A 72,089-nucleotide genomic window follows, 5' to 3' on the forward strand; every position below is an offset into this window, starting at 1 on the left:
CTCAAGACTGATTTTTCTAAAGTTTTATGGACTGATGAAATGAGAGTGAGTCTTGATGGGCCAGATGGATGGGCCCGTGGCTGGATTGGTAAAGGGCATAGAGCTCCAGTCCGACTCAGACGCCAGCAAGGTGGAGGTGGGAGTACTGGTTTGGGGCTGGTTTTCATCAAAGATGAGCTTGTGGGGCCTTTTCGGGTTGAGGATGGAGGTCAAGCTCAACTCCCAGTCCTACTGCCAGTTTTCTGGAAGAACACCTTCTTCAAGCAGTGGTACAGGAAAGAAGTCTGCATCCTTCAAGAAAAACATGGATTTTCATGCAGGACAATGCTCCATCACAACGCGTCCAAGTACTCCACAGCGTGGCTGGCAAGAAAGGGTATAAAAGAAGAAAATCTAATGACATGGCCTCCTTGTTCACCTGATCTGAACCCCATTGAGAACCTGTGGTCCATCATCAAATGTGAGATTTACAAGGTGGGAAAAACAGTACACCTCTCTGAATTGTGTCTGGGAGGCTGTGGTTGCTGCTGCACGCAATGTTGATGGTGAACAGATCAAAACACTGACAGAATCCATGGATGGCAGGCTTTTGAGTGTCCTTGCAAAGAAAGGTGGCTATATTGGTCACTGATTTGTTTTTGTTTTGTTTTTGAATGTCCAGAAATGTATATTTGTGAATGGTTGAGATGTTAAATTGGTTTCACTGGTACAAATAAATAATTGAAATGGGTATATATTTGTTTTTTGTTAAGTTGCCTAATAATTATGCACAGTAATAGTCACCTGCACACACAGATATCCCCTAAAATAGCTATAACTAAAAACAAACTAAAAACTACTTCCAAAACTATTCAGCTTTGATATTAATGAGTTTTATTGGGTTCATTATAATAAAATTAATCCTCAAAAATACAACTTGCCTAATAATTCTGCACTCCCTGTACATTCAAAATGATTATTTTAGATATGTGATTTTCTATAGCACTTGGCTTAAAACTGGTGTACACCTATACCTGTTCAGACTGGATTCATAGACCATCACATTTCTTAGCCTCTTGTTTCATCAATTCTGGTTAACATATTGTTTAGTTCTCTACATACAGCAATTAACACCGATTATTACACACATGTGAGGTTCTAACAACCTTTCAGAAAGTAAATTGTTTTTCTCAAACTATATTTTGTGCTCTCTCTACTTTACTCTTAAACCTAATCTGACTAAGTAAATGTTTAGTTTAGAATCTAAGCTAAGAGTCAGTTATATTATGGCTGAACAACAACAAGTAAATTAAATATTCAGGAGTACATGGTTTGTGACAGCAGGGAATTCGCTTTTCACCCTTACCTTTCTATTGTTGTACTTTTAGGGAATAGCCATCCCACTTTAGAACAGGTTCTAATATTCTCAATATTGTATTAGCTTATTGATTAGCTGAGGTACGTGTATATCTATTGTACAGTCAGGGGTAAATGATAAGAACAGTTATTATACATTTTACAAGTCCAGGTCTGCTATCTATGTTTTAGAAATACAAGTCTATTAGCTGATTTAAGTAGTAAGTAGTAATGTTTGCATTTATTTGCTATCTCTAGCTTGTGTTTTCCCTACCCAACCTGTCACTGTATGGTTGAAGAAGAGCCCATGAATGATCCCATTTACAACAGAACACTTTATTGGAAGTTCTCCTTAATATGCAGGCGTTGCGTGGGTGTGGCAACAGGATACATTTAAGTTTGTATGATGTTGTTTTGGAGAAAAGTAGATAACTGCTCCGTGCTGACTATATATTTAAATCACCTCCCCCCCCACCGGGGGTAACGTTAGTTCCTAGGGGGGTAACAAACTTCTTAGCTACTGTTCACCTTATCTTAGGTGACAAACAAGCGGTGTTCACACCGCTATCGATATTGTAATGATATAAGTTGCTCTTATTGTTTTGTTTACAAAGAAACTGAGGACGGTTTATTAAAGTATCCCAGCTGCTGTCTAATACTTCCTGACTTGCCCTCTAATCTTATGCATTTCGTAGGAGCAACTTGTTATGACTCCCTATAATATGTAAGTTCTCAGATAATATATACATTTATTTATAATCAGCTTATCACTCTATAGGATGTATAAGTTTTTCTGGGTATTCAAATTATATAAATTTGTTCTGCGTTCATAATAGGAAACAAAAAGGAAAAAAGAGGTAATACTGGATTATGTGTATTTTATTTTGTATTAGCATACAATGTCCTTTATTTTCACTTATGTTTTATGTGTTTTTGGAGAGTTACATATAGGATGTCTGAATTAAGATTTCTCTACTCTCCTTATATGAAGAGGTTTTCATTGTCCAATAGATAAACAATGTCTTGTATGCAAAACTTACCAAAATGATACAAAATGTATATTTTGTTTATGTTTTTTTCTTTCTCGTATTGCCTCAATAAAAAATTTTGATTTAAAAAAAAAAAGGTGCGGGGAAAAAAACACGCGTAGCTAACGCAACCCCGTCTAAACGCAAAACTCTAAATCTAGGTGCTTGAATTTAAAAGAGCAGTAGATTGTTTTCTGATAAATGTAGTTCTGCACCTGTACCATGTGACAGCTATCAACCAATAACAGACTCATATTTTTATATAATGTGATCTCCTGCATATGCTAAGTAGGGGGCCGGAGCCTCAGGTCATTTAAAGGCTGGGTACAATTGTTAAAGGGGACACTGAACCCAAATTTTTTCTTTCGTGATTCTATTATTATTAACCCTATTATCAAATTCTTTACATTCTCTTGGTATCTTTATTTGAAATGCAAGAATGTAAGTTTAGATGCCAGCCCATTTTTGGGGTGAACACACTGTTGTTCTTGCTGATTGGTGGGTAAATTCACCTACCAATAAACAAGTGCTTTCCATGGTCCTGAACCAAAAAAATAGCTTAGATGCCTTCTTTTCAAATAAAGAAAGCAAGAGAATGAAGAGAAATTAATAATAGGAGGTAAATTAGAAAGTTGTTTTAAAATTGCTGCTCTATCTGAATCACGAAATAAAAAAATTGGGTTCAGTGTCCCTTTAATGAAAATAAATTAAAAAAAACAAAAAACTGTTTTTTTTTACATAAAAATAAAGCTAAAGGTGAAATTTCCCATACACTTTATACTATTTTATACACCGGTAAAACAAGTCATTAGAAACACATTAAAGGGACAGCAAAGTCACAATTAAACTTTTATGATTCAAATTTAAACAACTTTCCAATTTCCTTCTATTATCAAATCTGCTTTATTCCCTTGGGGACCTTTGCGACAAAGCTTATAATGCCCTATGGTGCGCTAGCTGCTGATTAGTGGCACATACAAGCCTCTTGTCATTGGCTCACTGTATGTGCTCAGCTAGCTCCCAGTAGTGCATTGCTTCTGCTTCAGTAAAGGATACCTAGAGAATGAAGCAAATATCATAATAGAATTCAAATGGAAAGTTATTTAAAATTACATGTTTTGCTTAAATAAGGAAAAACATTTGGGTTTCTTGTTATTTTAAGTGAAAAACAAATTTACAGGACACTGTCCCTTTAAGTCTGTGATCATGTGACATAAACAGCAGCAGCTGAAGGTGCAGAATACACTTACTAAGGTCTTTACTAACAACAGAATCATCACAGATCAGTGAGATAAACAGGTGCAGCTAATATAAATAAGAAATGTATTATAAAAATAACCTCATCCTATTATATTAAAAGGCCAAGTGTGTTTGTCCGAAGGCCGTCATGCGCAGTAGAGACAGCAGGAGGGACAAACACACCTGGCCTTTGAGACCTACTCCATAGCCAGTGATGTGCAGTCACTAGAGGCAGGGGAGGCAGCGCTTCACCCCTCATATGGGCAAAAGTATATATTTTGTATTGGCTTAAAAAAAAAAAATTTTTTCACAGCTACATGTTGTGCAATGAAGAGGCACATGCAGGTCTGCCCACCATTACACAACATGCCTGCCCCGCCTACTGGGATGAAAGTGGTGGCCCATAACTGTTTATTTAAGGCAGTCCTATTTGGGCTGAACCATTCCAGTGAGAGGCATTAATAAGTGTAACTTAGGGTTGAGGGCTGGATGTTAAATCATATAAAACCAAAACAAAAACGGAAAAAACAACTTTCAATTTATTTTGTTGCTGTCCTGTGAAGCTGCCAGCTTTGCTAAAGTGAAAAAGAGAGTTCTGTTCTTCCCCTCTAAGTGCAGTGGAATATTCCACTGTCACTTCCTTACAGAGCAGCAAGGGAAGAGATGCAGACTTGCAGTGTTTAACCACATTTTATTAAAGTAAGTTCTGCAACCTTAGATGTTGCTGAAAGGGATTCTGTTAGTGAAAATGATATTTAAAGGATTACGTTCTGTTATAATTTTTAAGCTAAACAAACTAACATATTAAAGTTAATAAACATTAATTAAAACCTTACTGACCTATATTTTTCTCCAAACGAAGTTTTCATAACGTTCTAAAGTTATATCTTTTATTCGCCGATGATGTCACGTTCTATCCTGCCCACTATTTTCAGCACCTGCGTGTTCAAAATACTTAAACCAATAACTTTGTGTTTAAAGCGCCATTTTGAAACCTAGGTATTGTAAACGGGATTGGTACAGAGCAAAGGATACCCACGAGTGGGTTTGGAAAACAATTAAATTTGCAGACAAGATTTCTGATAAACGGTTAGAGATATGTTAATGAAATGCTATTGATAAAAGCATATTTGGGGTAGTTAGTTATGTAACAGGCATAGAAAATATTTACTTACAGTGGCCCTTTAATGAATGTGGGTTTAGTGTTTTTTTGTTTTTTACTCTTTTACATGCAGTTTAAGGATCGTTTTTGTATTTTGTTTACTCAAAATTTACACTAGCAGCTTGCCTCTGTACTTCACACTAATTTATAGGTCTCCACTTTATGAACTCTCTGTAGCTCTGGCTGTTTTATTACTTAAAAATGCAGTGGTCCCTCCCCCCCCCCCCCCCCCTTGTGTGTGTGTGTGTCTCTCTCTCTCTATCTATCCATCTCTCTTCTTATGTGTCGTTTCTCCCCCATGGTCTCTTTCTCTCTCTGTCTCTCTTCCTCCCCTCTGACTCTCTCATCCCTTATGTGTCTCTCTAACCCTCTGTGTGTGATTGTGTCTCTCTCTCTTTCTCTCTCTAACCTCTGTGTGTGATTGTGTCTCTCTCTTTCTCTCTCTCTAACCCTCTGTGTGTGATTGTCTCTCTCTTTCTCTCTCTCTCTAACCCTCTGTGTGTGATTGTGTCTCTCTTTCTCTCTCTAACCCTCTGTGTGTGATTGTGTCTCTCTCTCTTTCTCTAACCCTCTGTGTGTGATTGTGTCTCTCTCCTCTCTTTCTCTAATCCTCTGTGTGTGATTGTGTCTCTCTCTTTCTCTAACCCTCTCTGTGTGTGATTGGTGTCTCTCTCTTTATCTAACCCTCTGTGTGTGATTATGTCTCTCTCTTTCTCTAACCCTCTGTGTGTGATTGTGTCTCTCTTCTTTCTCTAACCCTCTGTGTGTGATTGTGTCTCTCTCTCTTTCTCTAACACTCTGTGGTGTGATTGTGTCTCTCTCTCTCTAACCCTCTGTGTGTGCTTGTGTCTCTCTCTCTCTAACCACCTCTGTGTGTGATTGTGTCTCTCTCTCTTTCTTTCTCTAACCCTCTGTGTGATTGTGTCTCTCTCTTACTCTAACCCTCTGTGTGGTGATTGTCTCTCTCTCTGTGTCTCTCTCTCTAACCCTCTGTGTATGATTGTCGTCTCTCTCTCTTTTCTCTCTCTCTAACCCTCTGTGTGTGATTGTGTCTTTCTCTCTCTAACCCTCTGTGTATGATTGTCTCTCTCTCTCTCTCTCTCTCTCTCTCTCTAACCCTGTGTGTGATTGTGTCTCTCTCTCTCTAACCCTCTGTGTGCGATTGTGTCTCTCTTTTTCTCTCTCTCTCTCTAACCCTCTGTGTGTGATTGTGTCTCCTCTCTCTTTTTCTCTCTCTAACCCTCTCTGTGTGATTGTGTCTCTCTTTCTCTCTAACCCTCTGTGTCTCTCTCCCCCCCGTCTCTCTCTCCCTCCTGCCCTCCAAGTGCTTTTCTGTGTTTCTGTCTACCTTTTATTTATTTAATATAATGAAATTGGTAGTGCCCTCTGAAGGTGTGGCTTTATTTAAAGGGGTGCGGTCAAGCGCCCCACCATCTTTAAATTTCACCAGCCGCCACTGTATCAAGATATTTTTATATTTACAGAATATGAAATAATCTATAAGCATAATTTGCAGCATTAAAGTAAAAGGTATGTTTTAAACATATATTTTAATGGGCATGGATTTCTAGATCTCATAATCAGAGCAAGCATTTTGTTATCTGGCAAGAGTTTGTTACAATCCTTTAGACTAAAATCAGATGTTTACTAAGTTGACCAGTTTTCCAAGACACCATTTAAAGGGACATGAAACCGATTATGTTTTCTTTCATGATTAGAAAGAGCATGCAATTTTAAATAACTTTCCAATTTACATCAAATATCTAATTTTCTTCATTCTTTTGATATCCTTTGTTGAAAATAATATCTAAATATGCTCAGTAGCTTTTGGGCTGCACATAGATACCTCATGTGATTGGCTCACCCATGTGCATTGCTATTTCTTCAACAAAGGGTATCTAAAGAATGAAGGCGTATCCTAGCCACTGGCCTCACACGTCACTGCACGTCACTGTCCCTAGCTGATATGCGGCAGAAGTGGGCGTGGTCGGGCATTAGTGGGGCGTGGCTGCCATGAATGGGGCGTGGCAGTCACGAAGGGGCGTGGTCGGATGTGAATGGTCGTGAAGGGGGCATGGCCACGAGATAGAGAGGGGAGAGAGAGAGAGCAAAAGAGGAGGAGAGAGAGCGCAAAAGAGAGGGGGAGGGAGAGAGAGAGAGAGAGGAGGGGGGGAGAGAGCGCATAAGAGAGGGGGGAGAGAGAGCAAAAGAGGGGGGGTGGAGAGAGAGCAAAAGAGGGGGGGTAGAGAGAGCGCACAAAAGAGATGGGGAGAGAGAGAGAGCTGAAGAGAGGGGGGGGGAGAGAGCGCAAAAGAGAGGGGGGAGAGAGCGCAAAAGAGAGGGGGGGAGAGAGCACAAAAGAGAGGGGTTGAGAGAGAGCGCAAAAGAGAGGGGGGAAAAGAGAGGGGGAGAGAGAGAGAGCAAAAGAGAGGGGGGAGAGAGAGTGCAAAAGAGAGGGGGGAAGAGAGAGCAAAAGAGAGGGGGAAGAGAGAGCAAAAGAGAGGGGGGAGAGCACAAAAGAGAGGGGGGAGAGAGAGCGCAAAAGAGAGGGGGAAGAGAGAGCAAAAGAGAGGGGGAGAGCACAAAAGAGAGGGGGGGAGAGAGAGCGCAAAAAAGGGGGAGAGAGAGAACACAAAAGAGGGAGGGGAGAGAGAGAGCGCAAAAGAGAGGGGGAGAGAGAGAGGCACAAAAGAGATGAGGGAGAGAGAGAGAGAGCGCAAAAAAGAGGGGGAGAGAGCGCAAAAGAGAGGGGGGAGAGAGAGCGCAAAAGAGAGGGGGGAGAGAGAGCGCAAAAGAGAGGGGGAGAGAGAGCGCAAAAAACATAATTTATGCTTACCTATAAATTCCTTTCTCCTGTAGTGTGATCAGTCCCACGGGTCATCATTACTTCTGGGATATTAACTCCTCCCCCCAACAGGAAGTGCAAGAGTATCACCCCAGCAGAGCTGCTATATAGCTCCTCCCCTCTACGTCACACCAGTCATTCGACCAAGAACCAACGAGAAAGGAGAAGGCTAAAGGGTGCAGTGGTGACTGGAGTATAATTTAAAAATTTAGACCTGCCATAAAAAACAGGGCGGGCCGTGGACTGATCACACTACAGGAGAAAGGAATTTTATCAGGTAAGCATAAAATTATGTTTTCTCCTGTTAAGTGTGATCAGTCCACGGGTCATCATTACTTCTGGGATACCAATACCAAAGCAAAAGTACACGGATGACGGGAGGGATAGGCAGGATCTTTATACAGAAGGAACCACTGCCTGAAGAACCTTTCTCCCAAAAATAGCCTCCGAAGAAGCAAAAGTGTCAAATTTGTAAAATTTGGGAAAAAGTATGAAGCGAAGACCAAGTTGCAGCCTTGCAAATCTTGTTCAACAGAGGCCTCATTCTTAAAGGCCCAAGTGGAAGCCACAGCCTCTAGTGGAATGAGCTGTAATTCTTTCAGGAGGCTGCTGTCCAGCAGTCTCATAAGCTAAACGTATTATGCTACGAAGCCAAAAAGAGAGAGAGGTAGCAGAAGCTTTTTGACCTCTCCTCTGACCAGAGTAAACGACAAACAGGGAAGACGTTTGTCGAAAATCTTTAGTTGCCTGTAAATAAAATTTTAGGGCACGAAACTACATCCAGATTGTGCAGAAGTCGTTCCTTTCTTTGAAGAAGGATTTGGACACAAGGAGTGGAACAACAATCTCTTGATTGATATTCCTGTTAGTGACTACTTTAGGTAAGAACCCAGGATTAGTACGCAGAACTACCTTATCCGAATGAAAAATCAAATAAGGAGAATCACAATGTAAGGCTGATAACTCAGAGACTCTTAAAAATAGAACTTTCCAAGATAACAACTTTATATCAATGGAATGAAGGGGTTCAAACGGAACGCCCTGTAAAACGTTAAGAACAAGGTTTAAACTCCATGGCGGAGCAACAGTTTTAAACACAGGCTTAATCCTGGCCAAAGCCTGACAAAAAGCCTGAACGTCTGGAACTTCTGACAGACGTTTTGTGCAGCAGAATGGACAGAGCTGGATCTGTCCCTTTAAGGAACTAGCGGAATAAACCCTTTTCTAAACCTTCTTGTAGAAAAGACAATATCCTAGGAATCCTAACCTTACTCCAAGAGTAACCTTTGGATTCGCACCAATATAGGTATTTACGCCATATTTTATGGTAAATCTTTCTGGTAACAGGCTTCCTAGCCTGTATTAAGGTATCATTTACTGACTCAGAAAATCCACGTTTTGATAAAATCAAGCGTTCAATTTCCAGGCAGTCAGCTTCAGAGAAATTAGATTTTGATGTTTGAAGGGACCCTGAATCAGAAGGGTCCTGTCTCAGAGGCAGAGACCAAGGTGGACAGGATGACATGTCCACTAGATCTGCATACCAGGTCCTGCGTTGCCACGCAGGCGCTATTAGAATCACCAATGCTCTCTCCTGTTTGATCCTGGCAATCAATCGAGGAAGCATCGGGAAGGGTGGAAACACATAAGCTCTCCTGAAGGTGCAAGGTGCTGTCAAAGCATCTACCAAGGCCGCTCCCGGATCCCTGGATCTGGACCCGTAACGAGGAAGCTTGGCGTTCTGTCGAGACGCCATGAGATCTATTTCTGGTTTGCCCCCAACGTCGAAGTATTTGGGCAAAGACCTCCGGATGAAGTTCCCACTCCCCCGGATGAAAAGTCTGACGACTTAAGAAATCCGCCTCCCAGTTCTCCACTCCCGGAATGTGGATTGCTGATAGGTGGCAAGAGTGAGACTCTGCCCAGCGAATTATCTTTGATACTTCCATCATCGCTAGGGAGCTTCTTGTCCCTCCTTGATGGTTGATGTAAGCTACAGTCGTGATGTGTCCCGACTGAAATCTGATGAACCCCCGAGTTGTTAACTGGGGCCAAGCCAGAAGGGCATTGAGAACTGCTCTCAATTCCAGAATGTTTATTGGCAGGAGACTCTCCTCCTGAGTCCATGATCCCTGAGCCTTCAGGGAATTCCAGACAGCGCCCCAACCTAGCAGGCCGGCGTCCGTTGTTACGATTGTCCATTCTGGTCTGCTGAATGGCATCCCCCCTGGACAGATGTGGCCGAGAAAGCCACCACAGAAGAGAATTTCTGGTCTCTTGATTCAGATTCAGAGTAGGGGACAAATCTGAGTAATCCCCATTCCACTGACTTAGCATGCACAATTGCAGCGGTCTGAGGTGTAAGCGTGCAAGGGGAACTATGTCCATTGCCGCTACCATTAAGCCGATCACCTCCATGCATTGAGCCACTGACGGGTGTTGAAGGGAATGAAGGACACGGCAAGCGTTTTGGAAGTTTTGTTAACCTGTCTTCTGTCAGTAGATCTTCATTTCTACAGAATCTATAAGAGTCCCCAAGAAGGGAACTCTTGTGAGTGGAAAGAGAGAACTCTTCTTTTCGTTTACCTTCCACCCATGCGATCTTAGAAATGCCAGTACTAACTCTGTATGAGGACTTGGCAGTTTGAATGCTTGAAGCTTGTATCAAAATGTCGTCTTAGGTATGGAGCTACCGAAATTCCTCGCGGTCTTAGCACCGCCAGAAGAGCCCCCAGAACCTTTGTGAAGATTCTTGGAGCCGTAGCCAACCCGAATGGAAGAGCTACAAACTGGTAATGCCTGTCTAGGAAAGGCAAACCTTAGATACTGGTAATGATCTCTGTGAATCGGAATGTGAAGGTAAGCATCCTTTAAATCCACTGTGGTCATGTACTGACCCTTTTGGATCATGGGTAGAATTGTCCGAATAGTTTCCATTTTGAACGATGGAACTCTTAGGAATTTGTTTAGGATCTTTAAATCCAAGATTGGTCTGAAGGTTCCTTCTTTCTTGGGAACCACAAACAGATTTGAGTAAAATACCTGTCCGTGTTCCGACCGCGGAACCGGATGGATCACTCCCATTAGTAACAGATCTTGTACGCAGCGTAGAAACGCCCTCCTTCTTTATTTGGTTTGTTGACAACCTTGACAGATGGAATCTCCCTTTTGGGGGAGAGGTTTTGAAATCCAGAAGATATCCCTGAGATATGATCTCTAGTGCCCAGGGATCCTGGACATCTCTTGCCCAAGCCTGGGCGAAGAGAGAAAGTCTGCCCCCTACTAGATCCGTTCCCGGATCGGGGGCCCTCCAATTCATGCCGTCTTAGGGGCAGCAGCAGGTTTTCTGGCCTGCTTGCCCTTGTTCCAGGACTGGTTAGGTCTCCAGCCCTTGTCTGTAACGAGCAACAGCTCCTTCTTGTTTTGGAGCAGAGGAAGTTGATGCTGCTCCTGCTTTGAAATTACGAAAGGAACGAAAATTAGACTGTCTAGCCCTAGGCTTGGCTCTGTCTTGAGGCAGGGCATGGCCTTTACCTCCTGTAATGTCAGCGATAATTTCTTTCAAACCGGGCCGCCGAATAAGGTCTGCCCCTTGAAAGGTATGTTTAAGTAACTAGATTTAGAAGTAACATCAGCTGACCACGATTTTAGCCACAGTGCTCTGCGTGGCCTGAATGGCGAAACCGGAATTCTTAGCCGTAAGTTTAGTTAAATGTACTACGGCATCTGAAACAAATGAATTAGCTAGCTTAATGGTTTTAAGCCTGTTTGAAATTTCTTCGATAGTAATTGAGTCGAGAGTCTCTTTCCAGGGACTCGGACCAAAAGGCGGCCGCGGCCGTGACAGACGCAATACATGCAAGGGGTTGTAGAATAAAACCTTGTTGAGCAAACATTTTCTTAAGGTAACCCTCTAATTTTTTATCCATTGGATCTGAGAAGGCACAGCTATCCTCCACCGGGATAGTGGTACGCTTAGCCAGAGTAGAAACCGCTCCCTCCACCTTAGGGATCGTCTGCCATAAGTCCCGAGTGGTGGCGTCTATTGGGAACATTTTTCTAAATACAGGAGGGGGGGAAAAGGGTACACCGGGCCTATCCCACTCCTTAGTAATTATCTCTGTAAGCCTCTTAGGTATAGGAAATACGTCAGTACTCGCCGGTACCGCATAGTATCTATCCAGCCTACATAACTTCTCTGGAATTGCAATGGTGTTACAATCATTCAGAGCCGCTAATACCTCCCCTAGTAGAAGGCGGAGGTTCTCAAGCTTAAACCTTGAAATTAGAAATGTCTGAATCCACTCTATTGGGATCAGAACCGTCACCTGCAGATTGAAGCTCTCCGTCCTCAGTTCCGCATACTGTGACCCAGTATCTGACATGGCCCTAGTATTATCAGCGCACTCTGTTCTCACCCCAGAGTGGTCACGCTTCCCTCTAAGTTCGGGTAATTTAGACAAAACTTCAGTCATAACATTAGCCATGTCCTGCAATGTGATTTTGTAATGGCCGCCCTGAAGTACTCGGCGTTACCAAATCACGCACCTCCCGAGCGGGAGATTCAGGTACTGACACGTGAGGCAAGTTAGTCGGCATAACTTTCCCCTCGTTGTTTGGTGAATGATGTTCCAATTTGTACAGATTGACTTTTATTTAAAGTAGCATCAATGCAATTAGTACATAAATTTCTATTGGGCTCCACTTTGGCTTTAGCACATATAGCACAGAGATATTCCTCTGAATCAGACATGTTAAACACACTAGCAATTAAACCAGCAGCTTGGAAATACTTTTCAATTTAAATTTCAATAGTATGAAAAAAACGTACTGTGCCTTTAAGAAGCACAGAAGTTATGGCAGTTGAGAAACAATAAAATCAAATTTTTACCGGAAAAATTATATATTTAGCAAAGGATTGCCCCCATTAGCAATGGATAACTAACCCTTAAATGACAGAAAAAAAGTACAGAATATAACGTTTTTATATCACAGTCAAGCACTATCTCACAGGTCTGCTGTGGAGTGATTACCTCCCTCAAACAGACTTTGACTGAATTCCTGATGCGTAGTAAAAGCGCCAAATTAAGCCCCTCCCCCTCACACACAATAGTGAGGGAGATCAGTAAACTGTCAAAAAGTGAATAAAATGCCCGCCAAGTGGATAATTAGTTGCCCAACACAATTTTTCACCCTGTACCCTCAGAAAATTAAACGATTTAACCTGCCAGCAAAAACGTTTAACCTGATAATAAATTGTCACAGAAACCTACTGCTAGCGCGTTCTCACTGCAATATAGGCTAAGGTTTATTCATACAGTATCATTCCAGTGAAGTGCCATTCACCAGAATACTGAAGTGAAATATATACATACATGACAGCCTGATACCAGTTGCTACTACTGCATTTAAGGCTGAACTTACTTTATATAGGTATTTGCAGTATTTTCTAATCATTCCATTCTCAGAAAATAATAAGCTGCTACATACCTCTTTGCAGGTGACCCTGCCCGCTGTCCCCTGATCTGAAGTATACCTCACCCCTCAGAATGGCCGAGAACAGCAACATGATCTTAAACTACCTCCGGTTAAAATCATATAGAAACTCAGGTAGATTCTTCTTCAAATTCCCCCTGAGAATGAACAACACGCTCCGGTGCTGTTTTAAAATAATAAACTTTTGATTGAAGTCATAAAAACTAAGTAAAATCACCACAGTCCTCTCACACATCCTATCTATTAGTTGGGTGCAAGAGAATGACTGGGTGTGACGCAGAGGGGAGGAGCTATATAGCAGCTCTGCTGGGTGATCCTCTTGCACTTCCTGTAGGGGAGGAGTTAATATCCCAGAAGTAATGATGACCCGTGGACTGATCACACTTAACAGGAGAAAGAGAGGGGAGAGAGAGCGCAAAAGAGAGGGGGAGAGAGAGTGCAAAAGAGAGGGGGAGAGAGAGCTCAAAAGAGAGGGGAGAGAGAGAGCTCAAAAGAGAGGGGAGAGAGAGGGAGAGAGAGAGGGGAGAGAGAGCGCAAGAGAGAGAGGGAGAGAGAGAGGGGAGAGAGAGCGCAAAAGAGAGGGGGGAGAGAGAGCTCAAAAGAGAGGGGGAGAGAGAGAGCAAAAGAGAGGGGGAGGGAGGGAGCGCAAGGGGTGGGACCGCTGTACTTAAAAAAAATGGCCCGTGTGAACGGGCTTTAGGACTAGTTAGAATTAAAATAATATGCAGATCACAAGATATTTATCATTAGATCAGTATATGTGAGGAGACTGATACAACAGGGCCATAAGCTGAGTGATATTTATTACTGGAGCAAATAGCAGCTTCACACTAATATTAAATGACAATGGTTTATCTGGGCTCTACAGTTAATTATAAACCTATAGGGAAATACAGGATTCTGGTTTTGTTCTCATATAGATGTCTATTGTCCCCTCTGGTGTCACATGAATACAGAGTCCCTGCCTCCCACTCAGGGTGTGATTATCATATGGATAAGTAAGGAGGAAACAAACTGTTTAATTAAATGTGAGAAATTTTTCTGTTGTGTCCTAAATATCTCAAGAAACAGCATTATTTAGTTTTTTTTTATTGATGGAAATTGTTATTTTATCAGAAATTAGTTGCAAACAGACATATCATATTAATATGGTATTAGATACATATGTGATACAAAGCGGAGTATTTCAATATTAATAATTTGACCCTTTTATTGTTTGTTCACTAACTGTATTATCTAATGTTCCTTTTTATAATCTTCTAGCATACATTAAATATATTTATTCTACACATATAAATTGCTGTACTCTGCAACTGTGTGCTTTTGTAATTAGTCACTGTATTACTTTTTGTATTTAAAAGAAGCCCCCATCAGATATGTAACATTTATTTCCATACATATAATATATACTTATAGAAATATACACAAAACATATTGCTCTTTACATAAATACATTTTTTGGAAGAGCCTAAAATATAAGATTTTGCACTAATTTCTAAAGTAACAGACCTGCAGTTTTGTGCGTTTGTTATAACTTGCATCATCTAGCATTTTTAAAAAAATAGTAAAAAAATAAAAAAACAACTACATAAAGCGTTAAATGACTGTACAGCTGCATATATTTCAATTAAAATGGTCAGCTTTATATTTTTAATGTATAAATATTTCTACTTCTTAAAACACACAACATTTTACATCTAAAAAGTTACCTTACATAGGTCTCCAATATAATGTTATCCAATTGTTTTTACATCTAAAGGTTATCACATCTAGGTTATAAATTCTGTAATTTAAACAAAAAACATAGATCTGCATTGAAGTCAAATTAAATTTGTTTGTAAACACATTTTATCTCAAGGAACAAAGGAAGTTCACAGTGAAAAATGCACAAAGTGCTATATCTTTTAACAAGACAGAAAGAAAAACATAATTCATGCTTACCAGATAAATTAATTTCCTTCTGGATAAGGAGAGTCCATGGCTTCATTCCTTACTGTTATGAAATACTGAACCTGGCCACCAGGAGGAGGCAAAGACACCCCAGCCGAAGGCTTAAATATCCCTCCCACTTCCTCATTACCCCAGTCATTCTGCTGAGGGAACAAGGAAAAGTAGGAGAAACATTATTGTATAAATGGTGCCAGAAGATAAATAACTTATAAAGGTCCGCCCATCGGAAAATACAGATGAGGGCCGTGGACTCTCCTTATCCAGAAGGAAATTAATTTATCTGGGAGGCATAAATTATGTTTTCCTTCTTATGATAAGGAGAGTCCATGGCTTCATTCCTTATTGTTGGGAAAATTATAAACAAGCTCTAGAGGACATTGAATGATAACAGGAGGGAAGAAAAAGAGAGGAAGACCCTATTCTGAGGGCACCACAGCTTGCAAAACTTTTCTCGTGAAAGCTGTTTCAGCTGAAGCAAAAACATTAGACTTGTAAAATTTAGAAAAAGTATGTAAGGAGGACCAGGACGCCGCCTTACAGATCTGATCCATAGAGGCCTTGTTCTTAAAGGCCCAAGAGGAAGCCACTGCTCTTGTAGAATGAGACGTTATCCTCTCAGGAGTTTTATGTCCCGCTGTCTCATAAGCTAGGCAGATAAAATTCCTAAACCAAAAAAGATAGGGAAGTCGATGTGGCCTTCTGCACCTTACGCTTCCCTGAATAGACAACAAACAAGGATGAAGATTGTCTAAACTCCTTAGTAGCCTGAAAATAGAATTTCAAGGCACAAACCACATCTAAATTGTGAAGCAAACATTCCTTAGATGAAGGATTAGGGCAAAAGGAAGGAACCACAATCTCTTGATTGATGTTGTGGCCTGACACTACCTTAGGAAGGAAACCAAACTTAGTACGTAAAACGGCATTATCTAAATGAAAAACCAGATAAGGGGACACACATTGCAAGGCAGAAATCTCGGAAACTCAGCGCACAGAAGCAATAGCCAACAAAAAAAGTAACTTCCAGGATAACATTTGAATGTCAATAGAGTGCATAGGTTCAAACGGAACCTCTTATAAAACTCGAAGAACAAGATTTAGACTCCAAGGAGGAGACCCAGATCTAAAAATACTGGTCTGAGACTATTAGAGCCTTAACAAAACACTGCACATCAGGAAGCTCCACTAACCTCTTGTGCAATAACACAGACAGGGCCAAAATCTGTCCCCTCTGGGAACTAGCAGTAAGGCCTTCTCCAATCCATCCTGGAGAAAAGATAAAATCATGGCCACCTTAACTTTGTGCCAGGTAAAACCCACGCTCTTCACACCAGAACAAGCAGGTTCTCCACACCTTATGGTAGATGCGACTAGTAACTGGCTTATAAGCTTGCATTAGAGTATCAATAACCCTCTCAGAAAAATCTCTCTTGGCTATGACTAAACGTTCAATCTCCACGTAGTCAGCCTCAGAGAATCTAGATTTTGATTAACAAAGGGACCTTGTACCAGCAGGTCTCTGTGACAAGGTAACTTCCACGGAGGAGATGATGACATCCCCACCAGATCTGTGAACCACATCCTTCGCTGCCATGACAGAGCAATCAGTATCACTGATGCCTGCTCCTGATTGATGCGGGCCACTACATGAGGAAGGAGTGAAAAGGTAAATTATTCCAAACTTCCAAGGCACTGCTAATGCATCTATTAGCTCTACCTGAGGATCTCTCAACCTCGACCCATATCTGGGTAGCTTGGCATTGAGATGGGATGCCATCAGATCTCTGTTGTCCCCCACCTGTTGCATATCTCCACAAACACCTCAGTATGGAGAGACCATTCCCCACGGATGAAAGGATTGTCTGCTGAGAAAATCTGCTTCCCATTTATCCACACCCGGTAAGTATATCACTGACATTGAACAGCTGTGGGCCTCCGCCCACTCCAGAATATGAGATTCCCTGTGCCTTCTTGGCACCCCAAACAGCTCCCCATCTGGATAGACTTGTGTCCATAGTAAATCTCCCAGGATGGTCTTAAGAAGCAGATGATCTGGACAGAGCCACCAAGAGAACGGTTCTCTCGACCAGCTGTCAAGAATGATCTGTTGAGACAGATCCAAATGATCACAACCGTTCCACTGCCTCAGCATGCACAGTTGCAATGGTCTGAGACGGAACCTGGCAAAAGGAATGATGTCTATGCAGGACACTATGAGACCAATCACCTCTATACACTAAGCCACAGAGGGACTCAAGGAAGCCCCGAGGGCCAGACATGCCAAAGTTAGCTTGTAACATCTCTGGTCTGTTAGAAATATCCTCATGAATATGGAGTCTATTATAGTAACCAGGAATTCCACCCTGGTGCTTGATATAAGACAACTCTTTTCTGAATGTATCTTCCATCCATGAGATCAAAGAAAAATGAGAAGAGACTCTGAATGAACTTCTGCAAAATGAAAAGATGGTGCTTGTACCAGTATATTGTCCAAGTATGGAGCTACTGCTATAGCCTGGGATCTGGCAACGGCTAAAAGAGCCCCTAGAACTTTCGTAAAATATCTTGGAGCAGTAGCCAGACCAAACAGAAGAGCAATCAACTGGAAGTGCTGATCCAGGAATGCAAACCTCAGGAACTGGAAGTGTTCCTGGTGGATTGGAACATGAAGGTTAGTGTCCTTCAGATCTATAGCGGTCATAAACTGTCCTTCCTGGATTAAGGGAAAGATGGACATTATCGTCTCCATCTTGAATGAAGGGACATTGAGAAATTTGTTCAAGCACTTTAGGTCCAGAATCAGGTGGAAAGTTCCCTCTTTCTTTGGGACCACAAAAAGGTTTGAATAGAATCCCAAACCTCTTTCTTACATAGGCACAGGGACAATGACTCCTAAGGAGGAGAAATCCTGAATGTACCCTAGAAATGCATCCCTCTTTTCTGGATTGGTAGACAGATTTGAGAGAAGGAATCTGCCCCTGAGCGGCTGAGATTTGAAACCTATCTTGTATCCCTGGGATACCACCTCCAGGACTGCACGTCCCTGAACCAGGCATCTGGAAAAAGAGATAGTCTGCCCCTACATGATCCTGAGATGGATTGGGGGCCGCCCCTTCATGTCTATTTAGTTTCAGCGGGGTTCTTGTTCTGCTTGGATTTATTCCAGAACTGTGTTGGCTTCCAAGTACCCTTGGGTTGCTCGGGCTTAGAGGAGGGCTGTTGTCATTGGTATTTGTCAGAACGAAAGGAACGAGATTGACGTCTCTTGGACTTGTTCCTTTTATCTTGCGGAAGGAAGGCGCCTTTGCCTCCTGTAACCGTAGAAATAATTGAGTCCAGGTCTGGACCAAATAAAATCTTTTCCTTGAAAGGAAGAGAAAGCAGTCTGGATTTAGAAGTCATATCCACAGATCAAGACTTCAACCAGAGTGCCCGACGGGCTAGGATTGCAAAGCCAGAGACCTTAGCATTTAGGCAAAGAATTTGCATGTTCGCATCACAAATAAATGCATTAGCAATTCTTAAGGCTTTAATTCTGTCCTGAATATCTTCAAGGGAAGATTCCACTTTGATCAGATCTGATAAGGAGTCACACCAATAGGTAGCTGCTTCAGCAACCGCGGCAACCGCTGCTGCTGGTTGAAAAAGAAATCCTGTGTGTTGAAACATTTTTCGTAGAAAAGTTTAAATCTTTTTATCCATCTGCTCTCTAAACAAAGAACTATCCTCAAGGGAAATAGTAGTATGCTTGGCAAACGTGGAGATAGCGCCATCCACCTTAGGGATGGAGCCCCACAACTCCAATTGAGAGTCCGGGACCAGGAACAATGTTTTAAAAGTAGACTAAGGAGAAAAGAAAGATTGAATTCTGTCCCATTCGCTCTTCATAGTGGTCGCCATCTTTACTGGCACAGGGAAGGTCAAAGGAACTATCCTGTCCTCGTAGACACTAGACAAAAAATCCTTTAATAAAAAGCGCAAATGCTCAATTTTAAATTTAAAGGCCGGTTCCTCTGCTGCAGGAGGCTTAGAGGCTCCGACCCAGAAAGTTCACCCTCTGAAGCCTCAGAGGTTAACTCATCATCAGATAACTGATACAGAACAGTTAATTCCAATAAATCTTTAGAAGACCCTGAGACAGGAGAGCTATGATTAACCTTTCTCTTGCATTTCTTAGAGCAAGGTAAAGCACTGAGGGCCGCATACACCACCGTTTGTAACTGCACGGTAAAATCCGCAGGAAGAAGGCCCCCTCCGGATGGAGGATTATATGTGCTACGGGAAACTGCATGTGGAGTAGGTAAAGTATTGCGGGTATGACCCTCACGGGACGGCGAGTCCTCAGAGGTAGACAGCTCAGTGGTACTAAAAGGGTTAACCTTCTTTGACCTTATAAAGCTGTCAAGGCATGTGGAACATAACTGAGAGGGTGGGTAAACCAAGATCTCCTCACAATATAAACAGGTATTGCTATCTCGAATAGAGGGAGTACCCTCTAACATTACAGAGTCCTCCATAGCTCAGGCTAATTACAGTAGGACACAGGAACAAAAACAAAAAAGAACACCCCGTGCTATTAATATGTTGCCCCCAACTGATAACCAATACAGCAGTCTTAATATATCAAAGCCGCCTATAGCGGTACAGTCACAGAATAGTAGTGTATAAAAAAGTCTATATCGGTACTCAAATACCTCCGTTAACAGTCACTAGTCACAGGGGTGTATGTTCAACCGAATCCGATGACTGTTATTGTATATTGAGATATATCTAATACTTAGTATAACGTGATGGAAAATTTTGGGGAATGCACTTTTAGGGAAAATAGACATCGTAATCTGAATTTATTAAGTTTAGATAATAATTCAGCAGATTCAGCTTCCAATGATCCTGAAACCCTATTTAAAACACTAGATAATTACATATTGCATAATATTGTACCAAGGGGTCTGAGGATATTCAAACATCCAGCCTTTGAGCTGGATGAAGTGGAACATGCAACCGAGTGGGATGAAGCATTGCACGAATGCTCCATTAAATTAATCAAAATTTTGGTGAAATATAGGGAACAGAGATTAGAGAAAAATAAAATTGAAATTAAAAATATAATACAGAATATACAGGGATATAAGAATGAGGAGAAATGGATCAATAGAAATGCTAGCATTCAATCTAGAATTAAAAAATTAGATGTTGAATTACAAGCAAAGAAACATAAGAAATTGTTAAGGGATATGGAGGACTTCAAAGAAAATAAAGTGTATAGTTATAAACAAGAAGCTAATGAAGCTAGGTTAGCAAAACAAACCAATAAGGTAAGCGGTAATACAACATACACACTTACCAACACCAATAATATAGATCACGCACAATATGTGGAGGAATCCAGAAGCAATTTTTCCCATTATAATCAGCCGGGGATTGCAAACAATAATCAAAACAACTATAGACAATCTCAACACTATAATGAATCTAACTTTAGAAGAAATTACCAATTTAGGGATCAAAACATGCGAATAAATTCCCCTGTATATAACCGAAGACAGTCTTTTAGGCCAAGATTTTCTTCCAATCAGAAAGACTCTCCCACAAACTGGAGGAGAAACAGCAATTCCCAGTTTTTTAGGAATGAACCCCCTAACCCTAGAGGTTTCTATTCCACTAGGGACCAGGATTCTGATTGGCATCATGTCCCCATCTCTAATAGATTCGAACCCTTGTATAATCACCACACTAGAAATGGAAATTGGGAAAAGACAGGGGCTAAACCTAAAACCAATGCCGTGGTGAATAACCAGCAACATTTTTTAGACCATCGAGAGAACCCCAAGGAACCAGATTTAATAGTACCTCCAAACCATGCCCAATCCCAAATAAGATCGGGAAAAAGACCGTTAGAAATAGACGTGGAACAAGAGCTGGGAGAAGAGTACAGGCATCTAGAGAGAAGAAGGAAGAATTAGATAATGCTAGAACAGAGATTTTTAATATAGCTGATATTCCCTTGAGCAACAATGATATTCGTCTACTTAACAAGGGGCTAAACTTTGCACCCAAATCCAAACCTAATAAGTTTGAGACTTTTGTAGATGTACATAAGTACATAAGGAAACTCACCCTGAAAAGACACTATCTTAAAAATCCTATTAATAGATCTGACACACAGGTGGAATATATTCAGGCATCAGATATAGAAACCCTTAGAGTCCTACACAATTTAGAAGAAGAGGGTAATATGGAGCCAGATGGTGGATTTAGTAATGGGGCTAGGATTGACGACAATATAGAAATAGAGGAACTTCTCAATATCTCTCTACATGATTTGGGACCTGAAATCCAACATTCAAATTTTAAGGGTAAATCTACATTTAACCCCATAGGGTCACAAGGGGAACAGATACCCCTTTTTACTAAACTGGTACTTAAAGATTTAGAAATAGCCTTTAAAGATGATAATAGTTTTATTAATAAGCACAACGATAATTTGACAATTTTAGAAAGAAAGGCTTTAGAAAATCTTAGTAACAATAGGGACATTGTAATCCGCTCTGCCGATAAGGGCGGCGGCATTGTCATACAAAAGAGAGACCATTACATGAGGGAAGCATTTAACCTCCTCAATGACAAATCTATTTATAAAATTTTGAAATTTGATCCCACCGTGGCCTTTAGTAAAGAATTAGAGAAACTATTGGCAAGAGCAAAATCAGATGGTATCTTAAACAATGATGAGTTTAGATTTGTATCAAACCCTTTTCCCACTACATCTTTGTTTTATCACTTACCAAAGGTCCACAAAGATGTAGCCAACCCGCCGGGAAGACCCATTGTGTCTGGGATCGGCTCACTTTGCGATAACTTATCCAAATATGTAGACTTTTATTTACAACCTCTAGTTAGTGAAACAAGAGCTTTTTTAAAAGATACTCAGGAAGTGATAAACAAATTTGAAGGGTTAGAGTGGGAACAGAACATGTTTTGGATAACGTGTGATGTTTCTGCTCTGTACACTTGCATCCCCCACGATCTGGGTGTCGAAGCAATTGAATTGGCACTCACGAGATCTAACTTTCCGCCAGAACATGCTAAGTTTTTGAGTGATAGCATTAGATTCATATTGTCCCATAACTATTTTAACTTCGAAGACTCAATATACCTACAAACAAACGGGACCGCGATGGGGACGACTTTCGCACCCTCATATGCGAACCTTTATATGAATCATTTTGAAAAGAAATACATATGGGCAGAAAATGCCTTTGATAGAAATATTATACAATATAGTCGCTATATCGATGATATTATCATCTTATGGCAGGGCAATGAATCTGAGATCCAGGATTTCTATGGCTACATTAATAATAATGAATTCAATTTGAAATTCACTGGGAATCATTCGAGCGTATCCATTGAATTCCTGGATCTAATCCTGTACAAAGATGAATTCAATAAAATTGCAGTCACCAACTTTAGAAAAAAGACGGAAAGAAATAGCTTTATCGATTACTCCAGTGCACATAAAAAGAGCTGGAAACAAAATATCCCTTATAGCCAGTTCCTCCGTATGCGCAGGAACTGTACTCATGAAAACAATTTTTATTTGGAATCAGAAATATTAGAAAATAAATTAATTCGGAAAGGTTATGATAAGAAACTCTTGGGAGTTGCAAAAGAAAAAGCTCTGCAAAAGGATAGGAAAGATCTATTGACAAATAAGAAAAATGGAAATAGTAGCCACTTAAGAAAGGAGGGGGAGACATCTATAAGGTTTATAACAACATATAATGAGGGAGCAAAACAAATTAGAAGGATCCTTAATAAACATTGGTCGATTTTAAAGGCTGATCCCATTTTAGGAAGCCAACTAGGAAACAATCCAGAGTTAACATTCAAGAAAGGGAAAAATCTCAAAAACATTTTAGCCCCTAGCAGATTGAAAAGACCAATGGAAAATAAAACTAACAACTCTTGCTGGCTGACGGGTAAAAAAGGAACCTTTAAGTGTGGAAAGAAAAATTGTGTAATGTGCCAACACATAAACAACTCTATTACATTTACTAATTCTGATCACTCACAACAGTTTAACATCAAGATCAGGAGTAACTGTCATTCTACATATGTAGTGTATCTCCTTGAGTGTGGGTGTGGCCTGTATTATATAGGCCGCACAAAAAGAAAAATAAAGAGGAGAGTATATGAGCATATAAATAACATTAAAGAGAAATATCCCAAACATAGTGTTCCCAGGCATTTCATGGAGGCACATAATTGTAACCCTAGCAGTTTACGTATACAGGTCATAGACTGGGTGCCTCCTAAAGAGGGTAACAGACTCCTTAAACTGCGTAAATTAGAAACTTTATGGATCTATAAGATGAAATGTTTGACTCCATTGGGGCTGAATATTGACATAGATGTGGCAGCACACATGTAAGCACAATGTTTGGCGGACAGACAATATCCTTGTATATACGTACTATATTAATATCTAGCACATTCAAACTAGAAACCTGTATTAATTTGTATTTTCAGCAAATTTTAATAGACAATTCTAATGCATGGTTTATCATTTTTTAGTATGCATAGGTTATTTTATATTGTGTATAAATGTATTTATTTTTAATTTATTACACATGCTTATGTTTTAACAGATTTCATTTTATCAATATTATGAAATGATAATCATTTTTGTGTACAATTTTAAGTTATCTTTGTCTCGCAATTTTATGTATCTTTTAATGTGTGGATCAGAAGTTAAATAGTTAAACCTGGATTGCACACAGAAAGGGGTGTGCTATCCTAGAATGGAGGCAAAATTTGATTGGTTAATCAAATCCATATATAGAACAACTTTACAGGTTAGACTCACCTGTCCTCTTGAGAAAGCCCGTTCGTTATACGGGAGAAACGCGTTGAGGTTAAAACATACACCATATAGGTGAAATTTTGAATAGACTTGCTACAATTGATTGCTGTGGGGGTCCAGCTACCACTTGGAGGACTTGTGGCTTTTGGTCCGGTCAGCATCAAGTTGAACACCTTTTTATTTGCCTTTTATAATTGGAATCCTGTAAGTGTTATCCTATTGGTGTGTCTAATGTATCTTTGTTAAATAAACCCACTTGAATCCGGATGCGCTCTTTGTTTTCTCTTCTAGGACACAGGAAATAAACAATCTTTCTTTCATGTAATTAGCAAGAGTCCATGAGCTAGTGACGTATGGGATATACATTCCTACCAGGAGGGGCAAAGTTTCCCAAACCTCAAAATGCCTATAATTACACCCCTCACCACACCCACAAATCAGTTTTACAAACTTTGCCTCCTATGGAGGTGGATAAAAAATCTAAAGGTAAATTTAGGTCTAATAATCGTTTTCGTTCCTTTCGTCACAATAAGGAACAAAAGCCTGATCCTTCACCCACAGGAGCGGTGTCAGTTTGGAAACCATCTCCAGTCTGGAATAAATCCAAGCCTTTTAGAAAACCAAAGCCAGCTCCCAAGTCCACATGAAGGTGCGGCCTTCATTCCAGCCCAGCTGGTAGGGGGCAGATTACGATTTTTCAAAGAAATTTGGATCAATTCAATTCACAATCTTTGGATTCAAAACATTGTTTCAGAAGGGTACAGAATTGGCTTCAAAATAAGGCCTCCTGCAAAGAGATTTTTTCTTTCCCGTGTCCCAGTAAATCCAGCGAAGGCTCAAGCATTTCTGAAATGTGTTTCAGATCTAGAGTTGGCTGGAGTAATTATGCCAGTTCCAGAACAGGGGCTGGGGTTTTATTCAAATCTCTTCATTGTACCAAAGAAGGAGAATTCCTTCAGACCAGTTCGGGATCTAAAAATATTGAATCGTTATGTAAGGATACCAACATTCAAAATGGTAACTATAAGGACTATTCTGCCTTTTGTTCAGCAAGGGCATTATATGTCCACAATAGATTTACAGGATGCATATCTGCATATTCCGATTCATCCAGATCACTATCAGTTTCTGAGATTCTCTTTCCTAGACAAGCATTACCAGTTTGTGGCTCTGCCGTTTGGCCTAGCAACAGTTCCAAGAATTTTTACAAAGGTCCTCGGTGCCCTTCTGTCTGTAATCAGAGAACAGGGTATTGTGGTATTTCCTTATTTGGACGATATCTTGGTACTTGCTCAGTCTTCACATTTAGCAGAATCTCATACGAATCGACTTGTGTTGTTTCTTCAAGATCATGGTTGGAGGATCAATTTACCGAAAAGTTCATTGATTCCTCAGACAAGGGTAACCTTTTTAGGTTTCCAGATAGATTCAGCGTCCATGACTCTGTCTCTGACAGACAAGAGATGTCTAAAATTAATCTCAGATTGTCGAAACCTTCAATCACAATCATTCCCTTCGGTAGCTTTATGCATGGAAATTCTAGGTCTTATGACTGCTGCATCGGACGCGATCCCCTTTGCTCGTTTTCACATGCGACCTCTTCAGCTCTGTATGCTGAACCAGTGGTGCAGGGATTACACAAAGATATCTCAATTAATATCTTTAAAACCGATTGTACGACACTCTCTGACGTGGTGGACAGATCACCATCATTTAGTTCAGGGGGCTTCTTTTGTTCTTCCGACCTGGACTGTAATTTCAACAGATGCAAGTCTGACAGGTTGGGAGCTGTTTGGGGATCTCTGACAGCACAAGGGGTTTGGGAATCTCAGGAGGTGAGATTACCAATCAATATTTTGGAACTCCGTGCAATTTTCAGAGCTCTTCAGTCATGGCCTCTTCTAAAGAGAGAATCGTTCATTTGTTTTCAGACAGACAATGTCACAACTGTGGCATACATCAATCATCAAGGAGGGACTCACAGTCCTCTGGCTATGAAAGAAGTATCTCGAATACTAGTATGGGCGGAATCCAGCTCCTGTCTAGTTTCTGCGGTTCATATCCCAGGTATAGACAATTGGGAAGCGGATTATCTCAGTCGCCAAACGTTACATCCGGGCGAATGGTCTCTTCACCCAGAGGTATTTCTTCAGATTGTTCAAATGTTGGGACTTCCAGAAATAGATCTGATGGCCTCTCATCTAAACAAGAAACTTCCCAGGTATCTGTCCAGATCCAGGGATCCTCAAGCGGAAGCAGTGGATGCATTGTCACTTCCTTGGAAGTATCATCCTGCCTATATCTTTCCGCCTCTAGTTCTTCTTCCAAGAGTAATCTCCAAGATTCTGAAGGAATGCTCGTTTGTTCTGCTGGTGGCTCCAGCATGGCCTCACATTTTTTGGTATGCGGATCTTGTCCGGATGGCCTCTTGCCAACCGTGGACCTCTTCCGTTAAGACCAGACCTTCTGTCGCAAGGTCCTTTTTTCCATCAGGATCTCAAATCCTTAAATTTAAAGGTATGGAGATTGAACGCTTGATTATTAGTCAAAGAGGTTTCTCTGACTCTCTGATTAATACTATGTTACAGGCTCGTAAATCCGTATCTAGGAAGATATATTATAGAGTCTGGAAGACTTACATTTCTTGGTGTCTTTCTCATCATTTTTCCTGGCATTCTTTTAAAATTCCGAGAATTTTACAGTTTCTTCAGGATGGTTTGGATAAAGGTTTGTCTGCAAGTTCCTTGAAAGGACAAATCTCTGCTCTTTCTGTTCTTTTTCACAGAAAGATTGCTAATCTTCCTGATATTCATTGTTTTGTACAAGCTTTGGTTCATATAAAACCTGTCATTAAGTCAATTTCTCCTCCTTGGAGTTTGAATTTGGTTCTGGGGGCTCTTCAAGCTCCTCCGTTTGAACCTATGCATTCATTGGACATTAAATTACTTTCTTGGAAAGTTTTGTTTCTTTTGGCCATCTCTTCTGCTAGAAGAGTTTCTGAATTATCTGCTCTTTCTTGTGAGTCTCCTTTTCTGATTTTTCATCAGGATAAGGCAGTGTTGCGAACTTCTTTTAAATTTTTACCTAAGGTTGTGAATTCTAACAACATTAGTAGAGATATTGTGGTTCCTTCATTATGTCCTAATCCTAAGAATTCTAAGGAGAGATCATTGCATTCTTTGGATGTAGTTAGAGGTTTGAAATATTATGTTGAAGCTACTAAGACTTTCCGAAAGACTTCTAGTCTATTTGTTATCTTTTCCGGTTCTAGGAAAGGTCAGAAGGCCTCTGCCATTTCTTTGGCATCTTGGTTGAAATCTTTAATTCATCATGCTTATGTCGAGTCGGGTAAAACTCCGCCTCAAAGGATTACAGCTCATTCTACTAGGTCAGTTTCTACTTCCTGGGCGTTTAGGAATGAAGCTTCGGTTGATCAGATTTGCAAAGCAGCAACTTGGTCTTCTTTGCATACTTTTACTAAATTCTACCATTTTGATGTGTTTTCTTCTTCTGAAGCAGTTTTTGGTAGAAAAGTACTTCAGGCAGCTGTTTCAGTTTGATTCTTCTGCTTATAATTTCAGTTTTTTTCATTATAAGATTTAAACTTTATTTTGGGTGTGGATTATTTTCAGTGGAATTGGCTGTCTTTATTTTATCCCTCCCTCTCTAGTGACTCTTGCGTGGAAGATCCACATCTTGGGTAGTCATTATCCCATACGTCACTAGCTCATGGACTCTTGCTAATTACATGAAAGAAAACATAATTTATGTAAGAACTTACCTGATAAATTAATTTCTTTCATATTAGCAAGAGTCCATGAGGCCCACCCTTTTTGTGGTGGTTATGATTTTTTTGTATAAAGCACAATTATTCCAATTCCTTATTTTTAATGCTTTCGCACTTTTTTCTTATCACCCCACTTCTTGGCTATGCGTTAAACTGATTTGTGGGTGTGGTGAGGGGTGTATTTATAGGCATTTTGAGGTTTGGGAAACTTTGCCCCTCCTGGTAGGAATGTATATCCCATACGTCACTAGCTCATGGACTCTTGCTAATATGAAAGAAATGAATTTATCAGGTAAGTTCTTACATAAATTATGTTTTATTTCTATAAAAAAAAATGGCACCTTTATACTCCCAATGGCTGAGGCACTCACCACCTCCTAGACCCAGACAGTACACAGAGAGCAAATTCCTCTGATAGCAAGCTCAGTCGGGAAAGAGGAAATGACCACTCCCGGTCACATGGTGCGCAAAGCAGTACCTCCCCTGCTATGAGAAAAGCACGCCAAGCTATACAAACAGGTTTCACTTTCATTTCCAAAGTGAAAATGAAACCCGTTTGTTACAGCCAAAAACACACAGCCTATGAGCCCAAATAAAACTCACACATAAAGCAGCATTAAATCAAACAAACACAGACTGATTAATCCCCACTGTTCAATAATCCCCCTCAGAGGATCTAAACCCTTGAACCTATTGAGGTATAAGGCGCCACACTGTGACCCTGTGTTTAGAGTTTTCAATGTGTGTAAAATTGAAACGATCTTACCTCCAGGGTTCATGTTGTGGAAAAGAAACACAGCCTCTCAAGTGTGACAGTCTTGTAGCAGCGCTCCGGACATGGACTTGAGTGAGAAAAGCAGGCAGTGAAACTCGTCAACACTGATTGCTTAGGAGTTGTTAGCTGACAGTCTGGATGGATTTGCAGAAAGACTCTCCCTGAATCTCCAGACTCTAACTTTCGTCAATGAACTCATTGAGAGGCTGACATGACTACTTAAAACTCCAGTCACATATCGAAGAGCAACTACCCCTCTAAGGACTTTTCTGAAATCTTCTGACACTTCTTTGCCACCTCCTGTGATGAAAGGCAAAGAATGACTGGGGTAATGGGGTAGTGGGAGGGATATTTAAGCCTTTGGCTGGGGTGTCTTTACCTCCTCCTGGTGGCCAGATTCAGTATTTCCCAATAGTAAGGAATGAAGCCGTGGACTCAATTTAGATGAATCGGTGCCCGGTTTTTAATAATCCTATAAAAAACAAGGCCGCTTCATCAAAATTTACATTTCACTCGTTTTCTTCAAATACTTACCCTTTAATCCTGACAGCCGTTACAGCGCTTCCTCTGCCCGCTGCAAGCCCTCTTTGTGGGTCCAAAATGACAAATCCGTCTTCCTGCAATCACGGCGTTGCCTCAGGCCATGATTCGCCCAGGGGGGGGGGGGAGCCATGATTGGAGGAAGATGGATTCATCATTTCCGACATATGAAGAGGCTTCCGCCGGTCGGGGGGGATTGCTGGAGCAGCTGTGAAGATTTAAAGGTAAGTATTTGAAGAAAATGAAATAAATTAAGCCAAAAGCTACCAAAGTGGCCGACAGCTAAAAGTAATTTACGGCTCCATTTTAGTACCAGGTTTCCATTGAAGCGGTTACCACTTTGCGTGTGGTCGCCCATTTCATGTAGGTGTAAGTTACCATTGAGTAAACGCTTCCACCCGATATGAATGTCGAAAAAAATGAATAGTTTACTATGGTAACCCGACCTTACACTACACTCAATCGCAAATACGGTGCCGCACTATATTTTACTCGTCACTCGCTGTAACTAATAACTAATGCATGCACAATATCTACCTCTCATCCGCAACCCCCCTGCAATAACTAATGTATTAACCACTAAGCCGCAATGCCCCCACAAAGCAAAGTATCTATATAAATCTATTAACTCCTAATCCGCCATTAACCCACATCGCAATTACCCTAATAAATCTATTAACCCCTAAACCGCCATTAACCCACATTGCAATTACCCTAATAAATCTATTAACCCCTAAACCGCCAATAACTAATCACTAAGCCCCTAACCTAACATGCCCTAAATTAACCCCATTACATAAATTAAAATACTAAATTACATTTAAAATAAAAAACCTAACATTAATTTAAAAATAAACAGTTTAAATTAAGCGAAATTAAAGAAAAAAAAAGTCTAACATTACAAAAAATAAACAAATTTATCTAAAATAAAAAAATTATACCCAATTACCTAATTCCTATGAAATAAAAAAGCCCCCCCCCAAAAAAACAAAAACACTAATCTAATACTTTACTACCAATAGCATATAAAAAGGTCCTTTTGTAGGGCATCGCCCTAAGTTTAACAGCTCTTTTGCAATAAAAAAAAAACAAAGTCCCCCCTCTAAAAGTAAAACCCCCCACTCACCAAACCCCCAAAATAAAATAACTTAACTCTAAAAAAAACCCTAAACTACCCATTTCCCCCAAAAGGGGCATTTGTATGGGCATCTTTTACTGCTCTTAAAAGGGCATTCAGCTCTTTTAAGATGGCCCAAATCCCTAATGTAAAAATGAAACCCCCCCCAAAATGTAAAAAAAAGCCTAACTCTAACCCCAAGATAGGCACTCATGGTTCCTTAAGTCCGGCAGAGAAGATCGTGTTCCAGACGGCAGTGAAGTCTTCTTCCAAGCAACCGCCATCTTCTTCCAAGCCTGGGACCTCTTCCTTCTTTTTCCTGTACCGCGGAACTGAAGACCAGAGACCGCTGAGCCACGAAGTGTGGAGGATCCTCTTCGTACGGTCACCGCCGCACACTGAATAGGAAATTCAAGGTATGTAATTAAATATGGCGTCCCTTGAATTCCTTTGATTCTTCAAATTCAAAATCAGCCAAAAGGATGAAAGCTACTGAAATCCTATTGGCTGTTGAAAAAAAACATTACATATAATTATATAGTAAAAATCAGCATTACATGAAATATGCACACAATGGTATAAATATACCGAATACTTGTGCTCTTGATACAAAGGGATTTATCAGATATATAATGTCCCCTTTATATATACAGTATGTGCTATTATCAGTTCTTGTGGCTTCTAACTAACATGAAAACATCTAACAGACATAATATAACCTAATCACTGAAGGGCGCGCTCAAGATGCAGTATAATCATTAATCTAGAACAAAAGTATATATGATGGGGCAATGTTAAGCTATCATAGATGAGTATATACACAATAAAGGCAGAAAACAGTAAATTATTAGATACTGTAGTGAAAATACACTTGCAATTGTGAAAAAATTAGACAGTCCTTTATATGTTCTTCAAAGGATAACGATTGCTGTAGCGGCTGCCTCCTCCTCACTGGATGGTCCAGGTGGTACTATATAAGATAAAACAGAATGGAGGGGCGCCTCATGTGTGGTATCATCTATTAATTAACAACGAGTCACAGAACTATTGCCAAATGGGTACTCACAAATTTGGAGAGCACACTTATGTGCTGGTAGGGGCGGGCTGCAGAATTAGAAAGGTGTAACAGCTCACCCACTTGAAGGCGCTCTTGGCGTAAGATGGTGGTGCTATAAGGGAGACAAGAAATACGGGCACCACATGTGCAGACTATTAATGGTACAACCACAACAGATTCCTTAATGTGGAGGGTACTCACATATTCCCAGAGCACACCAATGTGCTTGTAGAAGCAGGCTGCAGATTGGTAGAGGTGTGGCAGCTCACCCAAACTCTAGGTATCTTGATATTTGTATGATAATGTGTTCCCTCAGGTGCTGGGCTGGTCTCTCATAGGTGAACAATGGCAGATGGTGGGTAGAAATGAATCCACTCAAAGGATAAAAGATATATCCAAATTTATTTAAAAAAGCATAAAAGTTTAAAAACAACAGCACAATGATTGCTGATGAGAGTGGATAACAGGGTGTCCAATAATCACCCAATCATGCAACGCGTTTCACGGTTCACAGACCGTTTCATCAGGCATAAAAAATCATAATAAATCATGCTACCCTTCACTGCCTTATATACCTCACTAATGAACAGAACAAAACACCTCTTTTTGCTGGAGAATGATTGATGTGGTACACCTGTGTGGGTTAGTCCAAATCACTGGCCTAGAGGTGAAAAATCCCTCTTGACTCTGTAAACACTCACCTATGTTTGCATTTATTAATCTATTCTCTGCAGTACAATTATCTGGTGGAATAAACTTCATAACTAATCATTGTTATTAAAAAGCTCCAAACTGGTGAACATGTAAATAGGTTCCCTTACTGGGATAGATGATCCCTCCCACCCCTTTTATTTTACACATTTGAGGTGGTATAACCCTTCCAAAGATATTTTGGCAGTCTGTATTTGACAACACTATGATTGATGTGGTACACCTGTGTGGGTTAGTCCAAATCACTGGCCTAGAGGTGAAAAATCCCTCTTGACTCTGTAAACACTCACCTATGTTTGCATTTATTAATCTATTCTCTGCAGTACAATTATCTGGTGGAATAAACTTCATAACTAATCATTGTTATTAAAAAGCTCCAAACTGGTGAACATGTAAATAGGTTCCCTTACTTGGATAGATGATCCCTCCCACCCCTTTTATTTTACACATCTGAGGTGGTATAACCCTTCCAAAGATATTTTGGGAGTCTGTATTTGACAACACTATGATTGATGTGGTACACCTGTGTGGGTTAGTCCAAATCACTGGCCTAGAGGTGAAAAATCCCTCTTGACTTTGTAAACACTCACCTATGTTTGCATTTATTAATCTATTCTCTGCAGTACAATTATCTGGTGGAATAAACTTCATAACTAATCATTGTTATTAAAAAGCTCCAAACTGGTGAACATGTAAATAGGTTCCCTTACTGGGATAGATGATCCCTCCCACCCCTTTTATTTTACACATTTGAGGTGGTATAACCCTTCCAAAGATATTTTGGGAGTCTGTATTTGACAACACTATGTGATGAAAAGTTATATCGAAATTCGTGTCAATTTAAATGTTTACTTCAATTTGTCTAGTTTAAACTACTAGTAGCAACTAAAACTGTATAATTCCTACTTTGTTATGAACACATACAGATCGTGTAGCGGTTCTATGTTGTTATTTACTAGCCTGAACACTCTTATTCTATTGGTCAAAGCTGCTATGTGGGCAGTGGCCGCGTGACGTGGAGGCCGACCGCCACTACCCACTTGTTACCCAGAACCAGTAATTGTTCATATTGTCATTTGACAGGGTGCCGTCTATGATAGACGCCCCCTGAGTCTCTAAGATTTGACAGTCTGCTTGGAAGCCATCTCAGCGGTCCACTGACCGAACAGAGTTCCGTTTACAAGTCCCAATCGCAACAGCCAAAAAGCCCTTCTTATAGAAGTATAGAGATCGTCAGCCTCGCAACTGTAGTTGCGGAAATATCAGATTTGTATGCAATGATAACCCAACCGAGGACCTGCTTACAGTTTTCCTCAAAAGTGGGTGTGTGTGTAGCCTGGCCAATCACTTTCTTAATCCGGATTGCAGTTTTCCTCAAAAGTGGGTGTGTGTAAACTAGCCAATCACTCTCTTAATGCAAATTAGTTTGTGATTGGCTGACATGTCAGTATGTGCATAGCGATTGTTGCGATACTCGCAACAGTGTCACTCTAGTTCTTTATTGTAGAGTGTGTTATATTGTTTGTATGGATCGGGAGTAAGTGATTTTCCTTTTTTACTACGTGTGTGTTACAATATTATTGTCGTTTCTCAAACCGCTATATAATGAACTTTGTGTCTTGTGTTTCTATTCGCCGGCATTTATTTCATTCTCTGGCTAATTGCCTACCAAAATCTTTATATAATACTAATATAATAATTGTATTATATAAAGATTTTGGTAGGCAATTAGCCAGAGAATGAAATAAATGCCGGCGAATAGAAACACAAGACACAAAGTTCATTATATAGCGGTTTGAGAAACGACAATAATATTGTAACACACACGTAGTAAAAAAGGAAAATAACTTACTCCCGATCCATACAAACAATATAACACACTCTACAATAAAGAACTAGAGTGACACTGTTGCGAGTATCGCAACAATCGCTATGCACATACTGACATGTCAGCCAATCACAAACTAATTTGCACTAAGAGAGTGATTGGCTAGTTTACACACACCCACTTTTGAGGAAAACTGCAATCTGGATTAAGAAAGTGATTGGCCAGGCTACACACACACCCACTTTTGAGGAAAACTGTAAGCAGGTCCTTGGTTGGGTTATCATTGCATACAAATCAGATATTTCCGCAACTACAGTTGCGAGGCTGACGATCTCTATACTTCTATAAGAAGGGCTTTTTGGCTGTTGCGATTGGGACTTGTAAACGGAACTCTGTTCGGTCAGTGGACCGCTGAGATGGCTTCAAAGCAGACTGTCAAATCTTAGAGACTCAGGGGGCGTCTATCATAGACGGCACCCTGTCAAATGACAATATGAACAATTACTGGTTCTGGGTAACAAGTGGGTGGTGGCGGTCGGCCTCCACGTCACGCGGCCACTGCCCACATAGCAGCTTTGACCAATAGAATAAGAGTGTTCAGGCTAGTAAATAACAACATAGAACCGCTACACGATCTGTATGTGTTCATAACAAAGTAGTAATTATACAGTTTTAGTTGCTACTAGTAGTTTAAACTAGACAAATTGAAGTAAACATTTAAATTGACACGAATTTCGATATAACTTTTCATCACATTGTGTTGTCAAATACAGACTCCCAAAATATCTTTGGAAGGGTTATACCACCTCAAATGTGTAAAATAAAAGGGGTGGGAGTGATCATCTATCCCACTAAGGGAACCTATTTACATGTTCACCAGTTTGGAGCTTTTTAATAACAATGATTAGTTATGAAGTTTATTCCACCAGATAGTTGTACTGCAGAGAATAGATTAATAAATGCAAACATAGGTGAGTGTTTACAAAGTCAAGAGGGATTTTTCACCTCTAGGCCAGTGATTTGGACTAACCCACACAGGTGTACCACATCAATCATAGTGTTGTCAAACACAGACTCCCAAAATATCTTTGGAAGGGTTATACCACCTCAAATGTGTAAAATAAAAGGGGTGGGAGGGATCATCAATCCCAGTAAGGGAACCTATTTACATGTTCACCAGTTTGGAGCTTTTTAATAACAATGATTAGTTATGAAGTTTATTCCACCAGATAATTGTACTGCAGAGAATAGATTAATAAATGCAAACATAGGTGAGTGTTTACAGAGTCAAGAGGGATTTTTCACCTCTAGGCCAGTGATTTTGACTAACCCACACAGGTGTACCACATCAATCAGTGTTGTCAAACACAGACTCCCAAAATATCTTTGGAAGGGTTATACCACCTCAAATGTGTAAAATAAAAGGGGTGGGAGGGATCATCAATCCCAGTAAGGGAACCTATTTACATGTTCACCAGTTTGGAGCTTTTTTTTTTTTTTTTATTGAGGATGCAAAAAGCAAATCACAAACTAGCAAATAAATACAATATACTCATTAAGAGATTACAAAAAATTTCAAGTACATTACAATATCAAGTGTATACAGGTAATCTAAAAGGGAAAATAAGCATTAGTAAACTGCTCTAATATACAAAAGTGATTTACCCATTTAAATGTGAACCTTCTAGTGGACTTGGGAGGCCACTCTTGGACCTCATACATAAGCAGAATAAAACAGAGATGGTTATCATGGAATAAGGGAGACCACTTTTGGGCCTCAAAGCAAACCTCTTTTTTTTGTTTTAATAATTAACTTAAGTAGTGCACACTATAAATATTAAATTATAGAGTGTGAGATAGCATAAACAATGAGAATATATATAGTAGGTAAAATTTATGTTGGTATGCACATGAGAGACTCACAAGTGTATAGGAGGACTACTCGTATTAGGTATAGAGTTATATAGCATTGATTAACTCGAAGAAGATTGCTGTGAATCCTCTGCTATGAGGAATTTATGAGCCATGGGGATTGCGAGATATAGGCATGTCATATTTTAAATGCACAATACTAGGTGTAGAATTAGGTTTAAGGTCCATAGTATTATTGGTGCATTATGTGTTATGGGAATATAATTGTCAATGTGAGATATGTGCAACAAGCTGAAAAAGTGGGTGGACAGGGGGATCTGCCAAAAAAAAAAAATAGACTTGTTCAATTGACTTATATCAAGGTGGGTACTGCTGTAGCCTAGTAGGAAGCTTTTAATGTTTTCCAGGGAGGCTCCTATCTCTAATTCAAGGTATCCTATATAAATAGGGGATCTGAACGGGTAAATGTACTAGTAGTTAGGTAGTTAGGCCAGGGGGAGTACCCTAGTCAAAATTGTGCTGGGCTTCCAGGTTAAAAATATTTTCAAATGACCACTGGAGGAAGCAATTACTGGATAATAGCAATCAGGCTTATGGACAGGTAATGTGTATCATCAAAAACCTTATAAGATAGCTTAAGAGCCAAATATATTATAGCCAATAGCTATTGCAGGCTTTAAAAGTTTGGATATAAGAGAATAGGTATAAACACATTCCAACCTGTGCACATTAACTAGAGTTACAAAATAGGTTACATCTATAAAATTAAACTAGCATTAGACCTTAGACTAGAAAAAGTGAACACATTATACAGTAATATACGAGTAGTTAACTGTACCTCAGACAGCTTATAAAGTATCGTCTCTGGGGTATGCAGAGTAAATCGTCATGTATAGAAACACTGCAATGAGCAATTTCTAAAGCAGGTAGATTGAAAGAAGAACATTTGCAACAGTTGAATATAGGTTGAAACACAAGCCATGAGTACATAATAAATAACACATCAGACTCTATGCAAGCTAGCCTATTCCATAACAGATATTCAGATGGTGCTCTGTTGACACTAGTCCGTCAACCCGGATACTGTTTGTGCCTGTCGGCATCTAGAAAGTCAAGGCTAATAGCAGAAATACCTTATATGGCGGTAGTTCAAGCTGTATGATGCTATTAAAATCAGTGATACCACTATCCAGTGCATTACAGAGAATTGATAACCTTGCAGGGCGATCCGCTTGTAAAGGCAAATGCTCACGTTTCCCATATCTAGGACATGGGTCAATAGTTCTCTTTGCAGAGCCGCTGTATGATTTAATTGTCGAGTGTGGGTGGGTAGGCTAAGGCACACAAATCTTAATAAACATAAAAAGTTCCTAATGGCACTTATCTTGCAAGGAATAACAGCGCAGCATGTTGGGGTATAGCGAGTGGGAAAGTTTGCAGTTTGCATTAGCGTATCCCCCTCAAGATTTTAACCGACACCAGTCATCTCGCTATCTCGGCTCAGTACAGTGGCAGAATATTGGATGTAGTGCAAATAGATCACCACGGTTTCAGCATAGTTCATAAAGCTGGTTAAGTTGTTATACTGCTGATCCGGTGACTGTGGGCTGAGTAGTAGTGCAGTCCTCCATGTGGGTAACATCAGGATTCCCATAACGCTAGCGTCTTGTATGGGAAGTCCATCTAAGGTCGCTCTGAACTTTGATTTTACCAACTCTTGACCCGGCCAGCTGGTTTTGGTGAGACCGGCATATGCCTCCAATAGTTTGAGAGCAGATTTATCATGTGGTTTAGCCCCAGCATTCAAATCATATGAAGGCATCGGGGAGCCACTGTGTTTGAAACAATTAGACACTGCCAATGTGAATCCCGCTTTCCATCTCCCTGCATCGGCTTCTGCTATATTGGCGTCTTCTACTTGCGTACCTTGCCCAGCTGCACTTGTTTCGCGGGTCACCAGTGCCGTCTCAGATCTGCTGTCCATTCCAGAAAAAGGAAGCTGGCTAGGCTGTAAGACTCGGTAACTCGGCGGCTCCATCTGACCGATCCGTGAGTCCTCCAGCGTGGCCTGGTCACTGCAATGCTGTACATATGCCGGGTTTTCTTTGGTAGGTGGGTTGAGTGGAAAAGGTTCAATTTCTACCGCCTGGCTCCCCAGGCAGTTTGCAGGAGGGTGTTTAGAAATCTTCAGGCTCCCCCATTCTTGTTTAATGAGGGTTGATAACTGGTGGAAGTGGTCGTTCAAAATATCTTCCAAGTCGCTTAGTAGTAGCTGAGTAGTGCACGCCATCTTAGCATAGGGTCACTCTCTACCAGCGAGAGGAGTTCTTCACTGGACCTTTTTCCCAGCTACGTTAGGATCTCGATCTATTATAGTATAGAAAATCTTCAGTAGTAGTAAGTAATACTACTCGTAACCCCAGTCTCCTAGGGGGGGGAATGTGCGGCAGCCCCGGCTCCACAAACTGCCAGTCGCTGTGTGAGTATGGCAGCTGCGTGGCCTAACTGCAGAAAGTAGGCAAAGAGGTCAAATCCGAGAGTTTCCCCTAGAATTATCAAATTCTTAAACCCTGCAGTAGCTTGCTGATTTCTGATACTGAAGCAGTCAATGTTTCGCAGGAAAACAATAAAATATTATACAAAACACTAGTTTGGAGCTTTTTAATAACAATGATTGGTTATGAAGTTTATTCCACCAGATAATTGTACTGCAGAGAATAGATTAATAAATGCAAACATAGGTGAGTGTTTACAGAGTCAAGAGGGATTTTTCACCTCTAGGCCAGTGATTTGGACTAACCCACACAGGTGTACCACATCAATCATTCTCCAGCAAAAAGAGGTGTTTTGTTCTGTTCATTAGTGAGGTATATAAGGCAGTGAAGGGTAGCATGATTTATTATGATTTTTTATGCCTGATTAAACGGTCTGTGAACCGTGAAACGCGTTGCATGATTGGGTGATTATTGGACACCCTGTTATCCACTCTCATCAGCAATCATTGTGCTGTTGTTTTTAAACTTTTATGCTTTTTTAAATAAATTTGGATATATCTTTTATCCTTTGAGTGGATTCATTTCTACCCACCATCTGCCATTGTTCACCTATGAGAGACCAGCCCAGCACCTGAGGGAACACATTATCATACAAATATCAAGATACCTAGAGTTTGGGTGAGCTGCCACACCTCTACCAATCTGCAGCCTGCTTCTACAAGCACATTGGTGTGCTCTGGGAATATGTGAGTACCCTCCACATTAAGGAATCTGTTGCGGTTGTACCATTAATAGTCTGCACATGTGGTGCCCGTATTTCTTGTCTCCCTTATAGCACCACCATCTTACGCCAAGAGCGCCTTCAAGTGGGTGAGCTGTTACACCTTTCTAATTCTGCAGCCCGCCCCTACCAGCACATAAGTGTGCTCTCCAAATTTGTGAGTACCCATTTGGCAATAGTTCTGTGACTCGTTGTTAATTAATAGATGATACCACACATGAGGCGCCCCTCCATTCTGTTTTATCTTATATAAAACAGACATAATAACAAGTTACATAACATGACACACATATTACATACCCAGTATACATGTAGGTTATAGTAGCCATTTAAATTAAACTGATTATGATCACCGTATGTACCGGTTACTGATATTGTGTCTCATTAAATAAAATCAGTTTCCCCTCAGTAATTCCTCTGGTATATAACATGTGCAATGCTAAGCATCTATTATTATAAGAAAAGGTTTATCCACATGATGTGCGCATTAAATATATGTCCCAGATGTCAATCATTTGAGACTGATGTTCTTGTTTATATAATTCTCTAACACTCTATTCATATAAAGACGTAAATGTAATTATTTCCTCCCCTATGTAAAACAAACATACAACTTCTAACACTGGCATATTAATAAACAACACTGGGGGTGCTTTGGTGGTGAATGGTTGTGTAAACTGGATGAGGACAGATTTGTATATTCCAGTGTGGTGTTTGGATTCTATCACATTTATATGAGAGAAATTGAGGTGCATCGGAGCACTTAAAATCTGGGGCTTTTTTAACTGGGATTTAGAAAGTATTATTTACAATACGATCCTTTTTGATGCTTCTATTTAGAGAGCTTTTCCTCTTTAAGATAATTGTAAAAAGGTTGTACACTGTGTATATAAAGTTTATGTGTGTGTAAATATTTGGTGTTTTGTGATATCTGATTTCAATAAAAACCTTTTCTCCACTTTCTAAACATGTGAAAGCTTTCTTCCCTTGTGACTCCTTTCATGAGTTTTAAGATCACTCTTTTGTGTAAAACGTTTCCCACACTCTGTACATGTGAAAGGCTTTTCTCCTGTGTGAATCCTTTCATGTATTTTCAGTCCACTCTTTTGTGTAAAACGTTTACCACACTCTGTACATGTGAAAGGCTTTTCTCCTGTGTGAATCCATTCATGAGTTTTCAGATCAATCTTTTGTGTAAAACTTTTTCCACACTCTGTACATGTGAATAGCTTTTCTCCTGTGTGAATCCTTTCATGAGTTTTCAGATTATTCATATGTGTAAAACTTTTTCCACACTCTGTACATGTGAATAGCTTTTCTCCTGTGTGAATCCTTTCATGAGTTTTCAGATTATTCATATGTGTAAAACTTTTTCCACACTCTGTACATGTTAAAGGCTTTTCTACTGTGTGACTCCTTTCATGATATTTCAGATGACTTTTCTCTGTAAAACATTTCCCACACTCTGAACATGTAAAAGGCTTTTCCCCTGTGTGAATCCTTTCATGACTTTTCAGATAATCCATTCGTGTAAAACTTTTCCCACACTCTGTACATGTGAACGGCTTTTCCCCTGTGTGAATCTTTTCATGACTTTTCAGATTATTCATTCGTGTAAAACATTTGCCGCACACAGGACATGTGTGTGGTTTCTCACCTGTGTGAATTTTGTAGTGTTCTAGTGGATGAGACTTCCATCTAAAGCTTTTCTCACATTCTGTAGATTTGAAATGTTTCTCCTTTGTATGAATTGTTTGGCTAGAATGCAGACTTTTCCCTTCTTTAATATGTTTTGAAAACTCAGTACATATGTGTGGTTTATCCTCTGGGATAATAATTTCACTAGAAAAGTCATAAATGTTGTCCTCTTGTTTGAGGACTAAATTACTCTCTGTACATAATAATTGCTGCCCAGTTCCTGCCAATTCACCATCTTCTTTAAATATCTGCTGTGATTTCCCCAATGTTTGTGAATAGTCATTGGTGTCTAAGACTATTGGAGTTTGCGGTATCATTCTGATACTTCCTGTAGTGAAGGATAAATATGAACTATTGACGTATTTGTCTACATAAAAAGAAATGGAATAAAGAAAAATAAGTATGTTTATTTATTATAATATAATCCATCTCAATTAAAAAACATTTTATTATACTCAAAAATGTCTTCTGTTTTGTATTTTTAAATTTACTTGTATATCAAAAATTAAAAAAGCATGACAAAGAATGTAAACATTAATTCATCATAGCAACCTAAATTACTGATTACTGATGAAAACAAGCTATAGGGCCGCATTAAACAAGGTGCGTGTGGATAATGTTCTCAGCCAGGGAACAAGTACATCTGTATTCTGGTCAAGAGAGTTGGCATCCAGCTTCCTCATTTAACATTGCACAAGCAACTGCAGATACAGCGCTGCCTGGCTTAAGATCAACCAGTGGGGTGAGAACATGATGTCTTAATCATAACAGACTAATAATCAGTGTGAAATGTTTTGAGAGGGTAAGAAGCAGTGATCTTATGATATTTCTTAGCTTTCGGCTGTGGTTGTTCTATTTATATAAACAGCCAAAAACTTTATTAGTTTAATTCTCACTGTAAAATGAAGCACACAAATTAGTGGTGGTTCTGGGGTGGGGAACACTGGAGGAGTTGTGGGTGTTCCACACATGGGAAAAAGGTTGGCATAAGTGTAGTTATGGGTGTTCCATGAGCGAGGTCAGGGCAGGAGAAGATGGAGTTGCAGGTGTTCTGAGTAATGAACCAGGTCTGGGGGTGAGGTTAGGCGGCAGTTAGACATCATCTGTCTAAAAGGACAGGGGGGAATAGTATTTTTTACCCTCCTTCTTAGCCCAATGGGGGTTGCTCCTTTTTTATAACGGTCACTGACACAAATGTTCTTAAAGGGACACTGTACCCAAAAAAAAATTTGTGATTCAGATTGAGCATGAAATTTTAAGCAACTTTCTAATTTACTCCTATTATCAAATTTTCTTCATTCTCTTGGTATCTTTATTTGAAATGCAAGAATGTAAGTTTAGATGACGGCCCATTTTTGGTGAACAACCTGGGTTGTCCTTGCTGATTGGTGGATAAATTCATCCACCAATAAAAAAGTGTGCTGTCCAGAGTACTGAAACAAAAAAAAGCTTAGATGCCTTCTTTTTCTAATAAAGGTAGAAAGAGAACGAAGAAAAATTGATAATAGGACTAAATTAGAAAGTTGCTTAAAATTGCATGCTCTTTCTGAATTACAAAAGAAAAAAATTGGGTACACTGTCCCTTTAAAGATGCATATATAAATATTATAGTTTATATTTGTGTAATGAGTGATCTATTCTATTTTCCAGTAATAAAAATCAGCATAATATCTATTTTACTCACCTAACCCATATGAGTTCATGCTGATAACAGGCTCCAATGTCTGTGCTCAGGAAGAAGGTTCCCTTATTCACTCCAGTTACATCAATACCTGATATCTCTCAGTGCTCTGGCCGTGTCTGTAAAAAGTATATTAAATGGTTTAGACAGATAATAATAAATAATGGTTCTGATTAACTGTACGTATGGTATAATTAAAGGCACACATAACAATTCATGTGATACAGATCAGCTGATTAGGTTATTACATATGTGCTATTGATTCAGCACAAGCATTTAGTACAGTTAGCTCTGTGAGAGTTATAATTGCCCCTTATATATGAATCTCCCCAGATCTATACAACGTAATGGTAGAAAATCTATTTAAGTGGGGCCATATCACAACTTTACAAATATATTATAGTCTTTGTTTTCTATCATTTATATGAAACAATATTTTCTCCTGAAATAAATATTAAATATCAGTTGTTTAAATATAAGTTAAATTGAATACTGCAGTATTGGTATTGTACTTCCTACTAATTATCACTGTCAGACATTTTGTCATGTGCTCCACCCCCAGTCCTTTAACTTCTCTTGGTCAATACTGAGTTGTCTTACATCACACAGCAAGGGGGTGTGGGAGATATAGGCACTAAATATTCATTTCAATTGTTATTTTGGATATAGAAAAGAAAAGGAAGAATTTGTGTTTACATAGACCAGTACTGAAACAGTAACAGTAGAGGTAATGGAATATGAGAGTATATCGTCGATCTGAAAAGGGAGGTAGGAGATGAATCTCTATGACCGATAACAGAGAACCCTTGAAAAGATTTCCCGTGAGGAGAAACATAAAATCAATAGGCAATACTCCCTTCACATCCCTCTGACATTCACTGTACTCTGAGATGAATCGGGCTTCAAAATGCTGAGAAGCGCATATCACAGAAGAAAATCAAGCACAAACTTACTTCACCAGCTCCATAGGGAGGCAAAGTTTGTAAAACTGAATTGTGGGTGTGGTGAGGGGTATATTTATAGGCATTTTGAGGTTTGGGGAACTTTGCCCCTCCTGGTAGGATTGTATATACCATACGTCACTAGCTCATGGACTCTTGCCAATTACATGAAAGAAATAAACGAATTATCAAAAACAACAATTAATCCTATTCTAATACCCATTTAAAAAAAAAAAAACACCACAAAATAAAAAACCTAATCTATAATAAACTACCAATTTAACAACTCTTTTACCTGAAAAAAATACAAAGATTCACTAACATTACAACCCCCCCCCCAAAACCCACAAAATAATAATAAAAAAAGCTATCTAAAAAAACCTAAACTACCCATTGCCCTGAAAAGGGCATTTGTAGGGGCATTGCCCTTAAAATGGCCTATAGCTCTTTCGCATTGCCGCAAAAAGGGCATTTAGCTCTTCTAAGAAAAGCCCAAACCCTGAACTAAAAAAAAAACACCCAAAAAACCCTTAAAAACCCCAACACTAACCCCCGATGATCCACTTACAGTTTTTGAAGTCCTGCTTGAACGATCTTCATCCAGGCGGTGAAGTCCTCATCCAGGCTGGGAGAATTCTTCATCAAGGCGGTCTCTTCTATCTTCATCCAGGCGGCGTGGAGAGGGTCCATCCTGAAGACATTCGGTGCGAAGCATACTCTTCATACAGTTGCCGTGGTATACTGAATCTTCAATGAAAGGTATACGGTTCAAAATGGTGTCCCTTGCATTCCTATTGGCTGATTTGATTTTGGAAAATCAAACTTAGCCAATAGGACAAGAGCTTCTGAAATTCTATTGGCTGTTTCACATAAACGCTTCTGAAGCGTGTTTTTTACCCTGCGCTAGCGGTGTACAGTTTAGCTTAATGTTCCTTGTTTGCTTCATGTAACTTAATTATTCAAAGTAATTCTTTGTTGTCCATATTGTATCTATGTTATAATTAACCACAGCTATACTTTATAATTTAACTCTTTCACTCCCTACAAAAATAAATCTTAATTTATCTCAGTCTGGGCACCTTTCACAGCTACTCCAGTCAAGAAGAACAGATATTTTTTAAATTAGAAAACTACAGCCAACTCTAGTTAAACACATGAACAATGAACAAATATAAGAAACAGTTTTTTTCATATGTTCAAAGACTATCATGGAAGAAACAAAAACGCATTTACAGGAATATGAAAAAATTACAATAATTAATTCAGTATTAGTCTGCAGAGTCCCTAATGTATCTGAATACAGCTTATTCACGTACCCAAGGCTGCTAATTTATAACGTGCAGTTAATAATGTCATGCTATTTTTATTAGTCATATTTAATATCTATATTCCTCCATTTAATCACAATTATAAGTAATTATGTATATGGCTATATTTTTCATTATTTAAATTGTGTGAGTTTAATAAAAAACAAAAAAAAAAAAGTAAAAAAACTATTGTGTTTTATTAATTAAACCAATGAACTGAGCAGGCACAAAACATTCAAATTAACCCCTTAAGGACCAAGGATGTACAGGGTACGTCCTACAAAAAAGGTCAGTTAACAATCAAGGACGTACCCTGTATGTCCTCAGGGGCTTCAAGCGGCTGGAAGCAATCCTGATCACTTCCAGCCACAGGTATTGCCATGAAGCCTCGATATTGAGGCATCACTGCAATACCTTTTTTGGCACACTGATGCAGAGAGAGACATTCTCTGGCCCTCTCTGCATCGGCCAGCGATGGTGCTGATCATTGGTGGGTGGGAGCAGCTGCAGGGAGGCGGGTGGGCTTCCCATTGCTGGCTAACTTCCGGCTAGCAGTGTCAGATCAGTCCCCGGTGCATGCGGGAGCGTGCCCCAATATGCACTTATGTGCATTGAAGCCTTGGTGGGAGGGGGAAAAACATAATTTATGCTTACCTGATAAATTCCTTTCTTCTGTAGTGTGATCAGTCCACGGGTCATCATTACTTCTGGGATATTACTCCTCCCCAACAGGAAGTGCAAGAGGATTCACCCAGCAGAGCTGCATATAGCTCCTCCCCTCTACGTCACTCCCAGTCATTCGACCAAGGACCAACGAGAAAGGAGAAGCCAAGGGTGTAGTGGTGACTGGAGTATAACTTAAAAAATATTTACCTGCCGTAAAAACAGGGCGGGCCGTGGACTGATCACACTACAGAAGAAAGGAATTTATCAGGTAAGCATAAATTATGTTTTCTTCTGTTAAGTGTGATCAGTCCACGGGTCATCATTACTTCTGGGATACCAATACCAAAGCAAAAGTACACGGATGACGGGAGGGATAGGCAGGCTCTTTATACAGAAGGAACCACTGCCTGAAGAACCTTTCTCCCAAAAATAGCCTCCGAGGAAGCAAAAGTGTCAAATTTGTAAAATTTGGAAAAAGTATGAAGCGAAGACCAAGTTGCAGCCTTGCAAATCTGTTCAACAGAGGCCTCATTCTTGAAGGCCCAAGTGGAAGCCACAGCTCTAGTAGAATGAGCTGTAATTCTTTCAGGAGGCTGCTGTCCAGCAGTCTCATAAGCTAAACGAATTATGCTGCGAAGCCAAGAAGAAAGAGAGGTAGCAGAAGCCTTTTGACCTCTCCTCTGACCAGAGTAAACGACAAACAGAGAAGATGTTTGTCAAAATTCCTTAGTTGCCTGTAAGTAAAATTTTAGGGCACGAACTACGTCCAGATTGTGCAGAAGACGTTCCTTCTTCGAAGAAGGATTTGGGCACAAAGATGGAACAACAATCTCTTGATTGATATTCCTGTTAGAGACTACCTTAGGTAAGAACCCAGGTTTAGTACGCAGAACTACCTTATCCGAATGAAAAATCAAATAAGGAGAATCACAATGTAAGGCTGATAACTCAGAGACTCTTCGAGCCGAGGAAATAGCCATTAAAAATAGAACTTTCCAAGATAACAACTTTATATCAATGGAATGAAGGGGTTCAAACGGAACGCCCTGTAAAACATTAAGAACAAGGTTTAAACTCCATGGTGGAGCAACATTTTTAAACACAGGCTTAATCCTGGCCAAAGCCTGACAAAAAGCCTGAACGTCTGGAACTTCTGACAGACGTTTGTGTAACAGAATGGACAGAGCTGAGATCTGTCCCTTTAATGAACTAGCAGATAAACCCTTTTCTAAACCTTCTTGTAGAAAAGACAATATCCTAGGAATCCTAACCTTACTCCAAGAGTAACCTTTGGATTCACACCAATATAGGTATTTACGCCATATCTTATGGTAAATCCTTCTGGTAACAGGCTTCCTAGCCTGTATTAAGGTATCAATAACTGACTCAGAAAACCCACGTCTTGATAAAATCAAGCGTTCAATTTCCAAGCAGTCAGCTTCAGAGAAGTTAGATTTTGATGTTTGAAAGGACCCTGTATTAGAAGGTCCTGTTTCAGAGGTAGAGACCAAGGTGGACAGGATGACATGTCCACCAGGTCTGCATACCAAGTCCTGCGTGGCCATGCAGGTGCTATTAGAATCACTGATGCTCTCTCCTGTTTGATTCTGGCAATCAATTGAGGAAGTAACGGGAAGGGTGGAAACACGTAAGCCATCCTGAAGTCCCAAGGTGCTGTCAGGGCATCTATCAGGACTGCTCCTGGATCCCTGGATCTGGACCCGTAACGAAGAAGCTTGGCGTTCTGTCGAGACGCCATGAGATCTATCTCTGGTTTGCCCCAACGTCGAAGTATTTGGGCAAAGACCTCCGGATGAAGTTCCCACTCCCCCGGATGAAAAAAGTCTGACGACTTAAGAAATCCGCCTCCCAGTTCTCCACTCCCGGGATGTGGATTGCTGACAGGTGGCAAGAGTGAGACTCTGCCCAGCGAATTATCTTTGATACTTCCATCATTGCTAGGGAGCTTCTTGTCCCTCCCTGATGGTTGATGTAAGCTACAGTCGTGATGTTGTCCGACTGAAACCTGATGAACCCTCGAGTTGTCAACTGGGGCCAAGCCAGGAGGGCATTGAGAACTGCTCTCAATTCCAGAATGTTTATTGGCAGGAGACTCTCCTCCTGACTCCATTGTCCCTGAGCCTTCAGAGAATTCCAGACGGCACCCCAACCTAGAAGGCTGGCGTCTGTTGTTACAATTGTCCAGTCTGGTCTGCTGAATGGCATCCCCCTGGACAGATGTGGCCGAGAAAGCCACCATAGAAGAGAATTTCTGGTCTCTTGATCCAGATTCAGAGAAGGGGACAAGTCTGAGTAATCCCCATTCCACTGACTTAGCATGCATAGTTGCAGTGGTCTGAGGTGTAAGCGAGCAAATGGTACTATGTCCATTGCCGCTACCATTAAGCCGATTACCTCCATGCATTGAGCCACTGACGGGTGTTGAATGGAATGAAGGGTGCGGCAAGCACTTTGAAGTCTTGTTAACCTGTCCTCTGTCAGATAAATCTTCATTTTTGCAGAATCTATAAGAGTCCCCAGGAAGGGAACTCTTGTGAATGGAACAAGTGAACTTTTCTTTTCGTTCACCTTCCATCCATGTGACCTTAGAAAAGCCAGTACTAACTCTGTATGAGACTTGGCAGTTTGAAAGCTTGAAGCTTGTATCAGAATGTCGTCTAGGTACGGAGCTACCGAAATTCCCCGCGGTCTTAGTACCGCCAGAAGAGCACCTAGAACCTTTGTGAAGATTCTTGGAGCTGTAGCCAATCCGAATGGAAGAGCTACAAACTGGTAATGCCTGTCTAGAAAGGCAAACCTTAGATACCGGTAATGATCTTTGTGGATCGGTATGTGAAGGTAAGCATCCTTTAAATCCACTGTGGTCATGTACTGACCTTCTTGGATCATAGGTAAAATTGTTCGAATAGTCTCCATTTTGAACGATGGAACTCTTAGGAATTTGTTTAGGATCTTTAAATCCAGGATTGGTCTGAAAGTTCCCTCTTTTTTGGGAACCACAAACAGATTTGAGTAAAACCCTTGTCCCTGTTCCGATCGTGGAACTGGATGGATTACTCCCATTAACAAAAGTTCTTGTACGCAGCGTAGAAACGCTTCTTTCTTTGTTTGGTTTGTTGACAACCTTGACAGATGAAATCTCTCTCTTGGAGGAGAGTATTTGAAGTCCAGAAGGTATCCCTGAGATATTATCTCTAGCGCCCAGGGATCCTGGACATCTCTTGCCCAAGCCTGGGCGAAGAGAGAAAGTCTGCCCCCCACTAGATCCGATCCCGGATCGGGGGCCCTCAATTCATGCTGTTTTAGTGGCAGCAGCAGGTTTCCTGGCCTGCTTGCCCTTGTTCCAGGACTGGTTAGGTCTCCAGCCTTGTCTGACGCGAGCACCAGATCCTTCTTGTTTTGGAGCAGTGGAAGTTGATGCTGCTCCTGCTTTGAAATTCCGAAAGGAACGAAAATTAGACTGTCTAGCCTTAGGTCTGGCTTTGTCTTGAGGCAGGGCGTGGCCCTTACCTCCTGTAATGTCGGCGATAATTTCTTTCAAACCGGGCCCAAATAAGGTCTGCCCTTTGAAAGGTATATTAAGTAATTTGGACTTAGAAGTTACATCAGCTGACCAGGATTTTAGCCACAGTGCTCTGCGCGCCTGAATGGCGAATCCGGAATTCTTAGCCGTAAGTTTAGTTAAATGTACTACGGCTTCCGAAATGAATGAATTAGCTAGCTTAAGTATTCTAAGCCTGTCCGAAATGTCGTCCAGCGTAGCTGAACTAAGGTTCTCTTCCAGAGACTCAATCCAGAATGCCGCTGCAGCCGAGACCGGCGCAATGCATGCAAGGGGTTGCAATATAAAACCTTGTTGAACAAACATTTTCTTAAGGTAACCCTCTAACTTTTTATCCATTGGATCTGAAAAGGCACAGCTATCCTCTACCGGGATAGTGGTACGCTTAGCTAAAGTAGAAACTGCTCCCTCCACCTTAGGGACCATTTGCCATAAGTCCCGTGAGGAGGTGTCTATTGGAAACATCTTTCTAAATATCGGAGGGGGTGAGAACGGCACACCGGGTCTATCCCACTCCTTAGTAATAATTTCATTTAGTCTCTTAGGTATAGGAAAAACGTCAGTACTTGTTGGTACAGCAAAATATTTATCCAACCTACACATTTTCCCTGGTATTGCAACTGTGTTACAATCATTCAGAGCCGCTAACACCTCCCCTAGTAATACACAGAGGTTTTCCAGCTTAAATTTAAAATTTGAAATATCTGAATCCAATCTGTTTGGATCAGAACCGTCAGCCGCAGAATGAAGCTCTCCGTCCTCATGTTCTGCAAGTTCTGACGCAGTATCTGACATGGCCCTAGCATTATCAGCGCACTCTGTTCTCACCCCAGAGTGATCACGCTTGCCTCTTAGTTCTGGTAATTTAGCCAAAACTTGCGTCATAACAGTAGCCATATCTTGTAGTGTTATTTGTAATGGCCGCCCAGATGTACTGGGCGCCACCATATCGCGCACCTCCCGAGTGGGAGATGTAGGTACTGACACGTGAGGCGAGTTAGTCGGCATAACTCTCCCCTCGCTGTTTGGTGAAATGTGTTCAATTTGTACAGATTGACTTTTATTTAAAGTAGCATCAATACAGTTAGTACATAAATTTCTATTGGGCTCCACTTTGGCGTTATTACAAATAGTACAGGTCTCATCCTCTGAATCAGACATGTTTAACACACTAGCAACTAAACTTGCAACTTGGAAATATTATTCAAGTAAAATACAATGAAAAAACGTACTGTGCCTAAGAAGCACAGAAAGATATATAACAGTTGAAATCAATAAACTTTGCAAAACAAAACACAATTTTAGCAAAGGCTTGTTCCCATTAGCAAAGAATAACTAACCCTGATGGCATAAAAAAGTTAAAGAATAAACGTTTTTTATCACAGTCAACTACAATCTCACAGCTCTGTTAGATTACTTCCCTCAAACAAGCTTTGAAGACCCCTGAGTTCTGTAGAGATAAACCGGAACATGCAGGAAAAAACAATGAGCTTCTGACTGAAATTTTTGATGCGTAGCAAAAAGCGCCAAAAAAAGGTCCCTCCCCCTCACACACAACAGTGAGAGAGATCAGTAAACTGTCATAATTAGATAAAGCAACTGCCAAGTGGAAAAATAGTGCCCAAACATTTTATTCACCCAGTACCTCAGAAAATGAAAACGATTTTACATTCCAGCAAAAACGTTTAACATAAATTAGTAAAAACCAAATAGGCTAAAGTTTATATACACAGTGTAATTCCAGTGAAGTACCATTCCCCAGAATACTCAAATGTAAAAAATACATACATGATATTATGTCGGTATGGCAGGATTTTCTTATCAATTCCATTGTCAGAAAATAAAAACTGCTACATACCTCTTTGCAGATTAAACTGCCCGCTGTCCCCTGATCTGAAGTTGACCTCTCCTCAGATGGCCGAGAAACAGCAATATGATCTTAACTACTCCGGCTAAAATCATAGTAAAAACTCTGGTAGATTCTTCTTCAAACTCTACCAGAGAAGGAATAACACACTCCGGTGCTATTAAAAAATAACAAACTTTTGATTGAAGAAATAAAACTAAATAAAATCACCATAGTCCTCTCACACATCCTATCTAGTCGTTGGGTGCAAGAGAATGACTGGGAGTGACGTAGAGGGGAGGAGCTATATGCAGCTCTGCTGGGTGAATCCTCTTGCACTTCCTGTTGGGGAGGAGTAATATCCCAGAAGTAATGATGACCCGTGGACTGATCACACTTAACAGAAGAAATTATGTTTTAAAAAAGGGATCTGGGAGGGGAAGGGGTGGGAGGTATTGAGGGGGGCAGCTACACTACAGAAAAATATATTTATATAAGTAATGGCCACATTATTTTGAAAAGTGGGTACTGGCAGACAGCTGCCAGTAATCAAAATGACACCAAATAGTGAGAGGGGGCATAGTCTGAGAGCTGTTTGGGAGGGATCAGGGGGTGGGATGTGTCAGGTGGGAGGCTGATCTCTACACTAAAGCTAAAATTAACCCTTCAAGCGCCCTACAAGCTACCTAATTAACCCCATCACTGCTGGGCATAATACAAGAATATCACAGAGAAGGGATATCAAAGAGAAGCATTTACAACCATTTGTGCCATAATTGCACAAGCTGTTTATCAATAATTTCAGTGAGAAACCTAAAGTTTGTGAAAAAGTTAGTAAAAAAAGTGATTTTTTTTTTTTATTTGATTGCTTTTGTCGGTGAAATGGTGGCATGAAATATACCAAAATGGGCCTTGATCAATACTTTGGGGTGTCTACTAATATATATATATATATATATATATATATATATATATATATATATATATATATATATATATATATATATATATATATAAAAACATGGAAGGGAACTGCACTCTCATACCGGACCGGGTACACATCCCATGACCCTGCAACATGCTCAGCCCTGGGTGCCACTGGCACTCACAGAAAGCTGTGCTGTCCCCAGAGCCACAGGCAGTTAGCCCCAGACAGGTCTGGGTGCAAGAACCATAGGGAAAATTAGAAAACAAATCAATACAACACACAGAGAAAACCCAGCACTCACTTATAAGCTCTCAGCTAAGATTTAAAAGCAAAAATGTAAAGGTTAGTTACCGCATTTGGCCAAATGGGACAAGCCCAGGTACCTCGTCAAGGTCCTTTTCTATACCTGGGACCCTAAAACAGCCACACAATGCAAGCTTTCAAATCCAAACAAACAAACTGGGAACAAGGGAAGGGTGCACAGGCATATGTAATCACCCTAGACATATACAAAACACGGAAGGGAACTGCACTCTCATACCGGACCGGGTACACATCCCATGACCCTGCAACATGCTCAGCCCTGGGTGCCACTGGCACTCACAGGAAGCTGTGCTGTCCCCAGAGTCACAAGCCGTTAACCCCAGACAGGTCTGGGTGCAAGAACCATAGGGAAAATTACAAAACAAATTAATACAACACAAAGAGAAAACCCAGCACTCACTAACAAGCTCTCAGCTAAGATTTAAAAGCAAAAATGGAAAGGTTAGTTACCGCATCTGGCCAAATGGGACAAGCCCAGGTACCTCGGCAAGGTCCTTTCCAATACCTGGGACCCTAAAACAGCCACACAATGCAAGTTTTCAAATCCAAACAAACTGGGAACAAGGGAAGGTAAGTGTGGTCAGGTCAATAAGTATATAGAAACTGAACCAAAAGTAAACACAAGGGCCCAACAATATTAAATACATTTACATGGGTCTCAGCAACAGGTATAACATTTCTCAGAACAGTGTCCAAGATCAAAGCTCGAGGAGTGCAGTTCATGGTTAAAATAATAAACTGGACCTGATGATCCAGAATCTGTCATTATTTTAATTGTGTTATCCAACCCTGACTCTTGCACATAAGCCCAAGTCCAGGGATCCTCCAGATAACTGATCCATCCATTTTGGAGCCAAGTCTATAGTTGAGCACAGCACATGCCATGGCCCTAGGCCATATCCTATGCAGAGTCCCAAGGCAATAGAGTAATGGCAGGCTACCAGCACTTGGTGCTCACCTGAAAAAACATTCGCCGGGGAGCTGGCCGCTCTCCCCCATGTGACCAAGTAAGTGGCAGCAGTCTGGATATCCATATTAGAGTAACCGCTATGAATCTCTGCTATTTCTTGCTCGCTGGTGGTAGTCCCTTCAATCACAGTCATCTCCTTCTCAGGTAAATCATATTCTTGCAGGGCCCCCAGTTCACACACGCCTTCGTAACTTTCTTCTCCAGGGCTAGCCTCCTGCTGTCCCCTCACAGATGGAGCGGCTCTGATATGTGTGCTCTTATCATACGGTTTTTAGGCGCCACACTGCACACTTGAAACTGTCACCCCTGCCATAGTAGGCCTGGAAGGCTTCTTTTTAGGAGCACCCACTAATGCCATGAGGCGGTCGAATCTGCAGTGTATCTGCAGCTCAGATTCAGCAAATAGGGCTCGTAATTTAGCATAAATGTCCTCCTCAATGCTGAAAAATATTTTATGCAGAGGATTTCAGCTTTCTCTGCTTCCCCAGTTCCCCGAGGGGGGGGTGAGATCTCTCTCCTTAGGAGCCGCCAGAGATACTCAGCGGTCCAGTCTGGGAAGTCCTGTTATATTAAAAAAGAAACATTTTGGTATAGTCTTATTCAGTCAAGTATCCCCTGCGTCATGAAGTATAAATTCTTGCTGGATGGCTTTTCAGTCTTCAGATTACAGGCGGATTGTAAATCTGTATTACAGAGCTCCCAGTTTAGTGGCCATCTTAAAACCTAGCCCAGATGCCCCCCCCAGAAATAGATTTTCTTATAGTTTAGAATAACAGTTTTATATCATCTCTATATCAGTCATTGGGTGTTTATTTGGAAGAAGAAAAAAGGTTTATTTTATGATTTACAAAATAAAAGAAACAAAAAAACCCCCAAGATATTCAAACTTTAAAGCCAAATAAAAAATCTGTATAATGAACAACTAAAATGTTTGCTCTCTCACAGTCAGATTCTCGTGCAGAAAAAACAACTATGTGAAGTTACAAACGCAGGATTATATTCCACCATAGACTTTAATGGAGCCTTATTTTGAATGCAATGAGATATATGTCTGTATTCATATGTGTATATATGTCTGTAAATACATACTGTATATACACATATAAAACATAATTTATGTATGAATTTACCTGATAAATTCATTTCTTTCATATTGGCAAGAGTCCATGAGCTAGTGACGTATGAGATATACAATCCTACCAGGAGGGGCAAAGTTTCACAAGCCTCAAAATGCCTATAAATACACCCCTTACCACACCCACAATTCAGTTTAACAAATAGCCAAGAAGTGGGGTGATATAGAAAGGAGTAAAAAAGCATCAACAAATGAATTGTAATAATTGTGATTTATACAAAAAAATCATAACCACCATAAAAAGGGTGGGCCTCATGGACTCTTGCCAATATGAAAGAAATTAATTTATCAGGTAAATTCTTACATAAATTATGTTTTCTTTCATGTAATTGGCAAGAGTCCATGAGCTAGTGACGTATGGGATAGCAATACCCAAGAGGGAGTACCCAGAGAGGGAGGGATAAAAAGACAGCCAATTCCGCTGAAAAAAATTAATCCACAACCCAAATCATAAGTTTTAATCTTATAATGGAAAAGAAAAAAACTGAAATTATAAGCAGAAGAATCAAACTGAAACAGCTGCCTGAAGAACTTTTCTACCAAAAACTACTTCTGAAGAAGAAAAAACATCAAAATGGTAGAATTTAGCAAATGTATGCAAAGAAGACCAAGTTGCTGCTTTGCAAATCTGATCAACTGAAGCTTCATTCTTAAAAGCCCTGGAAGTGGAAACTGACCTAGTAGAATGAGCTGTAATCCTCTGAGGCGGGGATTCACACGACTCCAAATAAGCGTGATGAATCAAAAGCTTTAACCACGATGCCAAAGAAATGGCAGAAGCCTTCTGACCTTTCCTAGAACCAGAAAAGATAACAAATAGACTAGAAGTCTTTCTGAAAACGTTAGTAGCTTCAACATAATATTTCAAAGCTCTCACCACATCCAAGGAATGTAAGGATCTTTCCAAAGAATTCTTAGGATTAGGAAACAAGAAAGGGACAACAATTTCTCTACTAATGTTGTTAGAATTCACAACCTTAGGTAAAAATGTAAATGAAGTCCGCAAAAACCGCCTTATCCTGATGAAAAATCAGAAAAGGAGATTCACAAGAAAGAGCAGATAGCTCAGAAACTCTTCTAGCAGAAGAGACGGCCAAAAGGAACAACACTTTCCAAGAAAGTAGTTTAATGTCCAAAGAATGCATAGGCTCAAATGGAGGAGCCTGTAAAGCCTTCAAAACCAAATTAACACTCCAAGGAGGAGAGATTGATTTAATGACAGGCTTGATATGAACCAAAGCCTGTACAAAACAATGAATATCAGGGAGTTTAGCAATTTTTCTGTGGAATAAAACAGAAAGAGCAGAGATTTGTCCTTTCAAGGAACTTGCAGACAAACCCTTATCCAAACCATCCTGAAGAAACTGTAAAATTCTAGGAATTCTAAAAGAATGCCAAGAGAATTTATGAGAAGAACACCATGAAATGTAAATCTTCCAAACACGATAATAAATCTTTTTAGAAACAGATTTACAAGCCTGCAACATAGTATTAATCACTGAGTCAGAGAAACCTCTATGACTAAGCACTAGGCATTCAATTTCCATAACTTCAAATTTAATGATTTGAGATCCTGATGGAAAAATGGACCTTGAGATAGAAGGTCTGGCCTTAATGGAAGTGGCCAAGGTTGGCAACTGGACATCCGAACAAGATACGCATACCAAAACCTGTGAGCCCATGCTGGAGCCACCAGCAGCACAAACGATTGCTCCATGATGATCTTGGAAATAACTCTTGGAAGGAGAACTAGAGGCGGAAAAATATAGGCAGGTTGATAACTCCAAGGAAGTGTCAATGCATCCACTGCTTCCGCCTGAGGATTCTTGGACCTGGACAGGTACCTGGGAAGTTTCTTGTTTAGATGAGATGCCATCAGATCTATTTCTGGAAGCCCCCACATCTGAACAATTTGAAAAAACACATTTAGGTGAAGAGACCACTCTCCTGGATGTAAAGTTTGACGACTGAGATAATCCGCTTTACAATTGTCTATACCTGGGATATGGACCGCAGAAATTAGACAGGAGCTGGATTCTGCCCAAACAAGTATCCGGGATACTTCTTTCATAGCCCGAGGACTGTGAGTCCCACCCTGATGATTAACATATGCCACAGTTGTGACATTATCTGTCTGAAAACAAATAAGCTGCTCTCTCTTCAATAGGGGCCAAAACTGAAAAGCTCTGAGAATCGCACGGAGTTCCAAAATATTGATTGGTAATCTCGCCTCTTGAGATTTCCAAACCCCTTGTGCTGTCAGAGATCCCCAGACAGCTCCCCAACCTGAAAGACTCGCATCTGTTGTGATCACAGTCCAGGTTGGACGAACAAAAGAGGCCCCTTGAACTATACTATGGTGCTCTAACCACCAAGTCAGAGATAGTCGAACATTGGGATTTAAGGATATTAATTGTGATATCCTTGTATAATCCCTGCACCACTGGTTCAGCATACAAAGCTGAAGAGGTCTCATGTGAAAACGAGCAAAGGGGATTGCATCCGATGCTGCAGTCATGAGACCTAAAACCTCCATACACATAGCTATTGAAGGGAATGACTGAGACTGAAGGTTCTGACAGGCTGCAACCAACTTCAAATGTCTCTTGTCTGTTAGAAACAAAGTCATGGATACTGAATCTATCTGGAAACCTAAAAAGGTTACCCTTGTCTGAGGAATTTTTTGGTAAATTGATCCTCCAACCATGTTTTTGAAGAAACAACACTAGTTGATTTGTGTGAGATTCTGCAGAACGTAAAGACTGAGCAAGTACCAAGATATCGTCCAAATAAGGAAACACTGCAATACCCCGCTCTCTGAAAACAGAGAGTAGGGCACTGAGAACCTTTGAAAAGATCCTTGGAGCTGTCGCTAGGCCAAAAGGAAGAGCGACAAATTGGTAATGCTTGTCTAGAAAAGAGAATCTCAGGAACTGATAGCGATCTGGATGAATCGGAATATGAAGATATGCATACTGTAAGTCTATTGTGGACATATAATGCCCTTGCTGAACAAAAGGCAGAATAGTCCTTATAGTCACCATTTTGAATGTTGGTACTCTTACAAAACGATTCAAGACTTTTAGATCCAGAACTGGTCTGAATGAATTTTCTTTCTTTCGGACAATGAACAGATTTGAATAAAACCCCAGACCCTGTTCCTGAAAAGGAACTGGCACGATTACCCCAGATAACTCCAGGTCTGAAACACACTTCAGGAAAGCCTGTGCTTTCTCTGGGTTCACTGGAATGCGTGAGAGAAAAACTTCTCACAGGCGGTCTTACTCTGAAACCTATTCTGTACCCCTGAGAGTCAATGCTAGATCTCTTAAATGGCTTGGATTTATTCCAGATTGAGGAAGGCTTCCAATTGGAAACAGATTCCTTAGGGGAAGGATTAGGTTTCTGTTCCTTATTTTGTCGAAAGGAACGAAAACGGTTAGAAGCTTTACATTTTCCCTTAGATTTTGTATCCTGAGGTAAAAAAGCTCCCTTCCCCCCCAGAGACAGTTGAAATTATAGAATCCAACTTAGAACCAAATAATTTATTACCTTGGAAAGAAAGAGATAGCAAAGTCGATTTAGAAGTCATATCAGCATTCCAAGATTTAAGCCATGAAGCTCTTCTAGCTAAAATAGCTAAAGACATATATCTAACATCAATTCTGATGATATCAAAATGGCATCACAAATTAAATTATTAGCATGTTGAATCAATTTAACAATGCTATACACATTATGATCTGATACTTGTTGCACTAAAGTTTCCAACCAAAAAGTTGAAGCAGCTGCAACATCAGCCAAAGAAATAGCAGGCCTAAGAAGATGACCTGAACATATATAAGCTTTCCTTAGATAAGATCCAAGCTTCCTATCTAAAGGATCTTTAAAAGAAGTACTATCTTACGTAGGAATAGTAGTACGCTTAGCAAGAGTAGAGATGGCCCCATCAACTTTGGGGATCTTTTCCCAAAACTCCAATCTATCAGTAGGCAAAGGATACAATTTTTTTAAACCTTGAAGAAGGAGTAAAAGAAGTACCCAGTCTATTCCATTCCTTAGAAATCATATCTGAAATAGCATCAGGAACTGGAAAAACCTCTGGAATAACTACATGAGGTTTATAAACCAAATTTAAACGTTTACTAGTTTTAGTATCAAGAAGACTAGTCTCCTCCATATCTAATGCAATCAACACTTCTTTTAACAAAGAACAAATATACTACATTTTAAATAAATAAGAGGATTTGTCAGTGTCAATATCTGAGGCAGGATCCTCTGAATCAGACAGATCCTCATCAGAGATAGATAAATCAGTATGTTGTCGGTCATTTGAAAATTCATCATCAACTCTATGAGAAGTTTTAAAAGACCTTTTACGTTTATTAGAAGGCGGAATGGCAGACAAAGCCTTCTGAATGGAATCAGAAATAAATTCTCTTAAATTTACAGGAATATCCTGAGCATTAGATGTTGATGGACCAGCAACAAGTAATGAACTACTACTGATGGAAACATTATCGGCATGTAAAAGTCTATCATGACAACTATTACAAACCACAGCTGGAGGAACAGTTACCACAAGTTTACAACAAATGCACTTAGCTTTGGTAGAACCGATATCAGGCAGCAGGATTCCAGTAGTAGATTCTGAGGCACGATCAGATTAAGACATCTTGCAGTATGTAAGAAAAAAAACAACATATGAGGCAAAATTATCAATTTCCTTATATGACAGTTTCAGGAATGGGAAAAAATGCAACAGCATAGGCCTCTGACATAGAAAAAAGAGACCACAGGCAAAAGGAATGAGGTCTTAAAATAATGAAAAATGTTTGGCGCCAAGTATGACGCACCACAAACTGAAAAATATTTTTGGCGCCAAAAACGTCCGGAACGAAACACGAGCGTCACAGATGACGCAACCTCGTGAAACACTCGGCCCCAACTAAGACGCCGGAAATGACGCATTTGCGTTAAAAAACGTAATTTTCGCGCCAAAAACGTTTTTTATTTATTACATATTCCATTTAAAATTATCCACACTGTAGTTGCATTTCTATAGATACCGTGTTTATGACACGTTACTGAGTTAATACTCAGAGGTAATGAAGAGTGAAGGTAATTTCAACCTCAAGGTGTATGTAGTATGATAATCGCTTTTATCCATTTAATTGTGCTCGTTGGACACGATCCGTGAGCCAACATAACTACTGGTACTCATATCATATTTAACAATAGGGTTGTAAATACTTGAACATAGTTAATTCACACGTCACTGATTTGACCCACACCAACCCAATCTTAATCTCTTAACCATCTAAATGTTCCACCATGTATTGTCTATGCGTGGTTTGGGATAATTTGACTAATGTAGAGGCACATAATAATCAGGGACAATTAGCGAACTTTCTGTTTGCCAATAATGAGTGATTTTTGTTCTTACTCAATCCACATTGGCTAGCTTAATACACAATCATTGCAACAATGTCACCAGATGTGATCGTTATAACTTACAATTTATTTTGTGTGCCGTATTATATTACAGCCCCCTTTTTCTATCTGTCATAAAATGCCGTTTTACAGAATGTAGTATTTACTCACTACTACGTCATCGGTCATGCTAAATCACGTGACGATCTCTTTATCCAATGTCGGGAGGTCGACAGTGATAGGTTGGCTTCAGTGGGTGTGCCGCACACTCACTGTTGATTGGTTAGGCAATAAATAAATACCGGGGATTCGGGTTAGCCTTTGATAAAGCCGTGCTAGCGGTGAAATGCGCATCAGGCGTATAGTGTGTGTTGTGTAGGCCACCTTAATAGCATTGCTTCGGATCTTTTCTACTACTTATAATACGGAGGCTATGTCCTCAATTTAGTTGATATTTGATCACTAGCAGTCACCCATAACAGCACTGACCTGGTTCCAGTATTGCATAGAGCAGTATAATATGTGATGGGGTCAATCCCCTTTTATAGATAGTTTTTCCTGCAATCCGTGAACCGTTTGCTTGGTCTGAGCTGGGCTGGTTGGCTGCTATTACTGACTGATCCCTGCAGTATCGGTAATTCTTTGGTGGCTACACACACGTTTGTACAGTTCTTAATCTAAGTTTTAAGCACACCACATTCACACATAGTGTTCTCATTTTTTTTTTTAAATAGTTTTTATTGAGGTAAATCAGTTAACATACAGCTTATGCATTATGGACTGAATACATAACATTATAACATTGGTACATAAACTTTGTTGCAAGAGGCGAAACAGAACCTCTATTATCATAAGAAACTCGTTTTTACAGAGGCCGTCATTTAGGATCTTGTTGAACTACACTAGTTCTTTTGGTTCATCTTAGTAGATTTATAACTGGGACGGCCGTTAAGTTAGTGGGTCAGTCCACTAGGGTTACTGGATAGGCAAACACTACAGGCGTCGGCGGGGGCGTAGATACATGGCAATTCATGTACCTCACCATATGTAATGCGGGGGTCGAGAGAGGCCATAATAAGCCATCCACTGGCTCTCTCTTGCTCCCCGTGTCTGGCTTACTCATATGATGGAATTGAGGGGCAACTCTTAGGGGTACTGTTGTTGTCTGTATGGTTCAGGGTATAGCGATTTGGGATGTCAGTGGTCAGGGTTACCTCGGGCTTATCGTTGGTCAATCTAGCTATGCATTTTTACGGGTCAAGAGGGTGTCCCATGGTTCCCATATGAGACAGACATCAGTCAGTTGTTTACGCTCCCTGTATACGTAGTTTTCCATGCTTCTAATGTGGTTCACACAGTCTACCACCCCTTGCCACTTGGGGGGCTGTATTTTCTTCCAATTTCTGGCTACAAGTAATTTGGTGGAAGTGAGGATGCATATAAGTACATTTTGTTTAGCTCTGGGGAGTGACTCTACTCCTAGGTGTAGGATTGCGAGAGCTGGGTTAAGCACCTCCACAAGGTCCAAATCTTTACACAATGTTTCTATCTTTCTCCAGACGCCGGTCAGCTTTGGGCATGTCCACCAAATGTGGAGCGGGGTGCCCTGTTCCCCACACTCTCTCCAGCACATGGGGGAATGGTCCGGATAGAGTTTCCGCAGTTTTGTGGGTACCAAATGCCACCTCGTGATTATTTTAAAGTAAAGCTTGTATAGGGTTACACAGTGGGTGGCTTTTTTGGTAAGGCTAATTGCCTCCTCCCATTCTTCGAGTGAGTGGGTAAGCTGTAGGTCTTTCTCCCAGGCCTCCATGTGAATCGTTTTGGAGGGAGTATTTTCCTCCAGCAGGCACCGATAGTGTGCTGAAAGAGGCTTGTATAGTTGGAGATTTGCTTTCCAGCGCAGTTCCCACGGGGTAGAATCCCGCAATTTGTCTTCTAGGAAGCCCCAAGACCTCATAAGCGCTTGGAGTCACAGGAGATCAAAGTGAAACTTCGGGGTCACTGTGGGCAAGGCTAACATAGCCCCATGTGCCTTTAGTTGTTTATTTTCATAGAAGTCTAGTAAAGAGACTACATCTGTGGCAGACCACGAGTTGGCACGCATGTCAGGTAGTCCTAGTAGCAGGCCTCGAATAGGGTGTACGGGCGAGGGGTGTGGGGCAATAAGTCTGTTGTGTCTTAGTTTCAGCCAACTCTCCTGACACCCCTTGACTATACTGTTGGATATGCAGACTTTTGTCTGCCAATACGGGGGGAGCCAGAGAAGGTCCTCCAAGTCAACAAACGCTGGCAGCGATGCCTGTTCCAACTCCTTCCATCTAGTGGCAGGGAGGCCATTACCCCACGCCGAGACATGGGTAATCATTGCTGCCTCGTGATATTTCCTCACATTGGGGAGGCATATCCCACCCCTCTCTATGGGAGCTTGCAGGATGTGGGCAGCAACTCGAGGTCTTTTGTCATGCCAGGTATAGGTATTGAAAAGAGTCTGAAACTTCCGAGTCAGAGATATCGGAATTGGGATAGGAATACAACGGAATATATACGTGAGCTTGGGCAGGACCATCATTTTGAGGGCCGCCACCCTGCCAAACCACGAGATCTCGCTATACCTTTTGGAGTTCAGTTCTAGTGTGATCTCCTTCAGTAGGCTCTCATAGTTTTCTTTAATAGTTATTAGTTTAGAGTGAGAGAGGAATACACCTAGGTGTTTTATTCCCTTATTGGACCATTTGAAGGAGTAAAGGAGTCAAATTCTGTGCTCTTCTTTCGGGGGAATATTGAGAGATTATGCCTCCGTTTTACTAACATTAATTTTGTAATATGAGAGTTCGCCAAATCTCTTTAACAGATGGAATAGTGGAGGGAGGGAGTCCAGGGGTTCTGTGAGGACGACTGTAAGGTCGTCCGCGAACAGAGCTAGTTTCTGAATGGTGTCATGGAGTTGGAGTCCCTGTATTTCAGGGCATCTCCTAATAGCTGTGCCTAGAGGCTCGATTGCCAGTACGAATAGGAGAGGGGACAGGGGACACCCATCTGGTCCCGTTCGTTATCTGTATTGTGGGGGAACAAAACCCCAGGCCCCTCACCACAGCAGTGGGGGAGGAGTAGAGTGCCAGAACAGCTCTGATATAGGTATCTGGCATACCGAATGCTACTAGAGTTTGGGATAAATATTCCCACCTCACCCTGTCAAACGCTTTTTCAGCGTCGAGTGACAGAGTGAGCATGGGGAGGCCCAGATCCGCTACTTCCGTGTATATTTATAGGAGACGACGGGTATTATCAGAGCCTTGCCTGTTAAGGACAAATCCTACCTGATCTAAGTGTATAAGTGTCTGGAGGTGTTTGTTCAACCTGTTGGCGAGGATTTTGGCATAAATTTTGGCGTCCACATTAATGAGGGAAATGGGCCTATAGCTACGGCATAACGAAGGATCTTTGCCTTCTTTGTGAATTGTGATAATGTTAGCCTCAAGGAATTCTGGGAGGAATCTACCGCGTTGAGCCACACCCTCGAAGAAGCGGAGCAGGATCGGAGAGAGTGTGGAGCTAAGGACCTGATAAAAGGCGACTGTGAACCCATCTGGTCCCGGGGCCTTGTGGGGAGCCAAACCAGCTATGGCCACATTGACTTCCTCTAATGTAAATTGTTTCGCCAATGTGGTCTTGGCATCTTCTGGTAATACAGGTAAGTCTAGTCCCTCCAGAAACTTGCTAATGTCGCTGGGGGTGGCTCTATCTGCCGTCTCTGAGGTTGCGATGTTATAGAGGGAGGAGTAGTATTCTGCAAAAGCTACTCCTATTGCTTTAGGGGAATGGACCGGTCCCTTTTGGGTGGTGATGGAAGCTATCCTACTCTGCTGCGTGCGTTTTCGGAGCTTATTTGCTAGTAGTCTGTCTGCCCTATTGCCTTTATGATAATATAACTGTTTGAGTCTATGCAGGCTATCTTGTACTCTTAGGGTTTTCCTTCTAGCAATTTCCTCTCTGATTAGACCTATCTGCTGGGCTGTTTGGGAAACAGGGCATGACTTGTTAGAGGACTCCAGAGAGCGGAGATCCCCATATAGCTTAGCCAGTGATTGGTTTCCTGATTTACGATAATGGGCTAATGTTTTGATGAAATGCCCTCTCAGATAGGCTTTGAGGGTTTCCCAAACTATGTCTAGGTCCGTGGTACCAATGTCATTGTGTGTCAAAAAGTCAGCTATCGTTGTAGTGAGTGTAGGAAGCTCTCCCTCGGTTAGTAGCTGATTGGAGAGTCTCCAGGGGGGCCTATTGGTTAAGGATTGCAACTCAGAGAAATCTATATAGACCATGTCATGATCTGACCATGTGCATGGCTGAATGGTAGGGTTCGTCATCTTGTCCAGGGACCATGAGTCACATAGTATATAGTCGATCCTTGAAAATGAGTTGTGGGCTTTAGAGTGGTGTGTAAAGTCTTTATCTGTGGGTGCTAAGCACCTCCACGCATCATACAGGTCATACTGGTACACAAGTTTGGAGGTTGATGAAATATTTGTGTCCGCATGCGTGGTGAGGGTGGATTGTTTATCTTTTTGAGGGTCCCATACCATGTTAAGGTCTCCCCCTATGATTAGGTGTCCTCTTTTGAGTTGGTCTACCCGAGCTAGGAGCTGTCGCACAAATGGTATTTGCTTTGCATTCGGCGCGTAGACAGAAACTAAAGTGTACACTAAGTTGTTAAGTTTACAGACTAATATGAGGAATCTACCCTCAGTGTCCCTCTCTATGTGTTTTAATGTAAAGGTTAGGTCCCTACTGATCAGGATTGCCACTCCTCGGGTCTTCCCTTCTGTATTAGATGCTGTTTCACATATTGGAAAATGTTGAGAACTCTTAATAGTATGGGAATCCCATGACCAATGTGTCTCCTGAAGAAACAGGATGTGGACCTTATGGGTACGGAGGTAGTTAAGTAAGAGTTTTCTCTTCATAGGGGAGTTTAAGCCCTGTGCATTAAGGGTGGCTAATCGGATTGGTGCCATTATAGTGATAGGTTGGGGGCAAGGGGAAAGGGTAAAGCGTGGGTAAGGAATGGGGTGGATTACAAGATATGTTGTCAAGGAGCCAGACATGGGGACCCACCGGTTCTGAGGTGTTTGCTATAGATGAAATTTCAAAGGCCCTAGAGGTTACTCTAGAGAAAAGTGTCAAGTAATCACTTTCGCAATGAGTGTCTCCCCTGATGTCAATCAGGGGGGCACAACTATTTTTGTGGGGCGGAGATTAGCAGAGAGCAGCCATGCTCCCCGCCAAACCCAGGAAACAGTTTTTCAAAATAAACATAAATATAATTGTAACATACTTGGTTAAATGAACAACATATTAAACAACAATAAACATGACTATATAGTCAAACCAGGGAGGAGGTATGGTCTGGTTAATAAGCGGGTAACTCTGCAACAGGAGAGGTAGGACAACAGTCGGCTAGGTCTGTGTCAGTGCCCGACTCTGAATCATAACTGGTATAGTGACTGTCTGGTTTGTTGACCCTGGCCACCATTTGCCTCATTAGGTGTTGTGTAGCTAATTTCGTCAGGGACTAAATTTGGTTCTGTCACCATGTAAAGACTAGGCTAGGGTATAGTCGCTTAGTATGGACATTGTGGGGGTGATTTGGAAATGGTTTTTAAGGTAGTCAAGTCGGGCCTTGCAGACGTCATCTTGCAGTCGAGTAGACAAAATATACACTGCAGCAGTTTAATAGAGAGCAGATTTTAGGCAAGTCCTAACCAGGGAGGGAGTGTGATCTGTCGATTGAGCAGGTATCTCTGCAACAGGAAAGATAAAACAGCGGTCGGCTAGGTCTGTGTCGGTGCCCGACTCTAACACATGACTAGTGCGGTGACTTTGTCTGGTTTGTTGGCCCTGGCCACAATTCGCCTCATTAGTCATTGTGTAGCTGATTTCGTCAGGGACTAAATGTGGCTCTGCCACCATATAGGGACTAGGCCAGAATATAGTCATTTGGTGCGGGCATTATGGGGGTAGTCTGGGAGTAATTTTTAACATAGTCAAGTCAGGCCTTGCAGACGTCAACTTGCAGTCGAGCAGTCAAAGTACACATCTCAATAATTCAATAGAAAAGCAGATTGTAAGTAAATCATTACTGTGGATATCTTACTCAATCACAGACATGGCTAAACACTGCTAAATAGCGTGTTAAACATTATGAAATATTGTAGGAAAAGGAAAAACAACTGCATCTTGTACTGATAGTGTTGTGCAAATGAGAGTTATCAACTAGGCTGCAGACTACGTACACACAAAGTCAATTTGTTCTATTCTGCATGGAATCTGTAAGTCTCACTCGTCTTCATCTGTGGTTTTGAATCCTCTCTGGGAGTTATGTGTGGGAAATACCCACCAGCGTCTCTGAAGATATGTTGGACAGTTTTAGTAGGACTGTAAGCAGGTTCCCTATGTGTCTTCGGTTCGGGGTAAGACCCTGGAGTCCAGTGATCTTTTTGATGTGGATGCCGATCGTTGTGGAAGCGGTTTCCAGGCCGGTGCCGAGGCCACGAGTCCACTTTCTTTGGCTGAATCAGGAGCTCGATCTTCTGGGTCTGGTGGGAGCAATTCCCATCTCTGTAGTAGCTCCCTTGCTTGTTGTGGCGTGGTGGCAATGAATTGTTGACTGTCTTTGGTGATAAATAGCCTCACTGGGAATCCCCATCGATATTTGAGACCCTTTTCTCTTAGGGCCTTAGTAAACGGTTGGTAGTGCCTACGTAACTGAAGCGTGTGTGGCGAGAGATCAGGAAAAATCTGTAGTTCAGCATATTTGTCTAGTAGTGATTTTTCTTTGGCTAGAACTCGGAGAATCTTTTCTCGGAATGTATAATAGTGGAGTTTGGTTATGACATCTCGGGGTTTCCCCTCGTCCACTGATCTAGGCCTAATCGCCCTATGTGCTCTGTCGATAAGGGTTTCACTGCCTAGATCAGCACCCAGTATTGCTTTGAACAGATCCTGCAGGTAAGCATCAAGATCCTGGGGTGGAACAGTCTCTGGGATCCCCTTGACCCGTATGTTGTTGCGGCGCGACCTGTCCTCCAGTTCCGCCAGTTTTAGTTCCAGGTCTGATATCTGGCCAGCCAAGCTTTGTGAGTAGCTGAGGAGATTTATGTGGTCTATTGAGAGATCTTCTTGTTTGCGCTCCAGCGCATCTGTACGCTCTCCAATTATACCAATGTCTCTCTTTAAGTCAGCATGAGATCTGTCAAATTTCTTCGACAGTGAGTCATGGTGGGATGCCAAAAGTGATTTGATGGAGTCCATTAGGTTGTTGGAAGTACCCTCTGCTGCTGGTAAACGGGAGAGCCGTTGTGTTAGAGTTTTGCCAGGCTGGTTATCTGAAAGGCTCCCCGTGTCTGAGCCTTCATCTTCGGATCTTGTGTGGGTCATTGTCAGATACCTGTTTCTGCTAGATATCACTTCATTCAATTTTTAAACCTCTGATTTAGAAACAACAGTGTAATCAATTTAAATGCAGGTTGTGACACAGGGTTATACACTGGAACGCCTAAGAGTATAACCTTGTGTATTATTCTTGCCTGGAATACTGAGTACACATATATATATATGGAATAGTAAGTATATTCAGTTACAGGCACAGGTAATATGGTAAATATGTACTTATAATCAGTAATGATACATACAGGTCTAAATACAAACATCCAGTTTCCCCAATGCGTATTATATGTAGCGTGGAGAACGGTATTGCATAGGCACAAGTAATAGTATATTTCATGCAGTTATAATTTAGTTATTGCGGTTTACGTTATGCAGCATAGATCTGTACAGTTTGTTTGTATACAACCTGATCCGCCAGAGTATGGGAGCGGTGGCAACTTAGCCTGTGTGAGGAGAGGAGCGGTAGCTGTGTTCGGCTGTAGCTGATGACGTCAGCGGTAGCAGCAGAGATCTCCGTGTGCGGTATTTGGAGCTGAAGTTAGATGAGCAGTTTAACAAGTAGAGTTTCTGTAGTGAGACAATCCTGATAAGGAGCTGGAAATGTGGTTGAATTACCACGAGGTAGGCGAGGTGCTCTCAGTGCAAGTCAGGTGAGACTTGCAATCACCGGAACAAATTAACCAAGCAATGATCATAGGCAAGGGTGGATTTTAAGTAGTCTTGAGCAATTTGAACAGGTAATGCTTAAAGGGACAGACATGAATGTAACCCTGACAGAGCCCCCCCCCCCAAGGAAACCACTGCGAGGTTTCACGGCACAGGTCTATCAGGGTTACGGCGATGGAACAGAGAGATCAAACGTGAGGCCGAAATGTTGGCAGCAGGCTCCCAAGAATCCTCTGAAGCATCATAACCCAGCCAGTGAACCAAATACTCCAAGCGGCCATTTCTGAGTCGAGAGTCAAGTATGCTATGGACCTCGTATTCAGTATCATCAGTAGAATCAGAAACTGGGAACTCATCAGGAGAAGTTGAGACCGAAGAATGAGATGGTTTGATAAGGGAGACATGGAAGGTAGGATGAATCTTATAAGATTCAGGAAGCTTGAGGGTGACAGTGACAGGATTCGGGAGAGCGATAATCGGAAATGGGCCAACGAAAAGTCTGGCTAGTTTCTTGGATGGGAGATGAAGCTTGAGATTCTTCGTGGACAACCAGACCTGTTGACCAATCTGATAGTTAGGTTGTTGTCGGTGGCGAAGATCATATTGACGCTTGTAGGATGCTTGAGCATGTTCTATGTTATCTTTTATGGTTCTGAAGACACTCGAAATATCGTTCACTGTATCGTTCACTGCTGGACATGGGGTAAGGACGCTTGGTAGCATATGACTTCTAGGATGAACACCGTTATTGATGTAGAAGGGGCTAAACTTAGTCGAGGCATTGGGAGTGTTGTTGTACGCGAATTCCGCGAGAGGAAGGAAAGAGAACCAAGTGTCCTGTTGTTGTTGCTGGAAACCAAGGAGCACTTTCCTACATTTGTCTTCCATCCATGAGATCGAAGAAGGAGAGTGCTTGAATGGTCCTCCATGAGACTGTGTGACACAGCCTAGACCAGAATGTCGTCTAAACAACATGCTACTGCAATACCTCTGGCTCTCGCCACCTCGAGCAGAGCTCCCAGAACCTTCGTAAAGACTCTTGGGGCAGTCGCCAGACCAAAAACGGCAGGGCTACAAACTGGAAGTGTTTGTCCAGAAAGGCAAATCTTAGGAACTTGAAGTGTAAGCATCCTCTAAATATATTGTGGTCATGAACTGTCCCTCTTAAACTAGGGGCAGAATAGAGCTTAACGTCTCCATCTTGAACGATGGGACCGATAGAAACTTGTTGCACTTTAGGTCTAGAATCGGGAGAAACATGGCCTCCTTCTTTGGAACCAAGAAAAGGTTTGAATAATACCCCAGACCTCTTTCTGCTAGAGGTACTGGTACGATTACTCAGAGAGAGGAGAGATCCCTTAACACATTCTAAAAAGTCTTTCTTCTCTGGTCTTGATGATATGTTTGAAATGAGGAATCTGTCCCTGGGTGAATGAGTCTTGAACCCTATCCTTTAACCCTGGGCGATGACCTCCAGCACCCAAGGATCCTAAAGGGAGGGATAGTAATTTAGACTTGGAAGTCATGTCAGCAGACCACGACTTTAACCACAGAGCCCTACGGGCTAGAACAGAGAACCCTGATGTCTTGGCATGAAGGCGAATAATCTGCATATTTATATCACAGATAAAATAATTTGCTACCCTTAAGGCCTTAATTCTTTCCTGTATCTCCTCGAGGGGAGTCTCAACCATATCTGATAGAGCGTCACACCAATAGGTAGAAGCTCCAGCCACCACAGCGACCGCCACCGCCGCCTTTTGAAAAACAAATCCCTGTGAGTTGAAACATCTTTCTCAACATGGATTTTAATTATTTATCCATGGGTTCCTTGAACGAGGAACTATCCTCGAGCGGGATAGTTGTACGCTTAGCGAGCGTAGAGATACCACCATCCACCTTAGGGATGGCCCCCCAAAACACAAGCTGGGATTCCGGGACAGCGAATAGCTTTTTAAAAAAAGAAGAGGGAGAGAAGGACGAACCAAACTTCTCCCTTTCGTTCTAAATAATATTACGCATCTTCACGGGAACCTATCCTCGTAAACCCTATCTGGTTTGGGAATCGAAGGTTCCTCCGGGAGTTTCGGTTCCAGAACCTCTAACGTAGAAAGCACCTCTTTCAGCAGAAAACGCAATTGCTCCATTTTAAAATTTATAATCTGGTTCTTCCACAGACGGAGGCCTAGATGACGCTGATTCCGACCCAGAAGGAGAGTCCTCCAAAGAGTTAGATTATCCGCGGATGAGGGTGACTCCATCAGAGACATCCAACGGAGTAGATGATCCCTGGGACGTATAGATGTTTCACCTTTTGCTTAGCAGGGCGTGGTAAGGCATTGAAGACCGCAGAGACCGCCGTTTGCAACTGATCCGCAAAATCTAGTGGCCTAAGGGCCCCTCCCTCAGGACGATTAGTAGTGCCCGGGGGAGCTGCATGTGTTATCGGAGATGATGAATGTAGGGAACGCACCTCGCGGCACGAAGAACCCTCAGAGGTAGATGGCTCAGTAGTCCTAAACATCTTATTCTTTTTATATATAGCAATCTTATCGAAGAACGTGGAACATAGTTGAGCAGGCGAATCTACTGGAACTTCCTCACAACACAGGTATTAGATTTGGATAAAGATGGAGTACCCTCTAACATATCAGAGTCCTCCATAGCATGCGCCTTTATTACGTATTAGATAAAAAAATAAATGGCACCTTTATATCCCCAATGGCCGGGGCACTCACCACCTCCTATGACCCGGACCCACTGAGGAAATGCTTTTCTCCTGCAACCGCCGGTCAACAAAGAGGAAGTTGAAGAGGCCACAACCGGTCACATGGAGTGCTATGCTGGTCCGCCCCTGGAGAAAAACGCGGCAAAAAAAAGGGCCGCACCAATCTCTCCCAAGGAAACCTGACTATTTACACATTGACAGAGCCTCATCTCACACATGTCGCAGCATAAAAACACAATAAAAAATATAATGCATCAGTCCCCCCCCCCCTGTTAAATAACCCCCATTTCGGGAATATTAACCCTTGATTCTATACAGATAAAATGTGTCACACTGTGACCCTGTCTTCTTGCATTATCATATATGTATAAATGAAACGATCTTACCAGAATCTATGCCGTAGAACAGGAATATGTCTCTTTAAGTGTGACAGGTTAGTAGCAGCGCTCCTTACATGGACTTGAGTGCATAAAGCAGGCAGCGAAACTCGTCAAAAGCTGATTGCTTATGGAGCTGTTCATCTGAGTCAGGATGATTTTGCAGAAGGAACTCCCCCTGCATCTCTGGACTCTAACTTTCATCCATGCCCTCACTGAGACTAACAGGACTACCGAAAACTCCAGTCCCATTGCGAAGAGTACTACCCTCCATAAGAGACAACTCTGAATCTTCCGACACTTGTCTGCCAATCTCCTAAGACGAAAGGCAAAGAATGACTGGGGGATGGGGAGAGTGGGGGAGGTATGTAATCCTTTGGCTGGGGTATCTTTGCCTCCTCCTGGTGGCCAGGTTCTTATTTCCCACAAGTAATGAATGAAGCAGTGGACTCTCCTCCCATTAAGATGTAAATTGCATGTCCTATCTGAATCACGAAAATTTAATTTTAACTTTACTGTCCTTTAATCCCTCAGGCCTAGATTTCGAGTTTGGCGCTAGCCGTGAAAACCAGCGTTAGTGGCTCCTAACGCTGGTTTTAGGCTACCGCCGGTATTTGGAGTCACTCAATATAGGGTCTAACGCTCACTCTTCAGCCGCGACTTTTCCATACCGCAGATCCCCTTACGTAAATTGTGTATCCTATCTTTTCAATGGGATCCTTCTTACTCCGGTATTTAGAGTCGTGTCTGAAGTGAGCGTTAGAAATCTAACGACAAAACTCCAGCCGCAGAAAAAAACAGGAGTTAAGAGCTTTCTGGGCTAACGCCGGTTCATAAAGCTCTTAACTACTGTACTCTAAAGTACACTAACACCCATAAACTACCTATGTACCCCTAAACCGAGGTCCCCCCACATCGCCGCCACTCAAATTTTTTTTTAACCCCTAATCTGCCGACCGCAAAGCGCCGCCAGCTAAGTTATCCCTATGTACCCCTAATCTGCTGCCCCTAACACCGCCGACCCCTGTATTATATTTATTAACCCCTAACCTGCCCCCCACAACGTCGCCGCCAGCTACTTACAATATCTAACCCCTAATCTGCCGACCGCAAAGCGCTGCCACCTACATTATAGCTATGTACCCCTAATCTGCTGCCCCTAACACCGCCGACCCCTATATTATATTTATTAACCCCTAATCTGCCCCCCTCAACGTCGCCTCCACCTGCCTACACTTATTAACCCCTAATCTGCCGAGCGAACCGCACCGCTACTATAATAAATGTATTAACCCCTAATCCGCCTCACTAACCCTATAATAAATAGTATTAACCCCTAATCTGCCCTTCCTAACATCGCCGACACCTAACTTCAATTATTAACCCCTAATCTGCCGACCGGAGCTCACCGCTATTCTAATAAATTTATTAACCCCTAAAGCTAAGTCTAACCCTAACACTAACACCCCCCTA

At 41.2% G+C, this 72,089-nt stretch overlaps 2 protein-coding genes across 2 annotated transcripts; one reads left to right on the forward strand and one right to left on the reverse strand.

Annotated features, from left to right (window-relative positions):
* The first annotated feature begins 19,845 nt into the window (after positions 1 to 19,845).
* On the forward strand, positions 19,846 to 21,018 carry LOC128661318 (GATA zinc finger domain-containing protein 14-like). The gene has a single exon (XM_053715586.1). The coding sequence runs from the start codon at positions 19,846 to 19,848 to the stop codon at positions 21,016 to 21,018; it is 1,173 nt and encodes a 390-aa protein (XP_053571561.1).
* Positions 21,019 to 39,118: 18,100 nt separating this feature from the next.
* LOC128659208 (gastrula zinc finger protein XlCGF8.2DB-like) lies at positions 39,119 to 42,383 on the reverse strand. The gene is made up of 2 exons (XM_053712887.1): positions 42,267 to 42,383; positions 39,119 to 40,949 (listed from the first exon to the last, which is right to left on the reverse strand). The coding sequence occupies exons 1-2, from the start codon at positions 42,283 to 42,285 to the stop codon at positions 39,847 to 39,849; spliced, it is 1,122 nt and encodes a 373-aa protein (XP_053568862.1). The 5' UTR covers positions 42,286 to 42,383; the 3' UTR covers positions 39,119 to 39,846.
* Positions 42,384 to 72,089: the final 29,706 nt, after the last annotated feature.

Source organism: Bombina bombina, chromosome 5 (genome assembly GCF_027579735.1).
Source record: "Bombina bombina isolate aBomBom1 chromosome 5, aBomBom1.pri, whole genome shotgun sequence".
Taxonomy (NCBI): domain Eukaryota; kingdom Metazoa; phylum Chordata; class Amphibia; order Anura; family Bombinatoridae; genus Bombina; species Bombina bombina.

What these genes read in the sequence shown, in the direction of transcription:
- LOC128661318 (XM_053715586.1), top strand. Translation starts at nt 19,846, where the DNA reads ATGGAAAATTTTGGGGAATGCACTTTTAGGGAAAATAGACATCGTAAT.